The 70,390-nt window shown below is 46.6% G+C and overlaps 3 protein-coding genes and 1 non-coding gene across 6 annotated transcripts; 3 read left to right on the forward strand and 1 right to left on the reverse strand.

Moving 5' to 3' along the window:
- The first annotated feature begins 7,254 nt into the window (after positions 1-7,254).
- On the forward strand, positions 7,255-7,327 carry TRNAA-AGC. Its single transcript has one exon. It is a non-coding gene; the product is annotated as a tRNA-Ala (tRNA).
- A 4,596-nt stretch (positions 7,328-11,923) lies between these two features.
- Positions 11,924-20,295, forward strand: RNH1 (ribonuclease/angiogenin inhibitor 1). 2 transcript variants are annotated; one of them, XM_042813991.1, is made up of 10 exons: positions 11,924-11,987; positions 13,274-13,379; positions 14,753-14,923; positions 15,495-15,665; positions 16,051-16,221; positions 16,648-16,818; positions 17,190-17,360; positions 18,459-18,629; positions 19,020-19,190; positions 19,515-20,295. In XM_042813991.1, exons 2-10 carry the CDS (start codon positions 13,294-13,296, stop codon positions 19,600-19,602), a joined length of 1,371 nt encoding a protein of 456 aa, XP_042669925.1. In that variant the 5' UTR covers positions 11,924-11,987; positions 13,274-13,293; the 3' UTR covers positions 19,603-20,295. The 2 variants fall into 2 exon arrangements, with proteins under 2 accessions (XP_042669925.1, XP_042669926.1); XM_042813992.1 differs by having other exon boundaries at positions 11,956-11,975.
- Positions 20,296-24,182: 3,887 nt separating this feature from the next.
- LOC122158406 (synaptotagmin-5-like) lies at positions 24,183-28,149 on the forward strand. Its single transcript, XM_042815086.1, has 7 exons — positions 24,183-24,225; positions 24,632-24,811; positions 25,083-25,198; positions 25,837-26,214; positions 26,778-26,897; positions 27,076-27,187; positions 27,848-28,149. Exons 1-7 carry the CDS (start codon positions 24,183-24,185, stop codon positions 28,147-28,149), a joined length of 1,251 nt encoding a protein of 416 aa, XP_042671020.1.
- A 7,958-nt stretch (positions 28,150-36,107) lies between these two features.
- CHKA (choline kinase alpha) lies at positions 36,108-56,913 on the reverse strand. 2 transcript variants are annotated; one of them, XM_042814062.1, is made up of 12 exons: positions 56,479-56,913; positions 53,482-53,593; positions 46,373-46,426; positions 43,034-43,147; positions 42,317-42,450; positions 41,969-42,073; positions 41,549-41,607; positions 39,930-40,017; positions 39,297-39,405; positions 38,716-38,822; positions 38,318-38,399; positions 36,108-37,544 (listed from the first exon to the last, which is right to left on the reverse strand). In XM_042814062.1, exons 1-12 carry the CDS (start codon positions 56,811-56,813, stop codon positions 37,485-37,487), a joined length of 1,359 nt encoding a protein of 452 aa, XP_042669996.1. In that variant the 5' UTR covers positions 56,814-56,913; the 3' UTR covers positions 36,108-37,484. The 2 variants fall into 2 exon arrangements, with proteins under 2 accessions (XP_042669996.1, XP_042669997.1); XM_042814063.1 differs by lacking the exon at positions 46,373-46,426.
- Positions 56,914-70,390: the final 13,477 nt, after the last annotated feature.

The raw sequence follows: 70,390 nt of genomic DNA on the forward strand, positions 1-70,390 counted from the left end.
AGGACCTCCAACTCTTCCAGAACAGCCTTTTCCATCTTCCAAAACCTCACAGAATTTATCAAGGTACCCTAAAGCATGCTTTTTTCCTCACCACTCCCATGAAACTGAAAAAGCAGACCTTCCTTCATACACAGCAACTGTTCATGGTGGAGACAGGAGGGCCCAGCACTCAGGTTCCCCCTCACACCTTTGGGGCGCAAATAACACAATTTCACTGTTCCAAAACACACAGCCCAGCCTTTTCCTTCCTTCTTGTCTCAGTCATCTACTTCATGCTTGTGAATCAAATGAACCACAGTTGCTGCCAACCAGAAATCATTCCAGAAAGAAGAAGATAAAGGGAAAGGATACCAATTCCTGGCAGGAGCAATTTGCCATCAGCTAAGCTGATAGGAAGCACGGAAAGATGGCACAGTGGTACAACTGGAAATGTAGGTGAGGCTCTCAAGCTATGGCACAGCTCTGGGAAGAAGTAACCCCTCTTGACGTGCATCTCTGCACAGGGTAAGTCACTCAAAACCACTTTAACAGCTCCATTCACTGCTGAACATGCCCCGGCCACTCACTTTTCTGCAAACCCACTGGAAACAGCCTGGTGATGTCTGTAGATAGGGCTGATGTGTCCTAACAGTCACACACACTGCAGCTGTGTAAATCCTGTGGCTTAACGAAGAACAGCAGGACATATGGGTGGGTGTTTTCTTTTGCTGTGCATTTGCCATAGCTGAAGGGTGTTCTCAAAAGGTTTTCAGGAAAAGAGCAAGGCCGGACACCAGACATATGCCAGTGATCTAGCAAAAGCTCTTAAGGAAAGCAGACGGCAGCATGCTGACAATAAATACATACAGGTCTTTGCAGTTATCAAAGTTCAAAAACATCCAGATGTTTTCAGGGCTGTCACAGCCCCAAGTGCCAGGCTCTTGCCTCCAATGCCCCCCAGCCCACTCTTCCTCCAGCTGAGTGGGTGGAGGCGCAGGGATCGAGAGCTGCAAGGACAGCAAGAGCAGAACTGGAAGAAGTAAAAGCCATGAAGCCATGCTACGTGGAGGGAGCTTATACATCTGTAGGCTTAGAAATGACAGCGTACCCAGAAGTATCATCTACCTACAACCATCCATCTGAGCAACAGCTCTACCTAGCTCTCCTGCCCCTGGTTCTCAGAGACAAACGAAGTAGAGCTCATCTCTCCTTCCTTTTTTTTTTTTTAAATTTTATTAAGGATTATGCAGCATTAGTCACACAGTTCCTGACATAGGCCTCCAGGCAAGTCTTGCTTCTGAGCCGGGAGCAATCTCGTCTGCACCCTCACCCCAAAACCACCAGTTCTGCTGGCACCCAGCATGGACAGAAAAGCACAGTTAAAACCCTTATGCTCAAGTCTCATCCTTCACAGAAATACCCAGTGCTGCTTCTCTACTTTATACGTTTGGGGTTTTCTTCCCTGAAAACAGCACAAGGCTTTGAGTTTCCATGGCATTCAAATCAATTAACCAGCCAAGCATCTCCAACCGCCCTGTTCTCAGTTCTCCTGATAACTGTTACCATGTAGAGCACACGCACTCCCCAGAAACATCCCGAAGCATCTTTAACAAAGCCATAAATTTTATTGCAAAGCTCGAGCTTTTGCCTCAGCAGAAATTCATCTTACATCAGTTACAAGAAAACAAAACAACCAGACAAACCTGACTGATTAATTCAGGGCAGTTTTAACACAGCAGACATCAGCAGGCATTTTCAAGTCAGCTGCAACCTGCTGAAGCCACAGCCCTCATGCTGGGCAGGACACTTTATTTCAAACAGCTCCCCTTTGCCCCTCTCAATTAAATGGGCTCACTGGTGGGTCTGACACACCTCAGAGCTGGCCACGAAGGAGCAGGGCTGGAGCCTGATAAGCAGCAGGACGATCCCTCCCTGAAAGGGGAGCAGCTGCAGGGGTTTTATCACAAAGCCACAGCGCAAAGCTCCCAAGTTTGGATGGTTCTTGTCTGCCTATACTGGAGGAGAAGTTTTTGTTGCCACTAAGCTGAAAGCACAGCCTCAAGTCAAACAACTCCAATAGTCAAATCTTCCACAGTTTTCCAAAAGCCTCACTTGACATCCTCCCACTTTCCAACCCCCCCCACTCGATCTCACCCCAAGCAGCCTCCACTGGGTCCTTTCACATACGAAGGTGTCAGCACGGAGCTGCCAGGTCACCTCTTGAGCTCCTCAGGGCTGAGCAAATGCAGCCAGGTCTCCAGGCTCAGAAATAAGAGAGGACCCAGAGGAGCTGGCTCCCTGATGTCGCGACATGAATATCCAGTTGCTTGTAGTTTTTCAACACACATCATAGTAGAGCCCAGCCAGTGCTAAAATTCAAGCAGTCTCTAGTTTCAGCCCATGCACCAGGTCAGTTTGCAGTGCTACAGCAGTTTGAGCACAAAAGGAACTCAGTTCAAGGAAGCTAGGCAGAGACAGCACCCATTGAGCCTGCTGTGGGACTGACACCTTGAGCTTAAGGCAGTCAAAGGGTGAGGCCACCAGGCTCCATTAGCTCAAGCTCCAGATGTGGAGAGCAAACAGGAGAATGGGCTGGGAGTCTCTGGGAGGCCAATGGTGCCAGCACCGGCCCTTCTCCCAGGGAGCTGTGCAATGGGTTGGGACAGCAACAGCTCAGCGCTGGCACAGCCACTCAGGCAGTGATGTGGCAATGTGATGAGGATGCAGATGTGGCTCAAAAAAACTTCAGTAAAGCACAGTGCCAGCACAGGGCCACCCCAGCTGTTGTTGCCTTGGCACAAGCAGTTGAGAGGTGATTTAACCGAGGACCAGGGACGTGAGATCCACCAAGCAAATCAACACTGAGCTGCAAGTTTCCCTGTGAAACTCATGAGGCAAGTCAGCAAGCCAAGAAAATACCAATGCTTTGAAACAATTTTGGCAGCTGTACCTGGTTAGCACTGCAATCGGCACCAGTAAGCACACGCAGAGCTTGTGACCTACTTCTAACTTTACCACCCACATTACATCCTCCCTGGTAAGTCACCTCTGTTCTGGCAGTGATGCTCTCACCACTGCTTTTGACTCATGAAACTGACAAGGAAGGGAAGAAGCAAGACAGTAGGAACAACTCAACCCAGAGACTACAACCACAGGTTTTCAAGAAACTAAATTTCTGCCTGAAATCCCTAAACACACTGCTCCTTCTCTTACCAACTGCCCTCCTGCCTGCTCTGTACTGAAATCATTGGCAACTCACTGCTGGCACAGATTTGCTGCTGAGATTAGTAGCGATTAAAACAGGGAAGGACATGCTGAAAAATTTCACTTCGGGAAAAGAAAGTCACACAACTATATTAAAACATGAGCAAAAAGCACATAAAGTGCAGTTGGAGTAGATGATTGTAGCACTTGGTCCCAACCTTAACGATGCTATGATTCTAAGCATGCCCCTAGCCCACGTGCTGAGTCCCAAGGAACGCGGCTGCTGTGGGGCAGGAGATTTAAGAACCAGAGCTGAGGCTTGATGGAAGTCCTGCTGCGTTCCATCTTCACACTGTGTAAAGCTGAATGGTCAGACAGCGCTGGCTCTCGTGCCTGATTTCCAGGATCCAAGCCACGGGGAGAGCTAAAAATATCCCAATTAACCATTCCTTTCCAACGCGGATAATACCCTGCCACTAGAGTATATTATATGACTGCAGACAGGAAGATGCGGTCTGCAAACAAAAAAAAAGTAGCAAACTGAGAAAAGAACCAGCCAGGAGAGTCACCTCCGAAATCAAGTGCGGGCCACACCACCAAAAAACATGCAGAGGATGTGCTAAATGTGCTCAAACTCCTGCTGTGGCTCCAATGCACTCGCAAGCTTTCACCCCGACCTGACACACACACAGTAACGCTTCCGTGCTGTCTGCCCTGCCCTGGTGACACACAGAGCTCATTGGGGACATGTCCCTTTCGAGCCATCTCCCAGCTGTTGGCTGTGCCCTATGTCATCCTGCACGCCACGAGTTAAAGCAGGAAGCCTCCATTTGTGGTACAATCCACGACAAGCAGACTGCTAGGCTCCAAGAGGCAGCACGGCTCCAGAGCCAAGCATTTCTTCACACACGTTTCATAGTGGTTTTTTCCACTACCCAATCTTTACGCTGACATCTACACTTTTAAATACCAGCTGTGGGTAAGTCAGGGGTACACTGACAGCAGCACACCGGGGAGAACCAGCAAATCCTCTCGGTTCAAGGCTGAGCACAGGCTTTATGGTAGAATTACATCTATCTCCCAGGCACGGGGCTACCATTAATGGAATTAGCAGGCACGCTGCCTCAGCCTTACTGAGGCGAGATGGGGTGGCAGCTGGCCAGCCCCATCCAACTCCATCCACACCGCCTGCCCAGCTTTGCCGTCTGCCCTAATGAGCCCAACGCATGACGAGGACTTGGAACAAAAGAAGAAAACACAAGCTGTCCAGGACAATCAATATCTCTCTAGGAACACCCAGGCCCCGCATCAGCAATCCTTCAATCACACTGAGCTCTCAAGGAGCACAGGATGGAAATGCGCGACAGCGGTGCCAGAGCAAGCCCATGGTTGAGGAGCACATCCAGCCATCCCACAACTGCAGAGAGCGCACAAGTCCTGGCATCCGTTCCAAAAGCATTGCAGAAAACACAGAGCACTCCTTCCAAGGCACATCACAGCAAAGCAGCCAAGACTTCACCATGGACACTGCCCTGCACGAGGTTCAACAAGGCCAAACTCAAAGTCCTACAGCTGGGGAGAAACAACAACATGCACCAGTACAGGTTAGGGGCTGACCTGTTGGGGAGCAGTTCTGCAGAGATGGGGCTGGGTGTCTTGGTTGACCAACAGCTGACCACAGGTTGACCATGAGCCAGCAGTGTGCCCTTGTGGCCAAGAAGGCCAATGGCATCCTAAGGCATGTAAAAAAGAGCATGGCCAGCAGGTTGATGGAAGTAGTCCTCTCCCTCTAGACCAGGTGAGGCCACATCTGGAGTACTGAGACCAGTTCAGGGTTCCGCAGTTCAAGAAAGATGAGAAACTTCTAGAGGGAGTCCAGCGGAGGATCACAAAGATGTCTGGGGCCTGGAGCATCGCCTATGAGGAAAGGCTGACAAACCTGGGACAGTTTTCAGTCTGGAGAAGACTGAGAGGGGATCTTATCAGTGCTTACAAATAACGAAAGGGTGGGAGTCAAGTGGATGGAGCTGGGCTCTTTTTAACAATGCCCAGTGATAGAGTGCACTGAGCACAAACTGGAACATAAGAAGTTCCACCTGAACATGAGCAAGAACTTCTTCATTGTGACCGTGACAGAGCACTGGAACAGGCTGCTCAAAGAGGCTGTGGGGTCTCCTGAAGACCTTCCTGTGTAAACCTACTTTAGTAGGGGGTTGGACTTGATGATCTTCCAACCCCTATGATTCTGTGATTCCATCATGCATGAACTATCACATAGCCATGTTGAGCAACATGCATGGCATGACCTTAAATCATCCCTTAAATCATCCCTGCACTACCTCAAAAAAGACAAATAGGAGCACCACAAGCCACCAAAAGCCAACAGAGGTACAGCAAGCAAACCTACTGCAAAGCCCAGAGCGCATCATAACTCAGCATCCCTAGGGACAGTTCTTTGCACAAAGTTGCCATAGATTAGGGCTTTTCTTCCCTAGACACCTGCCAAGAGACTTCTCTGTCACACGCAGGGAGCATGAGTAGAAGACAGAGATTCATCAGCGCTCAGTGTTTGCCTGCATCAGTACATGAGGAACAAATGAGGGAGACTGGGAACGGGGCTGATGAAGCACAGCTGAAGTCAGTGTCCTCGTACCCCACACCTGCACTTGCTCTGCAGCTGCTCTCTGCAGCAAAGGGGGCAGGAAGGCAGGCTGCCTCGTGACAGGAAAAACCCTCGCAGCACTGAGGAGGTGAAACCTCACATCTGAGAGCATTTGTGCAAAGTGCAGCCAACTCACAGCACGAAATGTTTCTTTCAACTCTACAGAGTCCAGCAGACATTTTGCAAAAATAAGCAGGGGAAACACCATACCTGGCACCTCAGGAAGGTGGGGTTTGCCAGGAGGGATACTCACAAGAACCTCCCTGTTTCTGTGCATTAAAAAAAATAAATAAATAAAAGTGAAGGGCAAGTGCACACGGTCCTGCAGCTCAGTGGGACAGATGTCAAAGAGAGAGGGGGACGACTGAGAAAGAAATGATGCACGTGCAATGCTCTCCAGGCTGGCAAGCAGGGGGAAAGCTCATACGGGGTTAAAATAATGGCTAAGGTAGGGGCTGTCAGAACTGTGAGTCAAGCTCCCAGTCAGTCAGGAAGGCAGGCAGGCTGCGGAGGGGTGTGGTGGCGGTTGTTTGGTCGCTGCCATTTGGGTTTTTTTTGAAGATAAATGTGTTTGCTGGCTGGTCTCCCCTTGGCTGAAACACAAGCAAGAGAGCAGCCTGCAGCCAGGAAAACAAGCAGCGAGAGGCAGGAGGGCTTCTGAAGAGCTGCAAGCGTGCTGCTTGGGCCCTTCAAAGAAAGATGCAACATTAAAAGGGACACGTAAACTTAAACTTCCTAGTGGTGTCGATAAGATAGCATTCAGACCAGACACTAATGTGAGACAAAACCCATCCCCACACCAGAACCTGTCAAGGAAGAGCGATAAACAGCAGAAGAGCGGATCTACACACCGGCGCCGCCCGCAGCACAGCCGCACAGCTCCGGACCCGCTGCCGCTCCCGCAGTCCCGGCGCGGCGCCCGCCCCACGCCGCCGTGCCACACGCCGCCCCGCCGTCCCTCGCAGCCGCCACGCGAGAACAGCAGAGAACGCAACGACTTCTCCGCCTCGGGAAGACAGCAGCTCCGTTCCGGGGGGTTCTCCGCGCGGGGAAAGGGGGATGCAGTGGCAGTACGGCGGGAACCTGGGGAGCGGCAGAGGCGCACAGAGCCCCCCGCATCCCCCGCCCGGACACCCTCACACACACCGACATCCTCCCGCGCGCCCTCCCCGCACAAAGCCCCGCGATGCTCCGCGCCCCGCCGCTCCTCACCACAGGCGGGCGGCCGGCAGCTCCCAGCCTCGCCGCGCATCCCATCCTCCGGCGCGCGCCCCAATGCCCGGCCCGGCCCGCGCGCTCTTTTGCGCAGGCGCAGTGGGAGGCCGCGCGGGGCCGAGTGTTCCAGGCGAGGTGGCAGCGTCTCGCGAGACGAGAATAGAGGAGGGCACGAGACAACCGCAGAAACAGGTGGGGAATTAGCTCAAATGGTAGAGCGCTCGCTTAGCATGCGAGAGGTAGCGGGATCGATGCCCGCATTCTCCAGTTTTTCTTTCCTCATTCTATACTCAAGGCGCCTTCGTTTACTTCACCTTTCTTGGGCTGGGGGCTGGAGATGGGCTACGTGATCGTAAGGAGTCTGTCCTTATGATCTGTAAATGTATTTTGCTATTAAATAAAGAAACTTTTTACATATTCGTTTAAAAAGGACTCACAGCATTGTAGAAATCATTTAGGATGGAGAAGATCTCTTTGGTTATCGAGTCCGACTGAGCACTGATAGGTGTACCACTTCTCTAAGGACCACATCTGTATGTCTCCTAAATACCTCCAGGGATGGTGACTCAGCCACTGCCCTGGGCAGCCTGCCGCAATGCCTCACAACCCTCTCCGTGAGGAATTTTTTCCTAATATCCAATCTAACCCCCACCCCCAGTGCAACCTGAGGCCATTACTTCCCATCCTGTTGCTGTTACCCAGGAGAAGACACCCCAACCTCCTTTCAGGTTGTTATAGAGAGCGATAAGGTCTGACCTGAGCCTCCTCCAGACTGAACAATCCCAGCTCCCTCAGCAACTCACCATCAGAGTTGTGCTCCAGACCCCACACAGCTCCATTGCCCTTCTCTGGACACGCTCCAGGGCCTCAGTGTTCTTATTGAAGTGAGGGGCTCAACACTGAACATAGCACTCGAGGTTCGGCCTCACCAGTGCTGAGTACAGGGGGAGGATCAGCTCACACAAACAGGCTTTGCAGGGCCACGCTGCACTGCCACGATCTTCTTGGACAGTTAGGGCAGTGCTGTACCCTGGCTGAGGACCACGTGCACTTTTCCTCCTGCAGGTTGTAACCACACTCTTTGAAAATCATTCTGTCCTCACCACCCTTCTTTTTAAGCAGCAAAACCACGCAAATAGGACGGATCCCAGCTCAAACAACCAGGTTAAAAGAGGATGCATTTCTGCGAAGTGATCATTTTGCATAAATTTCCATGGATTCTCAGTGGAGAGAGACTGCTTTGCTGACACCTCCCAGCCCCTTCCAGAAAATAACAGCCAGACTGAGGTCTGAAAGGCAGATGAGTGGATGGAGGTGAAGAGTTTGTTCTCATCTTTTAAGAGTGATTTATACTGAGGATTTGGAGTCCCGGACAAACTCATGCAATAACCAGCTGTCACTGCAGCAGTCTTCAAAGCTGTATAAATGGTTCAAATATTCATGTGCAGCAGGATTTAATGGGAACTTGAGATCTGTCACAGATCCCTCTTTCATCAGCTGCTGCACAGCCGATGTAAGGAGACTCCAAGGCGAAATATGGGTGTATTTATGGTCTGATTCTCTCTTTCCCCCACTAGCTGCAAAGAACAGCTTCACTCATTCACCCGCTTCAGCCCTGGACCTTTGTCCCCTGGGTGACTGCAGCCCCGAGAGCCCGAATGTGCACAGCTGGGGCTGCACCGCCCTCTGCAGCTCGGCTGCTGCTGTGCTGAGCAGCTCCTCCATCAGCTCAGAGCTCTGGAGCCTCTCTCGTTAACTAACAGCGTGCTTCTTGTCCAGCCAAGCGGTGACCACAGCCAGAAACTGTATGCCTTAGGACAATATATTGCACAAATACTCAAAGCACTATTTCCTTATAACAACCCCCACCCCCAAAATAAACGCAGTACGAAACAAAGAGAGCAGCTTCTCTATGACGAGAACAAGACGACCACATCAGAGAGCCAAACCATTCCTCCTAATGGCTTTCTTGTGGGAATCTCTGCTGAGCCGTCACAGCACAGAGCCACCATATGTTTGCACACATGCAGCTGGGGAGCGTTTGCTCCCATTTGTCAGGAGCTCAAAGCTTGCAACCCCAGGCCACTTGCTTGCCAGCAGCATGTGCTGATCGACCTCCCCTATGCTGTTCCTGTGGCACTGTGGCTCTGAGTCCTGGTATCAGATTCTCCACCCCGGCTCCACAGATGCTGGGGCTGCTTTTTCCCTTCCAAGAGCTTTATCAGCCTGCTGGCTCTTGAGGAATGGCCCGCGTTCTGCATTTCCTCCCCCCACAAATCTTCACAAGCTCTAGGAACAAATGGCTCTCAGGCAGAAGGACGGGTTGACAGAGAGAGGAAGTGCCAACGGCCAAGCCTGGGCTCTGAGTGTGACAGATGGGGCTGGGTGCATTCCTACAACTTGCTGCCACAACTCATGGTTTGCTGGTAGGCTTCACACGGTCAAGCTAGCAAAAGAGCTGTCATTACCCTGAAAATTATAATGTTTTTAATTGCAATTAAGCGCACGCACAAAGGCATGGTGAGAGCAGAGAGGACAGAATGGCAGAGTGCTGGAGGGCAGAAAGACAGAGCTTTCAGCTTATGCTAATGAGTTTAATTCTGAGACAATTTAAGTAGCCGTCTGGATTGCTTGCTCTAGGTCATGTGCATATGGACATCAGCTTTAATATAAAGTCATCTTAAATGCAGAGATGTGTCCTGACCTCTCCAGGACACAGGGCTGCCCTATGTCCATGGAATCATAGAATGACTTGGGTTGAAAGAGACCTCAAAGATCATCTAGTTCCAACGCCCATGGATAGTGGTGTGCTCTCCTTAATGCCAGCCTAAAGAAGAGAGAAACCCAGCTGGGAGGCAGGTGTGCACCATTCCTCCAGGGTGTATTGTATCCTGTGAGTGGGATACCCTGTCTGCTGCAGAAATGCCATTTGATTGTTCCCAAGATGCCCCCAGTTGTCCCCACAGTGAGGTCAGCCAAGGGGGCAAAGGGATTTCTGGCTCTGCAAGCAGATCTCCTGCAGTGTGCACTTACTGTGTTCCTGTACAGCTCTGTGTTTTGCTCTCTCCACACTGTGTGTAGAGATGACAATAAGATGCAATTTCAGAGCACTGTTGCAGCCTCTTCCACAGACTCCCTTATGCTCGTGGCCTTCCTGCCAGGCGAAAGAAGCCATTCCCCACTTGCCTGCAGCATCCTTCCCCACCCAACTTCTGTTAGTCATCTGCTGGATGCCTTGTGCCATCCCAAAGCCACGCATCCTCTTATCCCTTACATGATTCCTCATGCCCCAGCTCAGACAAACTCAGACCTTGGGAGCAAAGAGATGAGAAAAGAATGCAAAAGAGGGCTGCAGGCTTGCTGTGCTGTTATCACACTCACATGGGGCTGTCCATGCAGCCACTCTCCTGCCCCTACAGGAATCCGATGACCCAAGGCTGCAGGCCAGAGGACAGCCCTGTGTGAAGCATGGCTCCTGGCACAGGTGGCAGGGACAAATGGCCATCCATGAACATTAAACTGCCTCTGTGACCATTGGGTTTTGTGGGAAGCTCGCTCTGGCACCATTGCCAGACCACATCCTGCTGCGACCACTGCCAGCCTTTGGAATTTGCAGTGAAACAGGGCAGTGATCATTGGTGCCACCCATTCTGCAGTCCATCTACACCAAGGAGGAAAAACACAACCACAACGCAACAACGCCCTTCTCCCTCTAGCAGATACCATGGGCACAGCAGAGGTTGCATAGTAACAGCAGAAGGAAAGCATCTGCCTGCCTGCCACGCAGACCTGAGCAGAGAGGTATGTATCAGCATGCCACCAGGCCTGGGAGCTCCTTAAAATTTCCCTTTTGCTTAGCGAAGGGGAGGACCAAAGGTTCTGCTGTGTCGGAGAGCTGTCGAGTGAGCTGGGGGCACGGGGTGCTTTGTGGGAGTACAAACATCAGAGAAGCCAAGATTCTGGTGGGTGAGGGAAGGTAGCTCAGTGTGCCATTCAGAGAGCTCTCAGCACTCTGCAGCCTTTCCCTGCCCTGCCCTGTGAAAGGCTGAAGGAGTTTTCACCATGGTTAGAAGTACCAGGAAACAACAGCAAGTTGGGGAGCAGCCAGTTGTGGGAGGAGAACGAGAACTGGGTGATGATGAGTGAGCCCCAGTCCCGGCCATGTGCAGGCAGCACTGCTGCACGGTGTTGGATGGGTGCGTGCAGCCCAGGTTTGCATTTCACATGGCTTGAAGCAGCACTAATGGAGGGAGAGGGGGAGAAAACTATGCCACTGGGGCTGGGAGAGGGCACGGAGGGCACCATACGTGCCCCTCAAGCTGCCCCCATAAGCAGCCACCAGAACACTGAGGAATGGGTTTTGTTGTTGTCCCCAAACAGCCCGTAGGAAGGAGTCAGTTCCCAGTCCAAGAGGGATATCTCAATGTGTAACTTTTGGTTCTCTGGTCCCCCGTGCATCGCTTATCTACAGCGATGTGCCCTGGTGCCTCTGCTCTGAGGGTGAGGGATTAGAGGGGTGGGGGAAAATAGGGGTAGAGGGTAATGAGGGAGAAAGGATGAGAAAGAAGGGAGAAAAGAGGAAAAGAGCGGGGAGAAAGGAAAAAAAGGGAAGGGGAAAGAAAGGAGAAGGAAGAGGGGGAAAGAAAAGAGGGGAAACAAGGGAAGGGAGTACAGGAAAAAAGGGCAAAGGGCGGAGAGAACGAGGGTAAAAGAGAGACGACGGGAAGAAAACACTGAGGAGAGAGGAAAGGGAAGCGTGGAAGGAGGAGCGGCAGACGCGCTCCTCCCCGTCCGGCGGCGCGGAGCCACCCTGCAGGGAGGAGCGGAGCAGAACGGAACGGGACGGGCGGGCGCTGCGGGCGGGCGGCGGCGGCGGCGGCGGCTCGGCGGGTGTGGGTAGGGCCAGGCCGCGGAGGTACGGGCGAAGGTACGGCGACGGGGCCGCGAGCGGGAGCGGGGAGAGAGCCGAGGGCCGCAGGAGCGCTCCGGGAAGCGGCGGGACCGGGTGGCGGGGGGGAGGTTTTCTGGGGAGAGCTCGACACCGGGCACGGCGCTGCTTCCCGCACTCCGGGGGTCTCGGCAACTGTCGGCCTTAAGCGTTAACCGAGATGCGGGAAGGGAGGGAGGATGCCGGGGGTTGGGAGGGGGCGGTGGAGAGCGGGGCCCGGGGATGCTCCGAGCGGTGCCCGCTCAGCGGGAGCCCTTTGTGATCGCGGGGGGAGAAAAGGAGAAGAATGCAGCGAGCGGGATGGAGGCGTTCGCTGGGTTTTGCAACACTTTGTGCTGTTTGCTCGCTTCTTTCCACCGGTTTGGCTCGGCCCGACCGCTGGCACCGCGTTACCCCGCCTGTATATACGTGGGGCTCGGCTGCGCTCCCCCCGACACTGCCTGACCGAGTCCTGCTTTCAGACGGGGCTTCCACCCTTCGGAAGAGCACAGCTTGCCCAAGTTGCACAGCAGTTCCTATCTTGCACACCCAGTTGCACGCCGTTCTGCCGTCCCGGAGCTTGCCGTTTCCTCCATGCGTTCAGGCAGCGCCGCTCCTGGCACAGATTTGGGGTGCGGAGCATCCCTGCATTCCCCATACAGCCCAGCAGCTGTTGGGGTGCCAGGCAGCACCGTGCCCCGTGTTTGTGGCACCGGAGGTGATGGGAATGAGGAAGAGCAGCAATGAACAGCACTCAGCAGCACGGGGGGTTTTCCTTTTTCTTTTTCTTCAGCTGCCTCATTCCAACGTGGTAACTCAAGAGGTCAATTTTCTTAAAAATGAGTTCCCTGGAATCTGAGTGCATCATGACTAATCATGACTGAGTCATGTTAGCGTGGCTGAGTTGCCAAAACTTTTTTGTCACCTCTGGCTTTAGCACTGCCCACTGTAGGCGCAGTGCAGAGCTTAGCTCTCAGCCTCACTGTGCTCTCCTGTGTGTTTGCTGTGGCTGTGCTCATTCAAAAGTGCCATCTGACTTGTGGAGCAAAGGAGATCCCTGCTTGCCCTGCTCTTTGCACTTTGACTGGCCCAATTGGAGTGATCTGTCAAGGCTTGGGAACCAAGTGGTGGAGGAACACTTCTCCCTCACCTCTGCGTTCCACCTTTTGGGGACAGGCATTCATTCTGTGATTGTGAAAAGAGCTGCACTGTGTGGGTTTGAAGATGGTTGCTGCACTTGCTTCTTGTTCAATAGCAAAAATAACAGCTGGATTTAAACTTTTCAGATCTTTTCTCAACTTTCAAAATGGACCTTGACATCCAGTGTGAGGAGATGAACCCATCGAGGTGGGCTGAGCTTCTGCCCACCATGAAGTCCTGCAGCAGCATCAGGTAGTAATGCAGTGAAACTAGTGAAAACTAGTGAAATTGGGCTGTGGTATTGTTCACTTGTGACTTAACAGTTGCATGGGAGCAGGGACGGTTCTACATATTTTTGCACAACCTGTTGATTAAAAAGATAAGAGCTGTCTTGCAAGGGTTTTTGGTTTTTTTTTTGGTCTAGACATAAGCAACCGTCAGTATGAATGAACGCTGCCGTTGTAGTGTGTTGTGCACACGCAGCCAGGCAATATCTCAGTTGGTTACCTACATGTAACCAACGCTGACCATCGCTTTGGTAATTCTGTCTTTCTTGGCAGTGAGATCCCTCCTGTGGGGGAAGGCGTCTCTCCTTTGTGCTCATTAAGTTGCATGCTCTCTGGGCTGCAGTTCACATGCTGCCAAGTGACTGTTCATTAATTGTTATGCACAAGCCACATGCCACCATTTTTTGATTCTTCATTCAGCCATCAGAAGTGCCCACCCTGCATGCTGAGCAAGCCCCTAGAGGGGAACTGTGCTTCATAGTGTAAACTGGGTGATGGGGTGAGACTTCAGATCTGTTCTGCATGCTTCCCTCTCTGCTGGCTGGGAATTCACCTTCTGTGAGCTGGCATCTTGCTGCTTGGGCTGGAGAGGATAGGCGACATCCAGCCAGCTGTGGATTGGAGGAGGTCAGGCAGGTTGAGAGTGACTTCCTGTTGCTTTTCAGAAGAGTATTTTTTGCAGGCAAACTTAGTGGGCTTCCTGGGGGCTGCCTTGGGTAATAATAGAAAGCAGGGGAATGGCTGTGTCCTGAGCAGAGGATAGGATGCTCAAGGCATAGTGAATGGGAGTAGCTGTGTTGGGGGCTGTTCAACAGTGTTGAACGCAATTCCATTGGGAGATGCCCCTGCTGTGCTGCACACTGCTGCATGCTGAGAGTTGTGCTTGAGAGAGGCTGTGACTCATCCACAGGACACCAGATTGCCGAGTGCATCTCTGGGGCTGGGAAACCTGGCTGAAGATGCAGTTTGGCTGGTGTTGGTGCAGAACCTGTCTGACAGCCTGCAAGCCGGCTGCTAGCTAGATGTGGCTTCAGATGCTGGTAGTTTGTTGCTGGTAAAGTTCTGATGAGGGTGCATCATCTTCCAGCCCTGCCAAAGGAGCATAAGTCTTGCATTTGCATAGTACAGCCTGTGTTTTGGGAAGCTGCCATCCAGTCCCTTCAGTGCCTGACCACCCTCTGGTGAAGAACCGTTTCCTAACACCCACTGGACGCTCCCCTGACACAGCTCCATGCCGTTCCTAGGACGCATAAGTCAGCTGCTTTGCTTTCATAGGGAGCTCTAGGAGAGCAGCATGACTCTGAGGACTAATGTGCTCTGTGTTTGCTTCTCTTTCAGGCTGGATGATTGCAATCTCTCCAGCAGTAACTGCAAGGATCTCTCCTCAGTCATCCATACGAATCCATCCCTCAAAGAGCTGAAGCTGAACAACAACGAGCTGGGGGATGCAGGCATTGAGTACCTGACTAAAGGCTTGTTGACACCGAGCTGTAGTTTGCAGAAGTTGTGGTAAGTCCCCACTGATTGTCTTGCTCTAATATATTTGCAGAGTGCTGTAGATGAAGTCAACCTGGTGTGTGGTTTAGTACTAGAGCCATGATGGTGCAACTCAGCCGTTATCTAGATCATATGCTTTGAAAACAGCCATTTTTTTGCTTCTGTCTCTAGGAACCAAGCAAAAGGCTGTTGCTGGGAGCCAACCAAACCCGATTCAAAGTTAGCACTGCTATGCGTGACACTCCTCCATGACAAGAGCATGATGTCTCATAACTTCAAACAGCCTATAGCAAGAACAACTTGGTTGCCGCATAACTTCTCCCAGCCTGAGAGCTGAAGGATCAGCTTCATAGATCCTTCTTGTAGGATACAGTAAAACTTCTAAATGGCGTGTCCAGGGTTTTAAGCCAAGTTGAATGAGATTTTTATTTTTAGTTACTCTGGATACTTAAAATAGCGATACTTACCTGGATGGACTGCTATCTAGAGGGCCAGCGGCAAACCTCAGCAGGCACATCTCTCCCAGAAGATCCTCTGTAGTTGTGGGGATGCATTTCTCTCACCTCCACTACCTCTCCTTTAGGCTGCAGAACTGCAACCTGACCAGTGCCAGCTGTGAGACTCTCTGCTCCGTCCTCAGTGCACAGCCGTCACTGACAGAGCTGCATGTGGGCGATAACAAACTGGGAACTGCTGGGGTGAAGGTGCTGTGCCAAGGGCTGATGAACCCCAACTGTAAGCTGCAGAAGCTGCAGTAAGTAGCCACTGGGCATTTTGGTCATCCAGCAGTTCAGCTTTGTCTTGCTTGCCCTTGAGACAAGCACAGTTCTGTGGCCAGCTGTGGATTTCTTTTTGTTTTGTTTGAATGTGGCCACATTAATTTATGGGAGTGGGTCTTCAGGATTCTTCATAGCTGGGTGCCTGTTCCCATAGGCATTTTAGCCCTCTTGGCAGTGATGACTAGTAATGCAAGATGTCTCTGACATCCCAGGGTTCTTTCTCATTTCACGCGCTGCCTGGTCTCCAAGTAGACCCCACCAGCACGTTTTCTGCCCTGGCCAGTGTACACTTTGCCAATGTTGATGGGGTAGCAAGACACTCAATACTTGGTTTTGCCTGGATTTCTTCTCTCCTTGCAGGCTGGAGTATTGTGAACTGACTGCTGATATCGTAGAAGCTCTCAATGCTGCCCTGCAAGCCAAGCCCACCCTGAAGGAGCTCAGCCTGAGTAACAACACGCTGGGAGATACAGCTGTGAAGCAGCTGTGCCGGGGGCTGGTGGAGGCAAGCTGCGACTTAGAGTTACTACAGTAAGGAGAAGCTGGTCATCTCTGACTGCAGACAGTCCTGCTGCTGTTCCTGCCGTGCCTAAAAAGGAGAAACTGTTGTCAAGAATGCCTGAAGTTCAGGCCAGCATTTTGCTGGCTCAGATTTCTGTAACTGTTGAAATCGAAAGTGCATGTCCAGGGTTTTCAGGTTTTGTGTTTGTTTTTAACTATCACATGATTCTGAGTTCACTCCTACATCATATGGTAGAGTGTGAGCCCCTATGCCAGGTTAAACTCATAACTGCAAGTTTAACTTGTAACTACTTGCTGGTGTCTGAGCATGGAGGAGCAGTCACAGCATCCAGATTGCAGCAGGGAGCCATTCCACAGCCCTTTTCCTGTCCAAACTGGAGGTGGCGGATTGCAGCCAGTCTGGAGCAGCAGCTCAATGTGTGTTTGTTTCTGCAGCCTGGAGAACTGTGGGATAACCAGCGACAGCTGTCGGGATATCAGCGCGGTTCTCAGCAACAAGCCCTCCCTGCTGGATCTGGCTGTGGGGGATAACAAGATTGGGGACACCGGGCTGGCCCTCCTGTGCCAAGGACTGTTACATCCCAACTGCAAGATCCAGAAGCTATGGTAAGTGTAGACAGGGTGTGCCTGAATCCCTCTGGTGGCCTGTGAGCTGTCTGCACTGTGTTGCTCGTTTGCTTCTAAGCGGAAAGCTTCCCAGTTACACCCCCTAGTGAAACAAGGGTGTCTGTGCTGCCAGCTCATGGCTGCTCTGGGCTGGGTGGGAACTCTATGAATGTTCAAATTCCTCTTCTGGTTCAGGCAGAGCTTTTGGTGCAAAGGATGGGGAGTAAGGAGAAAGCTTGTATGAACGGATGAGTTTTGTGAAGGACAGAAGAAAATGAAATGCTGTAACCAGAAGTTCACAATGCTAACATAGAACTGTTTTCTGATCTAAATAATTACTGGGGCAAATAATATTTTGTTCTTCCCTGCAGGTTATGGGACTGTGACCTCACAAGTGCTAGCTGTAAAGATCTCTCCAGAGTCTTCAGTACGAAAGAGACCCTCCTAGAGGTCAGTCTGATAGACAACAACCTGAGGGACTCTGGAATGGAAATGCTGTGTCAGGCGCTCAAGGATCCCAGAGCTCATCTCCAGGAACTATGGTGAGCTGCTAACATAAAGCCACAGTTGGGACAGTTCTTCAGACATCTTTTACCTAAAAGATAAAGACTTGTGGACTAGATGTTTCTAGTCCACTACTAGTGTTTCTACACTTCTTTGAAGATCTGCCCTGTAGTCAACCTGGTTTAGCAGGGGGTTGGATTAGATGATCTTCAGAAGTCCCTCCCCAGCTCCTGCAATTCTGTGATCCTGTTATAAGCAATAGGAGACCAAGCATTACTTGGAAAGCATCCACCTAATATATTTTATTCTGCCACAAATGGCAAGTAAGAAGTTGTGTCATAAGTTTGAAAGGCCTCAAGTAATAGTGAAATGAGTGTTGTGATGAGCTGTCTCAGCTTCTCCACTGAAATGCAAGCTGTCATTGAGGAGCCAAAATTAGAAAGCTCATGTCTCAAGTACTGCAGCTTCAAGTATATGTCCTGAGAAAGCTGGCAAAAAAATGCTTTCCATGAAAAGCTGTAGCACAATGCAGGTTCTGTCTTTGGCAGTTAGTGAAATGTATAATTGCTGCCTCTTTGAAGGACTGGATAAAAGTCAAGACTTAAACCTGTGCTGTCCACTTGATGGTCTAAATCTGACCAGAGAATGCTTGAATGTCAAAAAGCGTTTTCAGCATCCTCTCTGCTGACAGCACTCCATTATGGGTTGGGATGGTCTGGTACTGCATGGCCTGGAGATGAACGCTGTACTTCCATTAGAACTTTAGCAGCAGCACTTTAGCTCTCCTACGTTGCTGGACCAGCTCCTGCTGTCGGTGGGTTCCTGTCCTGCCCCAGAGGTGTGGGAATTGGTGAGGTGCCCCAGGAGCACCTGTGGGGCTGAGAGTGAGTGTGAGCATCACAGATGTCTGCAGGCAAGCACCCCCTTAGTTTTCTGAGATAAAGATCCCGAACGTTGTCTGTGGGAGAAGTGCTGCTTAGAAAGGGTTAGGCAGGCAGGGATTGAGAAAAGTTCAATAACTGTGGGAAGGCTTCTGTTCCTCTCTTCCCACTGTCCTCTGAAGCAAACATGAAGAAGCAACCAGTGCTTGATGCTCTCCCGATCTCCAGAGTTCTCACATCATTTTTACTTTGCAGGGTTAGAGAGTGCGGGCTCACAGCTGCTTGCTGCAAGGCAGTCAGCTCTGTTCTAAGTGTGAACAAACACCTGCAAGTCCTCCACATCGGTGAGAACAAGCTGGGCAATGCTGGGGTGGAGATCCTGTGTGAGGGGCTGCTGCACCCCAACTGCAACGTCCACTCTCTATGGTAAGGTGCACCCTAAGGGGTCATCTCCTCCATTACTGCATTACTCCCTTCCAAGCACAGCATGCTGATAGGGATAACAATGGAGTTTTTTTGCTCACGGGAAACAATTCATACCACATACTGATGTCTAACTAGACCTATCCCACCTCACAAGTAAATGGAAGCCATGGTTGCTTCCATGTATCCTGACAGTCACAGTGTCTTGCACATGCAACGCAGTGGTGCATCAGTAGGTGTCGTGGGGACACCACGGAGCAGCCTCTGCTGATGTTTCTGAGATGCTGACCTGTGCAAATCTCTGGGCTGCACCAGCATAGCCCAGGCTGGGGTTGATAGGGTGCCTCTGGAACCAGCACTCACTGCACTGGCCTCTCTGTCTTTTCCCCACAGGCTGGGCAACTGTGATATCACCGCGGCCTGCTGTGCCACGCTTGCTAATGTCATGGTCACCAAGCAGAACCTTACAGAGCTGGACCTGAGCTACAACACACTGGAGGACGAAGGTGTGATGAAGCTCTGTGAAGCCATGAGGAACCCCAGCTGCAAGATGCAGCAGCTGATGTGAGCAGTGCTTGTGTTCCTATGGGCAAATGGGTGATCCTGGGGGGTGGAACACCATCTACGTGCTGCAAAACATGCCCTGTCCCTCCTAGATGTCATGGGTGTAGTGGCTGAACCTGCTTTGATCCATTAGGCCCAGGAAGGAGGAGATGGTGATGCTGGGGAGGGAACAACGCAGGTGCCTTATTGCATTTGGACTGGACTCTGCAGTCTAGCTGGGGCCCCTTCTGTTAATTAGTCTTCTCATGACAGCCATCTGTGTCTTTCTGCCCTCTCTGACCTTAATGTCCACTAACCCAACTTGCTTGTTTTGTTTCGGTTCAGTCTGTACGACATTTTCTGGGGTCCTGAAGTGGATGATGAACTAAAAGCCCTGGAAGAAGCCAGGCCTGATGTGAAGATCATTTCATGAGTGACGGCTGCCTGCAGAGCAAAGTCAAAACAACATCCTCTTCTTAATCTGAACTTTTCTTACATAAAGCTAAATTAATTTAATATAGATTGTGCTTTTACCAAAAAAAGCCTTGTGGATTCCCAGAGCGGGGGGTCCGGGTAGCTGATAAACCTTGTGTGTCGCTGGATCTGCCAACACTGAGGCCCGTGAAAGCGCTGTACATTTACACTGCAGCATCGCTATCCTTGAAATAAAGCGGGCATCTGCTAGAAGCTGGGCTGTACCCTTTAGGAGCTCTTTAATCCTATAATCCCTCACAACGTATTAGTCAGGCTTTAAAGGGAGCTCCTTTCCAAAGGCAAGGGGAGAACTACCTCCTGTATTGTTGCAGGAGGGTACCTTTGCCAGGTCTCTGGGGAGAGCTTTCCAAAAACCAAGTGTGCTTTTTAGTTTAAAACCAAGCTCATCGCTGCCTTTCCCTAGAGGAGCTCTTAGAAAAACAGCAGTGACCAGGCTGCTGGAGGAGAGAGAAAGGAGTGGCTCTTCAGCTGCTTACAGTCAGAATTAGCATCCCTTGAAGAGTGATTTTTTCCTACCAATAAAAGATGCTGTGTGTTTCTATTAGTGTGGGGGAAGATTTAATGGTTTGATTTGTTTGCTCTGGCAAGAGTGGTTCTACAGGAGTTTTTATTAAAATCTGTTTGCAAATAATTAAATGCTTCATTCTTCTACTTATAAAAAAAGATATAATCCATTGCTTGAATCTGTATATTTCTCCCTCATGACCAACCCCCATCTGTTCTGAACTGCACTATTACTAATACCTTGCTTACTGTTTGCTTTTGGTTATGTTCCTGGCCTGAAGCACATTGGGAGGAGACATGTCAACCCTTAGGAAGGCTGCAAGCCTTCAAGCCCTTAGTTCTGAGGCTGTTTGCCCAGTCAGAATTTTAATAAGCCTTGTTGCAAGGGAAAACAAAGCTGACACACACCCAGAACACTGCAATGAAAGAAAAAGTAGCTTAAAAAAAAAAAAAATGCAGGTGAGAAGCTGGGTGTTGCACTGTGCTAACCCTGCAAAAGAAGCATATGAAATTAAATCCTGTTTGCTGACACCTCCCTCCCTAAAGCTGTTGCTTGGTGTTTTGGTCACTTGCAAATCCCACCTAGGTGTATGATTTGAAGGAGTCCTGCAGGCTTTGTCATGTGATGCCTATGCCTACATGTTCACCTTGTAACTGGCTTTTTTTGGGCTTAGCAAAACATTGATCTGGAAGAAGCTGATAGTGGTTCTTACAAAGGAAGCATTTACACGAGCAGAGTTCCTGTAACAGTCATCACAAACCCCAAATGTGCCCCAGATGTTTACTTGTGCCTTCAGGCAGGCATGAATGGCAGGGTAGGTTTGTTCCCCACCACTCTTCTCTTACAAAGATTAAGAAGTCCAGGTCTAACTCTCAGTTCATAGCAGACATCTGAAGGCTACTGCAAAGCCAGCATAGCCCAGCATGGCAGTATAAACAAGCTTCCCTACACCATCCTTCTGTAGTGCACAGCCTCAACACTGCTTTCCAAACACTGCACAGAAAACCACTAACCCTGCCCCATCAGGGACAACTCAGCTCTCCAAACAAATACTAGTGGCTTAAAAAGCCACAGCACCTGAGACCAAATAGATCGGGTAGCAGAGAACCTGACTCCAGAGCACATTCTTTTGCATTCTAGATGCCAATAGCAGAGAGAGCCTCTGCAATCTCAAAAGCATGTGATCTGGAGCAGGGAGGTCATGGTGCTCCAACAACAACCAGGAGCAGCCATCATCAGGGTGTGACCCTCCCAGGCATGTCACACTCCTCCAAAACCCACTGACCCTCTGCTGAGATGGTCCAATGGGAGTAACTTTTTGCCTGAAATCTTCCTTTGCCTCAGAAAAATCATTATTTTTGTCATCTTTTCCAATGCTGGGCAAATAACCCTGTATACCTCACTCTGCAGCCTCCCCAGCACTTTCTCTCTTTTTATCCGTTTTAATAATAGCAAAAAGACACATAGACATGAAATAATAGAAGTGCCTCCCCTAACCCTTTCCTGGCCAGCATGGACACAGAAATGTGCAGTTCTCAGGCTGTGTGGAGCCAACCTCCTGGCAGAGGAGGGAAGGCCACCCTGCATGCATCATAACCCCTTCCAAGCTGGAGGGTAAATCAACAGTACAGAGGAATCCACAGCCACATGGCTGAAGAGAATGGAAACTTCGACCTTACAAGCATTGGGACAGGACATTCCAGAGCCAGCTTTCCCCACCCCCACTTACCTTTTTCCATGAGAAGTTCTCCTGTGTGTGCCACACTGCCTTGACGTGCTCAGCTAACTGTGTGTTGCAGATGACTAAAGCTCTTCAGCTCCAGGCACAGAGGCACTCCCCAGCTGCACTGCAATGGCCCAGAAGGGATTGCTGATTGCTGCTGGAGCTCCTGCCACCAGGCTTGAGGCCTCAGCTCATCCCTGCTGTGCAGGGACAGCAAACCAAGCAGCACATAGAGGAATTGGGGTACCGAGCCCCAAAAGGTCCCACCTCCTTCCTCATCTCCTCCTCAATGCTCAGCCCTGTATCAGCCATGGAGCTCAGCATTGTCTTCTTGCTCCTAAAGGAAAGCACCATTCCCACCTTCCAGGTGTCACACTGTGCTAAAACCACCCGTTAGATGTATCTTTAGGCTCATGGCTTCACAGGGAGGGCTCTGCCACAGCTGAGACCACACAGAGAGCTCCAGGGATGTGTGCAAAGGCTTCCACGATCCTCGCAGCCACGTTTCCTAGGCGGGCACCCAAACTGCCAGCTGTCTGTGGCTATGATGAAGTTACCCAGGCACCAGCCCAGCCAGCACATTGTTCCACACGTACACCCTGTTCTGCTCTGGCTTCGTCAATATTGGCTCCTGGGAATTTGTTTTCCTGGTGCAACAAAGCAACCCTGTGCCGTGTGCTGGCAGCAAGCTCGGAGGGCTCCCAGGATCCTGCTCTGAAGCTGTTTCTGAAGGTAGGATTTGGGAGCTAGGCCTCTGGGAGGAGCTGGGAATGGGATCCTGATGGCACTGGGGAAAAGGCAGCAACGTCCCCTGTGCCTGCCGGGCTGTTTCTGCTGGGGGCTACCTCTGTTAGGGGGCTCAGGAAGGAGCAGAAAGTGAGGTGTTTCCTCTTACCCACACTGATGCAGACACAAGGCACGAGGGAAGCGCCTGACCCACTGCAGGCTGTCATTCACACATCAAGGAATGGGTGACAGCTGGACTCAGCAGTGGGGCTGTCTGCCATAGCCAGCCTTGCTGTGACATCTGGCCTTGTGAGAGGAAGTGGTGTTCAGGCAGGCTCCAAGAGGGTGAAGCATGCTGGTGACAGAGACATTCAGCTTTGTTTTTGCCTCTATTTAAATGGCTGCTTGCCCATCATTCTCCTCATTCAGGTGCAGACTGCTAAGAGTGAAAACCAGTCAGGTGACTGGCAGCCAGGTTTAGAGCAACAATGTCTGCTAAAGGTTATCTTCATAATATGATCTTCCTGAAGGCTCTGCTTTCAACAAATGCCTCTTGATGCTCAGATCTGCACCTAAGCCAGCCTGTAGCTTCTTACTGGAGGTTAGCAGAGAGTTAAGTTTCCTTTGCAGATTTATAATGTTTCTCTTAGTCTCACATTTTCAGGGAACTGTTTATTTAGGCTTAGGTTTGGCTCTCATTCACACAAGGATGTTCCTGCCGGCCACCTCCTGTTCTTTGCTGTTGCTTCTGCTCTAGCACATTGCTCTGTGCAGGGTCCTGCAATGAAAACACAGATAATACAGGCAATAATGAAAATACAGAGAAGAAAATACATGGTGTTAATAGCAACCTGTTCTGATGTGAGGAACTCGTGCACACTGAGGGATTTTCACTCAACTGATTTTTGTATTAAGCAGTAGTAATACATTAAAATGGCACTGGCCTAAAGCTGGGCTCTGGCTCTTGGCTACTTTTATTTGCTAGAAGCGGGTAAAGCATTTGCTCTCTGCAAAAAATCATGTTTTAATCTCATCTTAAGCAATCAGAGAAAGAGTAAAACACCAAGGCCTATTCTCTGACAGAGCAAATGGGTATGAAGGTGTTGAGGGGGATGAAACACTCAGCCCTGTTCCTCCCGAAATATACCCACGTGCTCCTTGGGTAGGAGCTAACACTCTTAAGGGACACTTGCTCCAAGATTCTGGTAGGATCCCTCCTTCCAGTCTTTGCTTTGATTAATCAGGCTAAGTAGTGATGAAAGGCTGCATGAAGCTGTAGCCTGATGGACCTCTGTCATCTTCTTAGAAGTAAAATACAGCTTCTGTTTCTTCTCAAAATTGGGAGATTCCTTCAAGGAATAAGTAACATTAGGCAAAGCTGAGATACTCCTTTGCAGAAGATCATACAGTAAGAGCAGAAACCATTGCTGCTTATAAAGGCAACTGGAAAAATTAATGGAAATTAAAGAAACCTGTTGATTATCATTATCAGCATCCCTCAACTGCATACTGTGGGGGGAATATTAAGGGGGTGAAGTTTTGCTGGGTGTTTGTGCTTAGTCCTATGCTTTCCCTGAGTATCTTCTATCAGGAATTGTCAGAAGATAGTAAGCAAGAAGGACAGTGGCTGTAGGAGGCAGTAGAGGTATGTGGTGGCAAAGCAGCAGGCTGAGAAAAAACTAGTAGAGAAATCACAGGTGTGCCCTGTTTCTCATAGCCTTTCCCATTGGAAGTCTATAGGCTGCTTTGTGAGTAGCTTTAGACAAAGGAATGGAATCCAGCAGATGCCCACCTATGTGGTAGTAGCAGAACTACGATGAAATGATACTAATCTGGTGAGCACAAGCCTGCATAAATAATACTGCACACCCAGCAAAGTGACCAATTCTGTGTGTGTGGGCCTGAGCTGCAGTGTATATGACTGAATACAGGCCTTGTCCTGAGCTCTGCTCAGGCCTCACAGTGTGGGGAGGCAATGCTGATACTGACCCTTTGCCTCCTTCTTTCTTCCAGAGGAAGAAGATAAGATGCAGAACAGCTCCATCACATTCAGGTTGCACAACTTACAGCTTCCCTTTTCCAGCACCTGGAAATATGGGATCCTGGCATTAGCCATCCTCTTGCTCCTGGGGGCCTTGACCGTCCTGGCTTACCAGATGTGCCAGCTTCAGAAACACAGCTGGACTGGGAAAAGTAAGTATTGGGCAGTGGTTTTCCTGCCTCCAAGCACTTGTGTGACTGTCACAGGCACTCCATGGCAAGCAGCTTGTCGAGGTACCCTGGGGCAGCTAGGGGAGTGGCTCCTCCTGGGAAGGTGGTGTGAACCTGGGGCAGCCCCCCTGTCCTGGTGCTGCCCGTGAGGGGAACGTGGGCCCTTAGCAGGTCCTATCGCGAGGCTGTCCCCTTCCTGGTGGCTACACTGTGCCAGCTGGGTATTGCCTACTGCTTTTCTTTACCCCAACAGAGAAGAAATACAGCAGTGAAGACGGGGTGAAGATGAGGGCACAGAATGGCCTGTGGGGGAAGAAGATGCCGCCTCTTCTGCTTGACAGCGGCCAGCAGAGTGACGTGGATATGGAGGCATGTACATCAGTGCTGGGCAAGGCTGAGAGCCATATGAAGTCCAGTGCTGGGGGAAGTGAAAAACCTGCAGTGCAATTTTTGGGAAAGCTGATGACTAACTCGATCTCAAGTTTCACTTCTACTTACTCCTCCTTTATACAGCATCTGTTCAATCTGAGGGCAGGAGCAATGGCAAGTTTCTCTCCTTTCCCTTCCCCCCCAATTCCACCCCATGTCTGTTACTGGAGGGATGTGGTTTCCCATAACGTAAATTCCTCAAGTTCCTGCTGCCCTCCCCAGAGCAGTGCAGGAAGCCATAAGGCAGGCAGTGGACTCAACGACGGCCCCAAAATACCACCAGCAGCTGCTGAGCTCAAACCGGCTGCTGGGGGGCTGCAGCTGCTGAGAGAACAGTGAAGCAAGAGGGGAAGAAGGCTGAAAGAGCAGCTGTCCTGCCCCAGCAAGGGCACTACAGGATCATAGAATGGCTTAGGTTGAAGGGGACCTCAAGGATCATCTAGTTCCAACCCCCATACCATGGGCCAGCTTGCCAACCATTGCCAACACACCTTCCTGCCACTGTAGGAAAAGGAGGACAATTCAGCTTGCCATGTTTTAAAAGACTCTGTCTCCTTTCCTCTCACTCTTTTCCATAGATGGCGGAGCTGGGAGCAGCACTGGAGGCACCCCATCCCTGCCTCTCCTGCAGCATCACTGAAGACCCAAGCAGTGACCCGAGCCCCCTGCCCAGCTCCCAGGGCAGTCTGAAGTTCTCCCTCCTGTACCGCAGGGAGCAATGCGAGTTGCTGGTGAGCGGCCTGGAGGTGCGGGGCCTGCCCAGCCGCAGGCACACTGAGGTGGCCGTCTGGCTCCGACTGCTGCAGCGGGTCCCATCCCACACCCCTGGGCTCCAGTGTGTGGTCCAGGAGTGGCAGAGCCGGGCGGTGAAGAACTGCAATGGGACGACCTTTGGGGAGCACTTTGTCTGCTCCCTGCAGGATGCTGAGATGGAGAGGAGCACCCTGAAGATGGAGGTGGGATGGGGTCCTAGCTTTGCTTGTAGACATAGAACCCTGCCCTCACCACTCTTGAAGTGTTCCCATCTCTTGCCACTTTGGGGGAACACAAGGCAGGTGGGTAGTTTTGGGCTCACTCACCAGGTCCTCTTGAATGGCCATGAACTGCTGAGATGTTGGCAGCAGGAGAAGAACCAAGCTCATAGAATATCCCAAGTTGAAAGGGACCCACAAGAACCATTGAGTCCAAGTCCTGGCTTCACACAGGACCAATCAGAAGCCAAACCCTTTGTCTGAGAGCGTTTTCCCAACGCCTCTCGAACTCCTGCAGCTTGGTGCCATGCCTGCTGCCCTGAGGAGCCTGCTCCAGGCCCACCACCCTCTGGTGAACAATCTTTTCCTAGCCCCTAGCCTAACCTTTCCCTGTTGCTCAAATCCCAAAAGCCAAGAGATGCAATGGGAGCAGGCCTTGAGAGCAGACAGCTGCCCCTGGGGGACATATGGTCCATAGGGATGCTCTCGAGGCACAGCCCTGTCCTGCACCTTGCCCCATGAATGTGCTTTTTGCCTCTCTCCCATAGGTCCAACATTTTGACAAATACTCCAGGAATGCCACACTAGGGGAAGTCAGGGTTGCCCTGAGCCAGCTGAAGGCTTCCCAGAACTTAGTTTTTTGTGCAGAACTGCAGAAGGCCACAAAGGTAATGCATGACTTAATCCTGTGCTCCCTTACAGTGGCTTGAGGGACTGTGCATTGTGACAGCCATCCCTTTACTTAAGGAACAACTCCTGCCTTGTACCCTGGGACCTGTGTGGTGTGGGTAGTAGCTGGGAGGGCTGCCCAATCACCTGCTGATTGTATGCCCCCGTCCTCTGCAGGACGTCGTGGGAGAGGTGCTGCTGTCTCTGAGGTGCCTGCCCATATCCCAGAGGATGGAGGTTGGGCTGCTCAAGGCAAAAACCTACCCCCCTTGCAGTGCTGCAGAAAAGAGTAAGGGTTTTGTGCCCCTGTTGTCTGGGCTGGCTGCTCCTCTCTACCTGTTGCTGCCTTGGGCTCACCCACACAAATGGGCATGGGGTTCTGGGGGGGGGGAAGGTCTTTCTCATGGCCCTCACACTCCAGTCTTGGCAGAAAAGCAGTGCTGAATGTCATTGGGCCATCACACTAGTAAAACCTGCAGCTGTCAACCATGAATCCCATTCCTCTGCTCTACAGAGACCCAAACACCGGACCTCATCACAGGGCTGCTGCCCTCAGTGCAAAGCCAATTTGCTTTTCCTCTGGAGGACAACCTGGGTGGGGGCAGTGCAGAGGTGATGCCACACTCCCTGGGGCTGTAACCAGAGCTCTGCTATCAGCCTTCCATCTCCATGGAGGAGACTGCCCTTTGAGGCCATAGACACCTGAGAGCAGCCTTAGAGATGCTCTGCATCATAGATAAGTTGTAAACAGCTCCTTACCCTGAGAAGGCTGAAGTAGAGCCACTTTTAGTTTCTATAACTCCATGTTTGATGTTTCACAGCTGCAGTGTCTTCTCATAGGAAGTCCTTGGGCAATGGGGCTCCACCATGGTGAGATGGTGAGGGTCCCCTTAGTCCTACCAGCTATTAGAATACAACTTCTTTACCCTTTTGTCTCCCCCTGTTGCAGGTATATACGCAAGAATAGATGTTTCCTGCAGACGCCACAGGCAGAAGCACCAGAAATCCAGGCCGCAGGCACACACTTCACTCGTCATTTTCAATGAGACCTTCCTGTTCCCCATGCCCCAAGCTGCAGCGTGGGACAGCTCTGTGCTCGTCTCCCTTTATGAAGTGGGCCCTGAGCCCAGGCACCTCATCGGGCAGGCCACTGTGGGTAGGAACATGGCAAGGGAGGCAGCTGACCACTGGGACCTCATGGCCAAGTCCATCCAGCAGCCTGTAGCCCAGTGGCATCCTCTCCTCATTTAGAGGGGAGGACTTCTGTAGCTCCTTGTGGTGGTCTGGCTGAGTTTTCTTGCACAAATGAGCAGCAATCACAGCGAATATATCTAAAAGATGAGTCAGAGCTTGACATACTTGGTAAGATTCAGGTAACTTCTCCTTTAGCTTCCTTCCACTGCTTCTGCTGCTCATGGTGGTCCCATGTCACCTTCAGTAGAGCAGTAGGATTTCAGAAGTGCCCGGGGTTGGAGGGAATTGGTCCCTGTGGCAGGAAATAGGGCAGTGGGCATTGCAGGGCAGGCACTAAGTAGGCAAGAGGAAAAAGGGGTGGAAGAAGGAGTCCCTGCTCCTATTCACGAAATAAGGAGGCACCAAAAAGTGAAGTGATTTGCATCAGTTCAAACCGGACATGGATTCTGGGACCGACATGCTTGTAGACCTGGGTATGCTTGCATCTCTATCTTATCCTTCTGAATTTTGATGTTTTTTGGCCTTGGAGATTTTCTGGGGCACATTCATTGTATACGTGCAAATAAATAAATGTAAAGGCAAGAAGACATTTCACTGCTTAAAATGTCACCCATCTCTCTGTCCTGGTCTGATATGAGGAGTCCCTTTTGCCATTCCCTATACTCCTGCCGCACCTCCTGGCTGCTGTCCCAGGTTTTCAGAGCACACATTCCTTCACTCAGCAGCCCCCTTCCTGCCTGCCTGCTGAGGGCTGGAGCTCCACTTTTCCTTTTTAATGCCTTTTTCTTTGCTATGCTCCCCAGAACTCCCGCCCCCACTCAATCACAAGATGTGTCACCTTAGGAGAAAATTGTTGGATGCGTGGATGGCTTTTGCATAGAGCACAAGCCCCCCCAAAAAAACCCTTGTAATTTAGGTCACAGTAGCTTATTTGGTGTGGAAAGCAGTGAAATGAGGCTAGTGGAAAAGAGGACACAGTCTGCCAGCCCAGCAGCTGAGATGACCCAGGTGTTTCCAATTTGAGGGAGAAAAGGGTGGCCTATAAACAAATATCTAATGCATATAAACTAATGGGTACAGAAATCAATATAGGCAGGCAAATATCCCTGAAAAAGCCACCCTAGAGCCAAGCTATATCCCTCTTGTGCAGATTCCCCTATCCCTTGGCCAGCCCACAGGCAAGAAAACTACCTCTGGGGTGCAGGTGAGTGTGCTGCTCAGCAGGCTGCCAGTGCCATGAGTCAGTGTTTATACTGTTAAACTATTAAGATAATTTTAATCCTCGAACTGTCAGAGCTGCTATAATTAGCCTCTGGCAACTTTCAATTTGGAGCTATTAAAGCGAATTGGAGATTTATTTCTGTGCAATCACTCCTCCCAGGTGCTGGCAGTCTGATTTGGGAGCACTTGTTAGTGGGATGCTGGTTGTTAGAACAGGGCTTGGCTCTCACAGGCCCCCAAACCCAACTGGGAGGATTGCAGCTGAAATGAAGGTGTGAGTGCAGGATGCACTGGGGAGGGGAAAGGGTGGAAGCAAAGGAAGGAAATGTGCAGAGCAAAAGGAGGCTCTGGGGAGAGGCCACTTCGAGTAGAACTGATTCAGCCCAGAGCAGCATTCATTATATCTGTTCTTTGAATGGGTAAAGATATTGGTTTGCTCAGCCCAGGTTTGTCAGAGAACCTTGGGAATGGGTCCTCTTGGTGCAGTTGTGTTCCTATAGGGATGAATTTGCCATCCATCCACATTTACCTTAATATTATAGAAAACAAATTAAGGTTTTGGCATCGTAACCCCATAATTCCCATTTTCAAGCACTTAACACCAAGACAAGAGCTGTGTTCTAAGCAGCCCATCTTGGTGATGTCTGCTTAATACTCAAGACACTTCCTAGCCCATAAAGGGATGTGGGTATCCCATCTCTGCAGGTGCTCAAGGCGAAGCTGGATGAGGCCCTGGGCAGCCTGATCTGGTGGGGGCAACCAGTCCACAGCAATGGGGTTGGAGCTGGATGATCTTCAAAGCTTCTTCCAACCAAAGCCACTCTGTGATTCTACGATTCTGTGTAGTGAAAGGGGATGCAAGGGGAGGACAACCCAACCTCAGTGCTGAGCAGCAGCTGGGACAGCACCTGGCAGGGACAAGGTCAAAAATGAGCCCCAAAGAGCAACCATATCCTCACCATGGCAGCCCTGAAGGCAGGGAACACATGGCAAGGAGGGAGGGTGGGGGGCGTCTCATCACTGCCGTGCACCCAGACCTCACTGAGGGCGCTCCTCCCTCAGCAGTTCAGCAAGCCGAATGCACCATGAATTTCTCTGATTCCTGCTCAAAAGCAGCCTACAAATCTTTCAGTGCACCTTATCTCCAAGGGCAGCGATCTAACAGCTGGAAAAACACGTTTGTGTGAGCATCAAGCTGTATGGACAAGGCGAGAGCTGGAAGGAGTGCAGCTGGTGCAGGCAGGGCAGCGCAGGCCCCACCACCTGCTCCCAGCACACTGAAGCCTTGGTGTGGTTACAGGCCCCGCTGCTCAGCTCGGCTCTTCCACCTGAGTATCCAGGCTGCTTGCAGGGGAAATGTTACCCTGTATTAAGTGGGTGCCCACAGGTGCCTTCCCACAGTGTCCTTGACGTATGGCGTTAAGCACGTCAGTGAGCAAGCCAATGCCTCCAAGCAAAGTCACGGCTTCCAGAAGGACGTCTTAATCATTAACTACAAAATACGCCGATTTCCCTGCAATTTAGAGAGCATGGGTTGAGATTGAGATAACAGCAAAGAATTGGAGGTGCTGTTCTCCCTGCCTGGCCCAGCAAGAGGCAGTGGGCACAGAGAACCCAGGAGGTCTCTCTGACCATCAGACAGCACATCGGTGCTGTGGGGGTGCCTGAGCACTGGCACGGGAACACAGAGGCTGTGGGTCTCCTCTTTAGAGATCTCCAGTTGTCCCCTGGCTGTGGGCCTGCACACCCTGCTCCAGGTGTCCCTGCTGGAGAGCTGTTTGGTTTCCTTAGGGCTGGGGACAAAGGAGCCAGACTTACTGGAAATGGGAGGTCATGCTGTTGGTTCTCCTCACAAGGGCACTGCCCTGGGGACAGCCTGCTCCCTCCTTCCTTATCGGCCACCCCAAAGCAGCCCTGGCCGGTCCATCCCACACACAGTGTTTGCTTTCAAATGCTGAAGCCAAAACCTGTTGCACAAAAGAACACGCAGGATCCAGGTGGCCTGGAAAGAGAGAAATGTGTGTGTGGGTTGCTTCACACCACCAGCACACACGGTGACATCCTACGCTCCCTATTTCTGCCATTTTACCTGGGTGCCATGTCTCTTTGCCACTAAAGGGACCCTTCCTTATTTTGGGTTTTTACAAAACTAGAGGATCTGACGCGGGAAAGGCTGTCACAAGACAAATCTGAAAAAAAAAAAAAAAAAAAGCAAAGCAAACACTTGTAGAAGTAAATAATTGCACAGCAGACATGTGAAGCTGTAAAACATGTGAAAAATACAAATACTTTGACCAAAAGGGCAGCAATTGGCCTACATTGCTCTGATGTGTATCAGTGGAGGTAAAGGTCAGGCCCACAAAAGCTGTGGTTTAGAGGCAGCACGATGGCAGAGCGCTGCTGCCCTTTTGAGTGATGTCATCTTCCTGTGCTGAGGTCACAGACCCCAACAAAGGGCAGTGGAGCTCATTAGGGCCATGGCCCTGCGGGGTCCCTCCAGCAGCTCAGGAAAGCCAGGAGCAACGTGGGAGCTGCTGAGTAAGGAGAGGCCAAATAGATGCAGAAGGCAGGGCTGGCTCTTGCAGGCTCGCTAGGGGCTTTGGTTAACACCAGCACTTGTGTACTGGGGGCATTTTCATAGCATCACAGAATCACCAAGATTGGAAAATCACGTCCAACATCATCCAATCCACTTAACACCAATATTTCCACACTAATACGTGTCCCTTAATACCACAGCTAAACATTTATTGAACACCTCCAGGGACAGTGACTCCACCACCTCCCTTTCTCATCTCTTTTCCTCTTCCCTTCGTCTTTTTGGGTCATCTTTGCTTTCCTGGGAAACAAGAACACAACTTCTGACACTACGGAGATTTCTATCTAACCCTCTTGGACCACACAGATATAGAAACACTGCTGAGGTAGTGACTGGTGACATTTCTTTCCCCCTTTTTGATGAAACTGAATGGTAGAAAGAAACATTGTCATGTGATCCTCGTGCTCCTCACCCACAGATATAAATATTTCATAAAAACCTGTGTATTTATAAATGTATAAACAACAACAAGAAAGTGACAATAATAATAATAATGTTAGAAGGATGGATTAGGAAAAACAAATGGAAATGTAATGGAAAAATTTCATTTTAGGTTGTATTCTCTTTCAAACTGGAATGAGAAAGACCTCGAAGTGAGTTTCAGAAACCTTAACTGTAAGTCCTGAATTTTCATCCAAAGTGTAATTCAGTGCAAATGGATTGCTTATTTCATCCATACAGAGAAACCAGTATTTTTCCAAATAACTCTACTGAGGGATTTATGAAATAACCGTTTTCCTTTGTAACCTTAGCCTTCTAATTAGATTTCATCCTAAGGTGAAATTGTTAAACCCTTCAGAACTGAGACGTTACACGCAATTCTCTATAATCTCTTCCTGGGGAAATTATTGTATTATTTAATACTCTTTGCTTCGGGTAATTGGAGCAGGCTTCCTTCCGCCCTTCCACTTGCTGTTCCCTTCATTTACATCTGTGATGAGCTCGTACAGCCACGGCCTCTGTGGGCTTCTAGCTTCTAAAGAGAAGGACATGGGCTGGGAGGGATCATTCATCATGGAAGGTCCATTTGGGCTGTGGTGACCTTTCCTTTGGTGTACGTGGCCAAGACAAATCTCACGTGGCCAATCCTGATGAGCTGTAGGAGGAAGTACAGGAGCAGGGGGAGAAACCTGTGTGCAAAGGGAATGGAGAGCTTCCAGGTGGTAACACCAGAGCTGAGGTCAGCCAGTTTTCCAGATTATTGCAGACAACGCAATCATCTCCAAACCTTCAGTTCCTGACCCAACTAGGAGTTAAGCACCCTGCACGAGGGGGAGATGATCTTCCTCTGGAGTAGGACACAGCCAACGGGTAACAGCACGGCCCTCTGCAAGGCTGTTCCTCTGAGCAGCACTGCAGTGCTCTGTCAGTCCGAGACTCAGACCAAGGCCTGCTCAGGGAGCTGTCTTTTCAGGCCATTCATGCCAGTCAGGCTGGCCGGCAGCCAGACTTCATGGCTGATCCCTGTTTAATGAGCCTGGCAGATACACATATGTATGTCTTTGTTTGTGCATTATAATATGATCACACTTAACCCCGAGTCTGCAGGGGCTCTGCCTACTTGGGAAATGAAAGCCATAAAAAGCGAATTTCGCATTAGGAAAAAACAAGCGGGCTGTTTGCTAGTGACCAGCTTTGTTGCCTGGGTACCCAGCACAGTAGCTCCTTTCTGCTCACTGCCAAGGCCCTGTAAGAGCACACTGTGCTTCGTTTCAGTCCAGAGCCATTAGGGCTATTTATTCACCTCCAGTGCAACGCTCCATTTATCCTTTCACGTGAACCGGGCAGGCACCAGGGACAGCCCTGCTGAGCACCGAGGGACAGCTCAGCCACAGCTTCCACAAGTATCTTTTGGGGACCATCTGAACCCTTAAAAGCCGCTGCCTTTGTCAGGCTCAGCACACGGTTTTCCACCCTCTTACCTGCAGAAACAACGCAGGGCTGAGCCACACTGCCTGGCAGCTGCTGCCAGCTCCCAGCACCAGCTGCAAAGCACTGTTGCAGCTGCAATGGGCTGGAGAAACAGCAGCAGGGCAGTCGGCTTCTGTCTGCCAGACTCACGATTTCACTGCTCCTAAAAAGCTGTGACATTACCACGAGAGCTGCCTGCAGAGAAAGCACAGTGCTATATCGAGACACTTATCTCCAGCCACTGCAATTTAACACAGCACCCCCCAGCAGCTGGACCACAGTAAAGCACAGTACTGAGGTTGTAGAGTAGAAGACCTCAGAGGTGCTGGCACTTAGGCTCAAGGCAGTCAACTTTCTTCATCCCAGGAATTCATTTATTCGCTTCCTCCTTTGTTCTCTATTTACAGGTCAGGTGATGCAACTCCAGAGGGAAGATGTAGGTTGGATGCGAGGGGGAAGTTCTTCACAGAGAGTGGTGAGGTGCTGGAACAGGCTGCCTGAAGAGGTTGTGGATGCTCCATCCCTGGAGGTGTTCAAGGCCAGATTGGATGGGGCCCTGTGGAGCCTGTTCTGGTATTAAGTGTGCAAACTGGTGGCCCTGCCTGTGGCAGGGGGATTGGAGCTTGATGATCCTTGAGGTCCCTTCCAACCCAAGCTATTCTATGATTCTATGATGCATTCTTTATTTCCCAGCTTCACAGGCTCTTGCAGAATTAACTGAGGTTCCTCCCTTCCCATTACCAAGACCAGAGCGATCTACAGGACAAATTAAGTCCCTGGATAACACTGCTGCAAGTCCCTGTGCTCTTTGTGGGCTTACAGTCATAATCAGCTAAGATAAAAAATTATGTTCATCTGAAGAATTGAAATCCAGCTCCTTCTGCATAAACTGCAGTACTACCAAAGACAAGTCAGTGTGTGTGTGTGTTGGGGGGGGGGGGGGTAGTGGAAGGACAATTGCTATGGAAGGCAGCAGACCTGACTGAGACATGCACACACAGGAGAGCAACATTGTTAGTGAAACTGCGTTTCAGAAAGCACTTTCAAAGAGGGATGCCAAACAGTCATGGGAAGTTTATCCTGTTAGTACCCTCAATGCTGGGGAGTGGGGGTTTGCCAGGATAGCTTATACTATAAGTCTCATTTTCATCAGTTAAAAGCAGGTCCTTTCAGCAGCGTCTGGACTTGCAAAGTGACGTGGACACTAAGTCAAGGATTTCTAAAGTAGACATAAAAGCGGTCAAGAAAGCAAAGCTCAAGTACTGGTTTTATTTCCCAGTCAACTGGAAGGAGTAATCAGATTCCAATTGCCTTTATGAACAGCAAGCCAGTTTGACTCATCTATTTTGAATTTAAAGTTGAACCTCGCTGACAGCAAGTTTTAAGGTGACTCCACAAGACAAAACCCTAATAGAGATGTGCCAATGCATACACGTAACTGCTCGGCCAGCTTGGAAGCACTACTGCTACAACACTGCCCCAAATGAAGTAACAACTGAGAAATAGGAACTGTAGCAGCCTCATCTAAAGTAAGTGTTAAAATAATTCCGAGAACTCACCCTTAGCAGGCAATCTGCAAGAAGAGCCACACGCAGCAGAACCTAAGCAGCGCTCCCAGCTCACTAGATTGGAACCACCTGCATCCAGCTCAGCCTAACACACAGCACCTGGGAGAATACCACCCTTCCAGACCAAGCTCGCTTTAAAGGCACAAGACAGCACGTTTGGTTTCTTCCCCTCAGAGGAATACAGTCCTTTCCAACTAGCTGCCTAACATCATTCTAAGTTGTTGCCCTCCCTGCCATCCCCACTGGATTGATTGTATATGCAATAACACACATTAAATGAAGCCCTCAGCCTTATAAATTACCCAAATATTCATACTACAAAAGCTTCACATGGTGTGCCAGCAAAACTCAGTACATGTTCTCAACTTTTAGCAGCCTCAACACTGCCCTGTTAACTGTTTAGAGCAGTCAGCAGGACAGTAAATTGCTTAAACCTAAACCTCTTCTTACCTCTAAAGCTATACACTTTAAACCAAGTTTCAGCCTACCTCTCATTACTTGCTTTAGCTGCCCTTCTTCCTCATGTAGTACTATCAGTACTCAGCTACACAGTAACTACAAAAGGTGCAGAAGAGAAAGCCCACAGCATCAAGCCTCAAGTTTAACTCCAGCTTATCTTAAAGGCAGAACCAAAGTATTTCCAGAACAGATCGAGGCCAGAAACTGCAGCTGTTTTACTCTGCAGATGAAAGGAAGACTTCAGAACATCAACTATGATCTTTTCAAGTGCTTTTATATTTATTATAAAGCATTAATAATTGTGTATGCAAAATGATTCTCTATACTAGAGAATAAACCGACAGCTTTTACAAGTTATGCAATACAGTACATGAAATGCTGCACATTTTCTTCAACTGCTTGGAACAGTATTTGCTATACAAATGAAAAAAAGGGTAGACTTAAAAGTTTATTATTTATAATACAGTGTGTTAGAAAGCACAACAAATAACGTTCAAAATAAACAAGTTCCCAAAAGTCTAAAGAAATCTTTAGATGACATGTACAGAGATTACACTCAAGTTTCAATATACATGTTATTGTTCCCCACGAGACGCCCCACCTTACTGCACTGCTGGAACATGATGAAAATTGGAGGTACAAGAAAAGCACCTCCCAAGCCACACAAGCACTGGACGGGCAGAACAGCCACTTCCTGAAGTGTTCTCCGCAGTCTTTGGCTTTAGTATTCCTTACAGACACGTACCGAGGCAACGCCAGTCAGGAAGAGAGATGGGATCCAATCTGTCAGTCTCATCAGTGTCAATCCAGTTGCCTGGGGAGTAGCTAGAGTAATTCAAGGCACTCTTCCCAGTGCTGACCGCACACAGAACCCCTTGTGCTGAACGCGGCATTTCAGGAGACAACCAGGCTGGGCTAAAGCATGTTCTTGGAGGATGAGGAATGAACGGTTGAAGACAAACTCCTTTGGAATGTCCAGTTCAAAGTTCATTCATACTTCACAGGCACACCAGCTTAAGAGAAACATTCGTGGATACGCAGATAACACTTGAAAGCACGCAGCTTCCATGTGTTTCCTTGCTTTATGGTTAAAGTGGTGTAAGGTATCAGCAGCTTTGAAGATAGTGTTCACGGGGCATGTTGAACCTAATCTCACAGTAAGATTTGAAGCCTACTTCACAGTGTAACAGTTGTCGCCTTTGCTTTTCCTTCCCATTAAGAGGCAATGTCTACAATGTCTACACCTTTACAGCTGTTCTGCTTACAACATTCGTCCTCATGACAATAAACCCCTAGAAAACGTACAGTAACACTGTTTGCTCCGATGCAGGTGGTATTGACACTTAATTGTAAGCTTCCCCCAGTATATAAAATATCTTCTAGATTAAATTCTAGATTAGAAGGATTTTAAGATATTGCACTGTTGTATTTTACTTTTGCCTCTCAATCTCATTCCACATACTTATGAAACTGTAAACAAGTCATTTTTATACAGTCTTCAGTATTGTACTCCTGCCTTCCAAGGAATTGGAAGTCAGTGACACCTTCGTTACAGATACAGTAGCCTAAGCACGGTGAAAGTTCTGTCCAGCTGCCCTCTTCATACAATAACCAACAGGCCACTCCTCCCACATTCATACTTGGAGCTTCTTCTTCTGATCAAAGTACACATCGAATCTGGATAATGCATATTCCTGGTGAAACACAAAACATTGAAACAGTGAACAGCCACGTGTCTATGTTTGGTAAGGGGAAACAATGAAGGTATTAACTGTGTTACCTTACTAACCCATCATCCCAATGAGCTTGATCTATTTGCTCAAAGTAATCTCCCCAAAGGATTTCTCGCCTCTAAAGTTTCCTCCCATCTTTTATTTCAACCAACACTGTTAGCTGCTGCCACCAAAACACCAGGGTAAAAAAGGGAACTAGAAAAGTCAAGATTTCACTAGGAATGGTTTCTGCAACACTTTCTGCAAGACATTCAGCGTACCTTAAGGTTATATCACTTACAGTGCCCTAAGCACCTTGCATCAAGAGTTAATCTGGAAACAGAAGCTACCTGGCATTGACACTGCTGCACAATGGGTATGAACACGTTCTGTGTGCTCTCTGCAACCACTCTCTCTTCCAATTCACACTTACTGTTTCCCTCTTGCAGGGGATCTCTTACTGCAAGAGAATGGCTTCACTGCAAGGCAGTCACACCACGGCAAGGTCTGACATGCACAGCTGCTCTGGCTATGTAACAGTGAAAGTAATTTCTGAAGTTTCTAGAATCCTAGGAGTTATCATTAAAATGAAGGAGAAAAAGCTAGTAACAAATGGGTGTGGTTTTTTTTTTCTTCTAAACTCCACTTAGAAGTTTTAAGTTGCACTGAGCAGCCATTTCATTTACTCTGATAATGTATCACAGGTTACCACATACATTTTTAATTCAATGAAACTTTATTATTAAAGAACTTACCAGGTAACCAAATTCAATGGATGAGATCTTTGCTTGTATAATAGACCACAAACCCCAGAAGAAGTGTGATGCAAGAGCAAACCTGAAATGACAAGACTATATTTACTATAACAGCCGACCGAATGCCAACTGAACTCAATGTCCTGTTAGAATACAAGCTGTAGTTTGGGGGTGGCCACACCTTTTTTTTCCTTAAAGCATGATACTACATAAAATTCCATTAGCTTTCCTAATATTTTATCTACTCTACTACATGCATATCACACATCTAAAGCCTGCAGTTGACAAGTTTTTCAACACCATACAGAAACTGCTTAGCATCTTGGCTGAAGTTCCTCTGAGGTACAGAGGTGGGTATCAATGGAAGTTTCAAGATAGAGCCAAGAAAGGTATTTTACCTATTAACTTCTAGCAACATTTCTTCTTCTAGTTTGGACTTCTCTTCATTGCTCAGATTTTCAAAGCCATCTTGGAATGCAGACAGGTAACTGGAGATAAAATGAAGCTAGAAAGCAAGTAATCAAAAAAAGTTACAAACCTGTCTCAAAGCAGATTTGCTTCTTTCAGAATTAGGCAGTTTTGAGTATGTTGTATTTTTTCCAAACACAGACAGTGCTAGAGTTAGATTAATGGCAATTCCACTAATTGCTTGGAAGTCTGGTTTAGGAAAGGACAATAGCTGACATCTTGCTACCGACAGCTAATTTCACAGCTGCACTCCAACAGCTATTGGACCTCATTTTTGTGGTGCATAGCAAAAAAAAAAAAAAAAAAAAACACAGGAGAAATTCTACCCTGAATGGCTGTTATGAACTTTGTACAGCTTTAAAGCAAGTAGTCAGGATTATAGGAACTACTATACATGGGAAGCCATAGAAGAAAAGTTCTAGAAAAAAGCAAATCTAAATTAGAATTGGAAAGGAGAGTTAAGATCTGAAGATTGTAGACAGTGGCTTATTACTTATTCTTATGTGCCCACCTGCTGCTTCTTTGAAGGATATTTAAGAACACTAGCTTTGAAGAATGGATACTTCTCATATGTGTAATCATACATCCATTCACAGAAGTGATTCCCAATGTCAAAGCCTCTGAAAAAGAGAGAGTCTTTATTTGTATACCAGCCATTTGCTCTTGCTTGATCAAGTTTAGAAGCACAAGGCTACTTGGTACAACTCGCTGCAGTTCTTGCTAAAGGTCATTTCTCTACAACTTCTTTGCGAGTCACCAAAACCAAGTATAAAAGATGGACAGCTATTAACAGAAATTACCAGCTACATGTAGACAGATGAAATACACAGGTAAGCAGTACATGTCAGCACTAAGTCAGACACATCTAGCATTAGCATTACTTCTGCCTGTAGTAAGTGAACTAAGTGAACAAGCTCTCCAATCCAGCAAGCTCCAGCATCTGTGACCATATTTTCTGAGCTAAGCCTACACCCAAAGCTGTCAGAACCAAAGCTGTTTTGGCAAATTACATCTGTCGTCCACCACTAGGAGCAGAACACAACTCATTAGGAATGGACATAACCAGCAGCTCAGCACTTGCTCATTCTAGCTTTAAAAATGCAATGCATCTTCTTGCTCAACAGAAACGAAGAAAATGACTTACCGGTAATTATAGCTGCTGTATTCAAAGTCTATGAGCATCAGCTTTTGTTTTTCTGAATTCTCCCTGCCTTCTAGAAGCAAGATATTACCTAAAAACATTAGGAGAATATTATAAGATAATGTTTATACAGACAGCATACTCAGTCACAGGGAAATTACAGAAAAGCCATACTGTGTCTTAAGAAACACTGTTCAGATAATCCCAGTTATCCCTTACATCTATACATAAGAGTAATAGGAACAGCCAAGTTGCAAAGTTGAGATATATACTATAAACCTTGAAAAAGCAGAAAGCAAAAGAGTTTTCTTCTGTAAGGGCAGGGAGGCACATCTGTTCCCCCAAAGCTCTAACTTTGCTTACAGCACACGAGATCTAAATTATACAGCATCTCTCAGACCTGCACGGCACTATCATTGATCACACAACACTTGGGACAGAAATTGCTTTTCAGCAGCCTGAGAGCCGTGGACTCAATCACTCTGCTCTTCTATGTAGCACAGCAGTACCTTCAGAAAAGCTCAGCCTCTTCCTGTATAAGGGAGGTTGTTTTATCTGTCTTTCTATTCTCTTTATCACATTAACTATCAAAAACTTGTAAGTCTGCCCGCAGTCAAACGATAACAGTTTTGCTACTGGTAAATCAATTCAGTGTAATTCTAATTCCTGCTATATTCTGCCCACTCCCCATGTGTTGATCTGATTTCATGTCAAATCTAATTCACCTACCTTTGCACCAGTAACACAAGCACAGTATTTTCCCTATTCCTTCAAATATTCACCCTAAATCTTGAAAATCTAGCTCCCAAAGCTTGTCTGAACCCTATCACACTGCAAACTCCCCTAGTACTGTACCTGGAATGAGATCCTGAATTCTACTACTGTTGAGACAGCTCCTCATTCCTCATTTCAGTGGCGTTTTCCCCTTGTGCTCCCCATCCCTATGTGCCTGTCCCCTGGGGCAATCCTTTTCTAGGCCCATTCCTCAGTCTTCACTAACAGTGTGGGGACCCCTGCGAACACAACAGCCCCACACATGGTCCTGGTCTAATATCCTTGCAGCTCAGCCTAGCTTACCCTCTGTACAGGTAAAAGGACACCCACATGCAGAATACAGCAAGCCAGCACCTCAAGCCTTGCCTCCTCTCTCTTCTCCCTGGACAATTAGCTCACAAAAAGTGCAATTTCCTACATGACTCTCATAAAAAGGGGAAGTTTTCTTTTCTGATGTTTCGTACCAGTGCAAGTTGAGAACTGCTGACTCAAACTCCCCTAATCTCCACTTTCATCATTCACTTCTTCAGCTCTTTCTTTCAAAAGGGCTACAGAATATCCTATCTCACTCAAGGCTGCAAAGATGCTGCTATCAGGAAACTCAAACCTGTACTGAGCTTGTGTACACACTCGGCTCGAGTGATGATGCTTCAGTCATTCTCTTCATTAGCCCAGACAATCATTAAGTCAATGCATTTTGCCTTGCTGCTGATGCACACTGGGAGTGCACAGGCAGTTACTTCAGGTCAGCAGCCAGGCAGTACCTTGATAACATGACTGCCTCTCAGAAAGCAAACAGGTGGTCGGAAAAAGGCTCAACACCGCATCGCTGAACAAGGCCAGCTTACCTTCCTGGCAGTCGTTGTGGCAAAATACAACTGGTGATGAAGTAGCCTCAAGCATAGCTCTAGAAAACAGCAGTACAGGAGCCAGTTAGTAACAGATCACTAAGTTCAGTTCAAGTTCTAGGTAAAGGATGGACTTTGTTGTAAGAATTTGAAGTGCTATTTATTTCTAGCAAGAGCCTGTTTTCTTTATTATGAGCAGAAGATCAGAACAGAAGTAGGACTTTATTGATCAGCATCTGAGATCAGCAAGTGATTTTATTCAATTGTAATAATACCACACACAGGTTGGCTACAGAGCCACAAAATCTCCAACTTGTAGAGTGAAATGAATATAGGGTACTATGCAGTACAATGCACTTGAACAAATACACAAATTGATGCTAAAACTGAGACCAAGAAGACAGTTGTAGATAAGCCTACCTTAGATTTTTCATTTCCTGGGGTAGATTGTAACTGAGGAGTTTGTTCAGTTTCCTAGTTTTGGATTCTCTAGTAAATTTTATCCTCAGCACTTGATTTAGATACCTGTGAAAAATAAAGATAACAGTACAGTGCTTATGCCAATAAACAAAACATCTTCCCACATTAAACTAAAATCGAGGAAGTTTAAAAATAAAGGCTAAAGAAAATGTATCCTCCCCAAATAATTTATGATCATCAGATAACTAAGGAATGTTTTTTTGAGTACTATCATTCAGGAAGAATTTCCAAATGTCAAGTTTACAACAAGCCACCTTGTTCACGTACTTCAAATAGCACATAACTTACTTTTCCATTGTCCCAAAAAGCCACTTAGGTTCTTTATTAAATGGCATTTTCATGCCATGAAATATTGCCATCTTCTCAGCTATTTCAGCAGATATGTCGGGCAGGCTCAGTTCTTCAGTACTTAGTTTCCTGCTCTGTAATAAAGTACAGTATCCTTTAAATACAGTTAAGTGAGAAAGATGAATACTAGAAAGAGTTAGTACTTCAGCAATACACTTTTCCTCATCCCCCCAGTATGAACTTAAATTGATAAACTGTACTTGGAAAAGCTGAGTTAGCTAGGCCAGCTTACTTAGGACTTAATCAACTCTGCTCTAGATCAAGACCTGGGGAATATCAAATCTCACACCAAGAATACCCTCAAAGCAGACTAAGTATAAATATTTAAGGACATCAAAAGCATCTGCTCTCACTGCTTTTAAAGGAAAGTGTTACTCTATAGCTTCCAATACTATGTTTGGTATCTAACAAGCTTTTTATCTTCATTTATTAGTCTCTGCTACAGCTGAGGAATTTTTAGATATCTCCTCCTGGCAAGAGCTGTAATTGGGCTCTCCAACACCCACTGTAACTGTATTGAATTACAGCTAGCAATTACTGCAGACTGCCAAGTATTCCATTCCCACATCCCTGCTTCTCTGGGCAGTTCAGAGACCTTCTTGTCACAATCAATTAAAACAACTACCAGCCCACTAACTAATTATGAACAGGACTTACGGGAATAAATTCCTCCAGTCTCCCCTGTGGAAAGATTCCATACAGCTTTGGGCCGAGAGCTCTCTCTGCCAGAATGGCAAACATAACACTTTCCAAAACCATGGCTTCTGCCCCCTGAAAAAGAAAAATTAAAAAAAATATATCAAAACATGATGTGGTGCCTCCAGAAGAGTTTAACAAGTCTCAAACTGGGGAGAAAGCAAGTACTATTTAGATACCATCGCATGGGCCAGGACAAAGGAAGACAAAGGACAAAATCAAACTATTCTCTCCTCCCTGTGCTGTTGGAACTCTGCAAATTTATTTCCAAAGGAGCTTATCCTGCTGAAACACATCACGGGAACTATGAATATTATTCCTAGTGATTGTAACACAATTTGGAGTAGTACCTCATGAAAGGACAGTTTAATCATGCAAGTGAATAAAGTGAGTGACTGAACTAACCAGCTTTTCATTCAGAAGAATGAATTAGGGTTTGTTTCTACTAAGCACGCTTTAGGTCTTCCCTCTTTCTCTTTTTATTAGAAGGAGAGAATAATTTGAACTCCCACTAAGGAGGCAAGGGTGAATAAACATTCTTCCTTCACTATGTCCAAACATACCTCAGCTTTCATGAGGTTTTCTTTACATCAATAAACAGCCCATAACAATCACAGGCCAGGAGGGTTTTTTTATATGAAGTATGTCTCAAAAATACAGTTAAAGTCACTCACGTACAGCTTTCTTGACAGATTATTTCTAAAACTGAAGCCATAAAAGAGATCTCCACATCTAGCAACTACATCATCAGGGATCCAGCTGTTCTTACATTCAAGAGGTTTATGAACTCTGCTGATATTTGAGCAGCTCACCTCAAAACCTGACCTACCATACTAACAAGCCTTAAGTAGTAAGAGCACAAAACTAGGAAAGCTCTCAGATATTTTGAGCTACACAGCCTTTTGTATGACTATATTCACTGCAGTCTCAGATAGCAGCTAACCCTTTTTATTCAGGTTCTACTCTTAAGCAATCTTCAAGCAGTTTCACAGCTTTTTTTTCCTAATGACTGTCCTACATCTTACTGCACTGTTACACTCTCAGGAAAGTGTAGCATTTCACTTTGAAGTGCAGCAAAGACTAACAGCCGCACTCTGAAGTATTAGCTTCAATAAAAAGCAAAGAAGCCATCAAGGAAATCAATTCAGATGACTTGCATGTGAATGCAGTAAATCCATGCCCTCCGCTATTTTTCCATCTCAGCCGAGGCAGAACTAACACACCAACAAGAGAGATATATATTATCATTTCACATGCACTTAGCTCCATAGTGAAGTTCTAAAGCCTAACACCAAGCACCAAAAAGAAAAGCAAATTAGATGCAGGTTACTAAATGTCTACCCCAACAGATACTGAACTTGTGTGTTGCTGGTACAACGCCAGGGTGTTCTAAAAGCCTCATCACAGCAATTCTGTTGGTTGTGCCCACTAAGATATTACCTTCTTGATTTCACATCTCTCACTGAAAGAGAATTCAGGATACTCAGATAACAGCAAGTGCCAAAGCAAAAGAATGATGTTATGCACGAGGAGTAATTGAGAAATTTGATCATCTGTAAAGATATCCTATAAATCTCCAGTCCACTTTCTACAAGAGAAGTATACTTTTTCCCCTGAATTCAAGCTTAAGCATTCCTTGAACCCACCTAAGTTTATCCCACAATTTTATCCTAAGAAAAGTCAAAAGAAACTTTGATAGCCATCAACAAAAAAAAGCTCCAGACAGTTGACAATGCTAGTGTTTTTCTATAGTGCTTGATCCACAGATTACAACCTCAAACCAAACTTTAATAGCTCAAAGGGTTCAAAGGGAGCATGTTTTTCACTCACCCTGTGTCTGATCTTATCACAGAATCACAGAATGGCCTGGGTTGAAAAGGACCACAGTGATCATCTAGATCCAACCCCCTGCTGTGTGCAGGATCACCAACCAGCAGACCAGGCTGCCCAGAGCCACATCCAGCCTGGCCAGGGATGGGGCACCCACAGCCTCCTTAGGCAACCTGTTCCAGTGTGTCACCTCTCTCTGTGTGAAAAACTTCCTCTTAATATCTAACCTAAACCTCCCTTTCATTAAGATTCCCCTTAATGCATCAGGAGTGGTAATCAGAGAGATCTCCATTTACAATTTTGGTTACTTTTGTTATGGTTCTGCCTAATCCTAATTACCTACCACACTTGAAAATGCAGAACATTAAAATAATCCACAACTACGTGCTTGCAAGTTTCTAAACGCTGTTTCAGCAGTATTAATAAGAATAGCTGCATGTCTCCATGAAAGATCTGCCTCCAGACAGAAATTCAGGTGAACATTACCCAAACACAGCAGTAGGAGTTGAGTTTGAATGCTCTTAGACCTGGCACTTAAATACAAAGGTTTGAATGCAGCAGCCAAAGAACTCCTCCTGCCATAAGATCAGTCACTTGAGAACAAGGGCAGCTCCGCCAACTTCATGAAATCTCATCTAGACTTCAAAAGTAGACTTTCAAAAAACAAATATTTTAAAACCACCTTAAGGTGAGTTGAGTTCCCCAGAAAAATGCTTAAGCCATTTCAAATTCTCTGGAAGCAAAAGCAATACAAGAAAAAAGCAGCATTTAAATTTGAGTTATATGTACTCCTCCTTAACCACTGCCAAAGCCTTCACAGAACTGAAAAATGACAGTACAAACGATAACGTGTAAGAAGCAAACCATCTGGCTAACAAGCTGCAATGTTACCCCTAGGAAAAACACTGCCAAGGTAAAAAATCTAAGCCACCAAAATTCTGTTCAGATGACTATAAAAAATTGCACTCTGGCAGACATTATGCTGGATGAGCAGAAGTGGTTTCAAACACAAACAGTGTAAAGTTTGCAGAATGCAGATGATTCAAGCACAGTGCTCATCAAAACCATTTTAGGTTCAAAAGGAACTCCCCAGCTCCACATACTTTCCTCAGAAGAATTAAGTTTGATTTATTACAGAGTAGGGATTAGGTAGAGTGCTGATCCTTCTCTAGCACCAAAAGAAGAGCCCTGCTTCAGTAGTTACAAGGGCAAGAATTGGTACAAAACCATCTACATTGAAATTGGAGTGTTTCATGTTAATGTAGAATACTTAACTATCTCCAAACTATGCACAGACACATCACTGTATCACTTTCATGAGCAAATAGATGTGTTTTCTTCCTTACTTTTCACAGTTTCTAACACCACAGCCCAGGCACCAGGCAGACTGAGTACTGGTTCAGAACAAGCAGACTCACAGTATTTCCCTATTTCTAAACTTCTGTTAAGCAAGCAAATATAATTACTTACTTGCAAGTCATTTTCCTTTTGAGACTGTTCTGATTCTCCTTTATTACAGGACCTCTATGGATGAGAAAAAGCAAGCACAATGAGAAGATGAAATTTAACATGATTAACCTGCAACCACCAGAACAAAGGGAGTAGAAGTGCCAGCTACAGTTAACTAGATGTCTCAACAGTGTCTTGATCTGTGACAACTACAGCACTAGCATCCATCTGACCTCTGACCGCAGTCCTATTCCACCAATTCCAAAACCTTTCAAAAGGATGTGCCACTGAGAGCAAGCCACTCCTGCAAACAGCCCAGGAGATGGGTTTCAGGTGTTTCTGTTTCCCAGTATTTCAAATCTGCATGTCAATGCATGACAAGCTTAAATATATGCTTTTAACTTAGAGAAAAGTCCCTCTGAACAACATCTGGGATGACATTCTTCTTGCAGCTAAAACATTTAAGAGATAAGCTACATAAATTACATAAGAGCCTTTGAAGGACTATTGGTAAAGCTCTCAAAGCACTCGTTTTAAGTGTAATTTTAAATGTTTATTTTCCCTAAATTCTTTTGGCAAAGATTTCCTTAATTATGTAAGGAATATATATACTGTCCAGGCTGTGATGTGCACATACCACTAAGTATGCAAATCCAGGATTTATCTTCAAATGAAATGCCCACGTAAGTCACATCAGCAAGAACTGCAGTTATACAAGCAAATCTTCAACCAGTTCCATGCAAAATGTATTGTGCTAGGCTCGTTGACTGTCATTACAAAGCAGCTTCAGAGTACCAAATCACATCCTCAGCAACCCCACCTTCAATGGCACATGCTTTTAACAGAGCCACGTTTAAAATTCAAGCCGTAATAAAAGCCTTGTCCTTTAAAGTTCTGAAGGTAAGGAGAAGAGAAACAAATGTTTGCTCAGATTTAGCGATAGTTTGTGGCTGCTACTTTACGTTGCAATTCCACCATAGACTGTTTAAACCAGACTGAGTTTAGAGGCCCATGAAGGCAGCCTGCATCTCCACCCTCTGAATAAAACGTGTGATTCACAGAACCGTGTGCATACCTTTCTGTCCCAACGTTCTAACATGTCCAGAACGGGTGGAAATACGAACTTAACAGAATACAGTTAAGCAACACCAGCTGTCTTCAGTACAATACAACAAGCTAAAGATTTACACGAGCTATGCAATTATGTTATTTCAGAAGCTACAGAAGAAGTATAGTTAACATGAATCCATGGTCTTTCAGCAAGTACTTCCCATTCCACTAGGATACTAAGCTTAAAACAAGACAATATGAAGACTACTATTAGTTTATATTCCTTTCAAGGAAATTAATAAAGTCAAAACGCATTCACTAGAAGCTAAATGTGTAACTACACGATAGCATTTAAGTAGTGTACAGAGAGCTTCTCTGAACAAGCATGTCCTACATCAATACCACTATTGCATCTTACAGATTTTTCTTGAACAGTCAGAAAGTTACTCACCATCCAGGAGTCTTTCCTGATTAATGGTGCTCTCAGAATGGCTCAGTTCATCAGAAGGTAAGCAGATTAGACTTTCCCCTAGAACCTGAACTGGCACACGCTTTACAGAAGGCATGTGTAAAGAGCTAGCCAGTTCTAAGGACTCCACCTCAAATTAGCAGAGATATCCTAATGGCATCCACTGTGCCATTAGAAGGAGGCAGTTAGGGATGTTACTGCAGAGTCATCAGAAAAGGAGGCTTCTGCAGCACCCCTTCCTCTTTTCTGTTCCCTCAGCATACAGCATTAGCATCCAGGGGAGGGTGAATGCAAAGCAATTCGCAAATAACTTGTAGATAGGAATGGGAGCTTGGAGAGGATCAGACTTCACAAGTGGCCATGTGCTCAGCCTAGAATTAGCACAGTCTCCAGTACATGCTGTCAATGTGAATGAAGTAAAGCGGGATGCGATTTCATGCAACAGAAATTTAAGAGTTAAACTCTTTAAAGAGTTCAACGGATGTTCAAGCACTAGGATTTGATTTTCTGTCTGCACAATCATCCATGAGAAGAGGCTCAAAGCCAAACATCTCAGATGATGAGATACCATCGCATAGATATTCATCTACATAACCAGCTCACCCTCTTGGCTCAAATAGCCAAAATTTCAGGTGTTGCTTCTATCTTTTTTTTTTTTTTTTTTTTTTAAACTCTTCTACCACACTCCAACTTTTGCCCAACTTATTCTGGGAGCTATTTACTTTTATAGCAATGAGATTTTATTTACTCAAATAGGAGAAGGATTAAATAATTGCTAGAGGTTTTTAATCAGTCCCTCTGAACAGAAATATCAACTAAGAACAGACATGTGCTCTACATCCCTGAGAACAAACTGAAATATCTGTTCAATGGTTGTTACTGTGAGAAGGTTTATGCTCAAAGCAAATTCAGAAATCTCGCTACACTTTTTGCTAGAGAGGATAGCTAAATGCACAGAGACAATAAAAAGTTGTATATACTCTAATTTGAGGTTCAGTGATCATGGAAATTAATTAAATGCAGTACATTTCAGGTACGAGATCAAAGTCCTAGAAGGGGAGACACTCTGCATTATCTGTGATTAGAAGACAAGCAGATTGTGTTTACACACCTGGCAGTTTGATACAGAGAACGGAGTTCTGCCAGCATTTTCTCCCTAACTCCCCACATTTATTTCTTTTGTAATTAGAAGACAAATTCTATTTAAAAAGATGCTTGACAGAAGAACTCTGTCGAGGGGGAACAATTTGTACCTTTTTTCCCAAGTAACTGCAAGCTCTGCCTGCAAACGTAGCACTTTTAAATTAACTCCACTTCTCTGCATACACTCTGCTTTAGTTGTTTCCAAGTAGGCATAAGTCATAGCACTGCAGTATCTCCAAATCCCAAGAAATTACAACACTACAATGCACTGACTGAGAAGTTACGGCAACAGGGGAAGCTTTCTCTAATTCTAGAAGCTGGCAAAAGACATTTATTTGAACAGGGTGGGAACACAAACAGTTTTAGATACAGCAGTGACTTATTTCTGCTCCTGAGAACCTACCTGCCTTTCATCAGTGATCCCTGCTAAGCCTGCAGAAACACATTAATTAGAAAGTTCTAGTATTTAACACGTGTAGGACTTGAACTAGGAATTCTTGCTCAAAAGCCACAAGGACTTCTCTAATCCTCTTCATTTCAAGTTACCATTCCCTTCTGAGGGAGCAGAGGAAAGGAAGGGGCAGTATTTTGAGATTTTGTTATTGCTCTAAACATTCAGATGCACAGACAGTAGCTGGTGCTACTTAAGCCTTATTTTTAAACATTGACATCCAGTGCTAAAGAAAATGAAAGCTGTAGAGAACGCTCCAACTTCAGAGATCTCATACTATACCGTGAATCGTGTCTGTCACCTGGAAACCAGAGTGCTCTAGGCACGATCGCATGGGCAAGCCTGCAGCAGAGAACACATGCATATACAACTAAAGTGGTACATTACCCCCAGAACACCCTTAACTCCACCCAACACAAATATATCCCCGTAAGAGGCGTTTCGTTTCTTTCAAGCCGTCTGCCAGCGCCAGGGATTCGTAGTTACTCCATGCTACAAACAGACATGGACACCAACAACCACAGAAGACGTTGATAATTACAGTTACACAGCAGTCTGCATTTTATTTAGTTAAAAAAAAAAAAAATAAAAGGCAGCAAGGCAGGTATGGAAAAGGATTTGCCACAGAACAGTGGCAACCACTCATGCTTAGTCTGCATCTGCTCACAAAGAAATTGAGACCACAGATGAATGTTAGGTATATTGGTTTGTTTTTCCTCATTTCTATGTAAGATTTTCTTTTAGCTATTGCAAAGTAACAGTCCCAGTGAAACAGAGTTCAAGGTTCTTTTGACACGTGTAAAAGAATGGGGATCAATCAGCATTTTACTTTTTGACAGGTGAACTTCAAAGAAATCCACCTTAATTTGGGCTTTTCTTTTGTTGATGCTTAACATATATTGAGACTCCTGGTATTTCTAGGAGGTGGGAATTTTTCCTTTTTTCTTTTTCCTGAATTTAAGTAGAACTACTACAGTGATCTGTATATGAAATCCAATCTTGAGGTCTGAAATGGCATTGTGGAGAACTTTTTGCTTTAGTTGTTGCAGCTGAATTTAGCCAACAGTTGAAGTCATTTTGCAATGAGGAAGTCGTATTTTCAGTGCTCCTCTTTAAATTTAGCTACTCAGCCGGAGCAAGAATAAAAGCAGGGTAAGGCATTTCCCTTTTTCCAATGGGTGACATATCTGCATTGTGCCTCAAACACTTGAGTTTTAATGTGGTTAGTACTTTAACCTGTCACAAGCATAAATTCTTGTCTTAAAAAAAGTTCTGCTCAAGGATATACTCAAGAGAAGTCCTTGATGTTTAAACATCCATGCCAGTGCGACCATTGGTAACAATGGCCAAGCTAGCTCCATTCATCTCCACCCAACTCCCCCCAAAACATTCATGCACACAAAGAAAACTGGCTTTAACATATCAGTTATGACAGAGGAAGGCACAGTGCCTTCCCTGCGTGGCAGCTTTAGCCAACTGGCATGGCTTCTATTGGATGAGTTTCATGTACTGACATTTGTGTCTTCCAAGATTCATAATAAGCAAACTGGGGCTATTTTCAAACTGCTAAAAAGGTTCCTTTAAAAGGTGGCTCAAAGAAAATGATGATGTATTATTTGCCCAAGTTAGTGAGGAGCTCCTACTTTTCACTTCTATCCTGTTCAAAACTTTTACTTTAATTCATCAGCTGTATCTGTATCAATTTGGTGCAGATTGCTACAGATCTGCAGTACTCACAGGGACAATAAGAGGAGCTGATATCATTGTTTTGTGCTCCAACTGCAACAGAAAACAAGATGGGTAGGTGTTAAAACGCACTACAATGACTCAAAACGTAAGTGGTAGCTACTAATACCCAGTGTCAGTTAAAGACAAGCCAGGGAGAATTAAGTCTTGATTTTAGCATTAAGGTCTCAAAACTCAACTTAAGCGGTGTCCCTTGATTTCTACAGGGCTTTAAACTCAAGTCATGTCATTAAAAAAGTTAAGGATCACTCTCTCATAACAAGAGGCTTGTCATAAGATTCTGCTTAAGCCACGCTGCAATCCATAAGAATCTTAAGTTGGGTTTTCAAAATACCCCAATAAAACAGTTTGCTTATATTTTAACTTGCATTTAAGGTACAAGGGCTGGAAGAGACAAATGTTTGTCGACAAAAAATTGTGAACCTCAATGCAATCTGAAAGTTTTACCTTGGGACTTTTTCTGCTTACTTAACCTTTAGTGAACTGCACCAACAAGAGCAGTCATTTCACTGCCACTACGGAAATAAAGGAAGTTAGACATCTCAAAAGATCCTTTAACCAAGAGCAGAAAGGTTAGAAAGTTATGAACACACTTTCAATTTTCAAACCAAATTAGTTCCCTGATTTTAGAGCCCCCAATTTTTGTTGATTCCTTCAGCAAATAGGGGCACAGAAAAGACAAGAAAAACTCTGAGGGAAGAGGAGGTCAACCAACACTAGAGTCTGCTGTACCTTTATAAAAAAAAAAAAAAAAAAAGGGTGATGGGGGGGAGCACTACATTTCTTCACAGCTCTTGGGCAACAGAAGTTCTATCACTACACTAAGCTTTATAGCCCATGTTCCTACTGAAGACATCTACATATCGAGTCAGTGCTGCATTAAAGCCATTAACAGTTATGAAAAAAAATGGTATCACCAATCCTAGTCACTTCAGAAACAATTTCTCCAAGATTTTGGGTCCCCCCCCCGCCTCTATTTTATTTTTTGTTTTTCTTACGCCAAAGTACAGATTATTTAAACTGGAATTAATCCACTTTTACACACTTCTTGTTTAACTTTCCCAACACACATAACAGTGGTGTAGCCAAATGCTCCATGCTATTTCAAATCACTGCAATCTTTTACATTATTTCTGGTAAAGTCTGCATCTCACGTTACATAAAAACCATTTGAAAGCCACTTAAGTGATTGTATCTAATGAGATTTTTGAGTCAGCTTGGTCAAAGCAGAGGATGCAGGAAGAATGGACCAAAATTTCCACAACAGTCAATCTCCTGCAGATACTGGATCAGTTTTTCAAAGCAAACAATTATCAGAAAATATCACAAATTAACAGATAATGAAGCCAGACAGATCCTCTATGTCAAATAGAAACTATTGTCAACAAAATGTAATTTTATGAAGCTGCCATTTTTCATAAGGCTGAACACTTATGGTGATTTACTGCAGGGTAATCAAATGTCCAGCAGAGATGGATAAGACAAGATCTGCCATACAGTCCTACAGTAATAGCCTGTAAGCTTTAGAAGAGATCATCTCTACAAGATTTTTCTACAGTTTCAAACAGATTTGCCAACTGCTTCTCTTAAGGTTTGACAAATTTAAATGCTGTTTGCATTGTACTGTTTTTACTGACAAAAAAAAACCACAGAGGAACAGCACAAGAGTTTGATGAACATCTCGTTTCATGCCAGCTATGGGGCACATCAAACACTTGGGAAAATGTATTTTGGAATGAGATGGCTATATGGCATTGATGTTCATGCATCGTTTTTATTACAACACCATAGATCAAGTCTTCCCATAGCACAAGGTCTCTAACAAAATGCTTGAGCACTGTATCAGTTAAGTCTGACAAAAAACTTTAATCTCAGTTGTAAGCCCTACTGAGGTAGAAATTAAATGGCTTAGTCCTCTGCAGTCCTGCTAGTTAAGCCAGTCCTACATCACTGTACAGAAGCAGATTTTAATAACATTTCTAGAATACCACAGTCCAAACTTAACACCATATACAAAGCATTACTGATCAAACAGATAGCAAATGAGTCTTCAGCTGATAGACGCCAGCCAGGATCTGCGTAGAAAGGAGTGTAAGTCCTAGACAAGAACAAACTATAAAGAGCACTGCCTTAAGCTAGCCATCTACCCCACAGCCACTAAAACACATTCCCAAGCAGATAACACAGCAGTGTGTCACAATGAAGACCTCCAAACACATCTCAATCAAGCTACAGAAGCCCCCCCTCTCCCAAAGCACTCCGTGTACTCACCATCTGCAGGATTGCACCGTATAAGCGCAGCAGAACTTTCCGTGGTTCATCTGCCACTGTCTCAATGGAATCGGGTAGGGAGCACTGAAACAGCATGTTGCTGAGGCCACCTCTGCCAAGAGAAGGGTATGGATTATTGGCTCATTTGGATGAGCATTCCCTTGCTATCAACTGGAATCACACTAATACACCTTTCACTACGGACGACTGATGCACTGATTGCAATCTTATCACACAAAGTGGGGAGATCTGCACTTCAGCCACTCAGGGGTTACATACAAGTATGCTGACTTGCCATGTAACCAGGAAAAGTGACAGCACCCGTGTTTTACAGCTTTACAGGCCAGATACCAGATGAAAGCAGTTTCCTAGTTTCTGGTAGTCAAACTTCAAGAGCAGCTTACTACATCTGCATTTGCCTTACCAAATCGTCTTTTTGCATTAATTCCACTGCCCTCGGTATGTTCATTAACAAAAAATTTCTGCAACATCACAGTACATTTTGAGTTGGAAAGGACCCACATTATTACTTCCTCTTGCAGCAGACAAAAAAAAACACTGAAACTTCTGGTTTACTGCCAGAATAGAAATGCAAATCAAATCTACAAAAAAAAAAAAAAAAAAAAAGCCTTGTATATCTCATCATTAACAACACCTTCCAAAAACAGATACAATCCAAAAATAGTAGCTAATAGGAAAGGGATGAGGAAGCACAGATGCAAAAGCTTGGTAATTTTTACCTGCAGCATGCTACTTCTTCACCTTACTGAAGTAACTCTAGTATCTAAATAGTAGTACTTGTGTTGTAGTTCGCAGCACCACTGCAGTGCTGCTCTCCTCATCACCCAAAGCATCGAAGTACAGGCATTTAGTGATACCCACAGTGAGCTCTGATTCCAGAATCTGCGCAGATCCAAATTGCAGTGGATAACTTCCAGTTCAGTCCCAGTCTGATACTCACTTTACTGCTTTTTTAAGTAATTATTTGGGTTCTCTTACAATCCCTCAGGGAAATCAGAAAGATTTTTCCGAGAGCCACCAAGAAAGTGGATGACTTGGTATGTATCTACTGGGAGGTGACTGACAGAAGAGGGGCTGGACTATAGACTGAGAGCCAATGATTGAGAAGACAAAACCTGAGCAAATAGGGTAAATCAGCAGCTGTACAATGCGCTCAAGAAAGCAGACAGAAGAGAACCAGGTGGCTTGGCAGGCATTCAAAAAGGGATGCTTAGGGAAATCATACGAAGTGAGCCATGGGGGTGAATAGGTAGGAAAACCAGACAGATGGAAAGGGGAGCAAATGAAGATCAGAACCCAACCACTCAGATGCAATCATAATGTTGGTTAGTTATATCAACTACAGTTCTGGCTACAATGAAACCGTGCTAGACATTTTTCTGAAGTATTTTCTAGACCCTGAATGAAAATGTTGGCATTTAAAGAGGAGAAATAAACACATAGAAACTCAGTTCATAAAATCTACCGGAGAAGAACTAAACAAATCCTGTCTCATCACTCTTGTCACATACTCTGCCTGCATACAGTGCACTGAAGTCCAGAAATCTCTTTCTTGGACCCCCTCCAGACAAACAACAGCAGCAAACTACTCAGGCTGAACTCCATTCAACAGAAGTCTCACTAGTTTTACACACTCCAGAACTGAAAAGTTACCGCTAATCAAGGAAATTAAAATGAGGGTAATAAAAGGGAGCCTACTTCAAATTGCCAAAGGGTAAGCCCTTCCAATCACCTATTTGCAAAGCCATCCATAACTTCCCAGAATCACAGCCACAGCAGCTAGGTGTGCTCATACCTGTGTTCTGATCGACTGTTTGCTCTCTTTGCTCTCCAAGAAAGCATGGGCCAAAACACCACCAATTCCCACAGTTTAACCCATTCTGAAATGTCAGCCCATCCTCAGTTCCTCCCAGCCAGAAGACACCAAGCGACTTTTCAAGCGCATCTCAGAGAGGAGGATTCCAAGAAATACCAGAATAACTGAGCTAAACCCTCAGGCTTTAGAAATTAAGTGCTTACAGCCAGCAGTGCAGACCGACAAGGATGAAAGCAGAATCAAGCAATGGGGATTACAGAGACACCAGTCCAGTCTATCGTTAAGGAACAGTATCAGTTTTCGTAGATTCTCTCCCTTTGTTAACTCATTACAACCGCTGCCAAGCGAGAACTAAAAACACCCAGGCCTTCTGTGCTGGATTTCAATCAATTACTTGATTTTAAATACATTTAATGGGATAAGCCAATCACACTCACTTTGATATAGCAGAGACTATTACGACCTTTCAATAGGACAGATAGCAGCTTGGCAACTTCATCCACCAGTTCCCTCAGAACTGGTGCATAGATCCCACTGGGTCCCACCTTCAGGTTATTTAGGTGGTCAGCTGATGTTTGTCAGCCGTCCACACTTTGTTATTGCCAACTAAGGGTATTTACGTGCATTTTTTGTGTAAAAACAGAAAAACAGCACCATAAGCATTAAGGAGGCAAAACCAGGAGGACTCAAAGGGAATTATAAGCAGTGCTGCCTTCTGAGAAGACAAGAGTGACCACCTCGGGTCCGGCAGAACGACGGAGCACCGGGACACCGACCGAGGCGTCACACACATACACAGACTACTTAATTCGCAAGGATCTGCCACGCCGCTCAGAGGACCCCCCCGTTTCCACCCCAGCCGCCCGAACCTCCCTCAGCTGTCATCGCGCTGAGTCACGAGCGCCCACCGCAGCACCGCAGCGGGGCTGGAAGGAGCCGCGCCGCCCCACCTCCCGCAGGACGCGTCCCACCGCCCCCCCGCGCGGATACGGGCACGAGCCCGAGTCCCCTCCGCCCGCCCCCTCCCAGCCGGTTTCGGAAGGAAGGTAAAGAAAAAAAAAAAAACGAGGAGGAGGAGGAGGAGGAGGAAAGAAGCGGCGAGGAGAAGCGGTAGCGCGCGGTCCCCCGGGAGGCGGCCCCGCCCCTCCGCCCGCACTGACCTGATGGGGCTGATGCGGAGCTGCTCCTCCCGCAGCCCCCGCCAGGCCCCCGGCAGGAACTCCTTGCACCACAGATAGGCCCTGCGCCGCGTGCGGGGGTCGAGCGGCGGCTCCTCCTCGGGCGGCGGCGGCACGGGGGAGGCCAGGCTCACGGCACCACCGCCTCTGCCCGCCGCCGCAGGGTCCTTTCCCTCGGGGCCGCCGTGGGAGAGCGGCGAGGGGGGCTGCCCAGCGGCGGGGAGGACGACGCCGCCCCCACCGGAGCCGGGACCGCAGCCCAGTAGGAGCCCGAGAGGAGAGGGATCGGCCTCGCCGTTACAGAACTTGGTCTTCATGGCGGGAGGGGGCGATGGCAGGGAAGGGACGTCGGGGCGGACGCGCGCGGCGGCTTTTACACTGCCCTCTATCTCTCTTCGCAGCACCCTTCCGCCGCGGCCGCCAACTGCGAATGAGCCGCGCGCCCCCGCCCGGCCCCCATTTTATAGGCAGAGCGGCACGCGGGCCCGCTCACCTCACGCCTTTTCCCCCCGCTCCGATTGGCTCTCGGGTCTCAGCTCCTGCCCAGAGCGAGGCCGAGGGGCAGGGCCGCGGAACGGGCGAGCGCCTTCTGTCGGCTTCCGGAACGCCCGCCGATTGGTGCTCGCTCACCCAGGAGAAAGAAGGGGCGGGCGCGGGGCGCGCTGATTGGCCGCTCCTCTGTCGCCCTGGTAACCGGCGCGCGCAGCTCAGGGTGGGGGGTCAGCGCAAGGTGACCCCGCCCACCTCCCCTCTTCCCTTACGGACCCTCGGCGGTAGCGGCCCGGTGCCTCCCGAGGCACTTTGTAACGGGACGTAGGCGGGGGCTGCAGAGGTCCGAGGAGGTGAGCGCTACCGGCGGACCGAGGGGCCCGGTGCGTGCCGTGACTTTCCGTCTGCGCCGTACGATTGCGGTCACCGAGAGCGTTTGTTCAACGGTCTGCTTTTTACGGCGAGCTGCCGGCCGGCTGAGTCAGCTGCCGCGTGCCGGAGCTGATTCACGGCCGCGTGTAAGCTCGGCTCGGCTGGGGAGAAAGCGCACCGCGCCGGGAGCGAAGGCGAACGGCAGGAAGGCAGCGCGTCCGCCCCCGCGCCGCTGCCCCGCCAGCTGCTGGGGCGGAGCGGCGGGAAAGGGCCGGTGGGTAACCGCGCTGGAAAGCCCCCGAAGAGCCCAGGGGGTTATCCAGAAGCTGCAGGATTGGCTTCGGAACTTCGTGCTCGCACGGCGGCCTCAGTACCGCCAAAGCGACCGCGGCTGAGCGGCGGCAGAACCCGAACGTGGGTTAGGAACGCCGCGGCGGAACGGAAGACAGACAGATGCCTTCTTCTCCCCTCTGCGTCTCAACTTTTCGTTTAGAACGTAAAATCCGCGTGTCAGAGCGCGGATTGGGATGCTGGAAGCGGCCGGCCGGAGCTGCGGACAAACCTTCCCTTCGCAGATCCCTGCTGGAGCAGCCGATGCCATTGCTGAGGTTCCATCTGCAGCTCAGTGGTGCGGTCTCTGCACGCGGGCAGTAGCAGTGAAAACACCAGAACTAATTTTACCTCCCACAGTGGCCGGTCTTTCTATTTCCAAGTGCTTGACCTTCACGCGACATACTCACAGCATGAGTAACGGGACATTAATTAGAAAACAAAGCTCCCTAACCCATAGAAGTCATTTGTAATCTTCTAGATTTGCTCCTGGTGTGAATGGCAAAAAAGTCAGACGCTTGGATAGAGAACCCTGTCCCCTCTAGCTTGTTGATATTGGCCACCTCACTGACACTTCTTACCAAGACACAAGTCTGCTTTAATTTACACAGTTTATTACAAAGCCTCAGAGAACTTGGAAGCAGAAAAATGTTTGTTTTGTATCTTTTTGCTTCCAACATGCTCACCTTTTCTTAATGTTGGTCTAACTTAAGCTCCAGTCCTGTAACAACTTCTGTTTTGATAAGTATCTGGATGCAAATTAACTCTGTTTATTTCCTACAGGAAATGGCTAAGGCAGTTTGCTCGTTACGTCATTTAGTATTTTAACACTATTAGTAATTAGTAACTCATTGTAATTTATTGGTGAGTTTACAGAAAGGGTGTAACTCACTTGAAAAACGTTCAAAATGTTTTACAACAAACACCATCTATCTTCTGGGGAGCCACAAGTGTGTACAATGTGATAAAGGCAGAGAACAAAGCAGCAGAGGAACACGTGATAGAAATGAAGGTGAGTCATATTGAGGGCTTGCAGACCTTGTTCATCTAAAGTCACTACTCCCAGAAAGTAAGTGTTGGTTAAGGAAGGAATTCATTATCGGCAAGATGATTTTCAAGCTTAAGTTGTGGGTGAAGATTCTTTCATATTGCCAGAGTGCCTGGTTTGAATGAGCAGGAAGCCTTGTGACAGCAGTGGCGTCAGCTTGGTGTTATTTAAAAGCTAAGCATCAGTGCCAAAGATGAATGGTCTGAAGGCATGGTGCAAAACTGGGTGCAGTACATAGAAACCAGTACTGGCACTGGTTTCACTACATGTGAAATCTCTCCCTCTCAAAATAAATAGCTTTCTGCTCCTAGCCATTCGGCTTAAAGCACATAGGAGAATCAATGTATGATAAGCTGATACTGCTGCTCTCCACACTGTGGATTTTCAGTGGATAAACAGATGAAGGTTCCCATTCTAGAGCTACTAAGGTAGTAATTTTCACAAGTTTTACATCCACATTCAGATGAAACAAAATAAAATAAACCTCTTCCTGCTACTTGTATATGTGTTTTTTCTTCTGCTCCTGAGAGTTTACTACGCTTAAATAATGCGTGCAGTCAAGCTGAACAAAACTGAAGCTTCTGTTAAGATCAGAATATACTGAAAAAGGCATCAGAAGACAAATATTCAAGAAAAGGAATTAAGTACAAACACTCCCAAACTGGACAGTTATGAACACTGGAATCAGACTTCAGAAACTTGATTATATTCTCAGCAGCAACTGATCCCCGTTTCCATTTCTTGTGCACCAGAAGCACCTTGTTAAGTAACAGTGCAATGTCCTACCCACTGGATTAGTCAATCAGCCTGCCATCTTAAGCATTGGGAAAAGGCAAATGCATCTTCATGTTCCTGATGTCAGCTTTTGTACCATAGCAACGCAGCTGCATTAGCACACATTTTTTTTGTAGACAGCAAACATAGGTTCTGTATCTGTGTTCTATTTTTGATTCCATCTAATAGTTTCATCAACAGTAGCACCTAATAAATGAGACTCATTAAAAGAATATTTCTTCAGCTGCCCGCATCCCCTGGATACATGAGCTTTAAAGCAGAGGAAGTAATGGTGAGATAAGAAGAGTGAGGGCACAGACAAAACACCAAGTGACTAATTATGCTGTAAATAAGGAACGTTCTGAACTAAGATTCCCTGGGGTGAGCAGAGGCTTAAGAGTTTGCATGACCTTGGCTATCAGCAAGGAGATAGAGAGTTACCCATCACAGAAGTGTCACACCTTCCTCTGTAATTTACTTTTCCCTCAGTTCTCATACTGTGACCACACAGGTTATTCCCCGCAGTGATCAGTGCATCCACCATGTCCTTTGCAGCAACAGAAGCACTTCTTCAACAAGTCTGGATTGAAATATCTACTCTTCACTGGTTATGGATGCAGTCAAGCAAATACTCAATCAGGAGAGGGCAGAAGTCTTTTTTCTTTCTTTGATGGTATAAGACGAAACATTTGTTTTTATTAATTTCTATGATTTACTAAAGCTTTGTAGAGTTGCTGGTTTTTCCCCCTTACTTTTCTTTAATACTTATAGATCTGCAGCAAAGAGAACTGCAGTTGGACTGACGCATGATTTTATTCACTCCAGTTGCATTAGTGCGGCAGAAATTGCTTATTGCTCACAAAAGAGCTAAGTCTAGAATTCTGACTCATAAACACTTAATTTTCTTTCCCAAGTCTTTCTCATTATTATACCAAGAAGCATGAGCTTTTACTGGCAAGATCAAATGCCAGCTAAGCCCAGATCTGCCACACGACACGAAGAGAATGACAGACACTTGTGCAGAGGGATGCAGATACTTATATCAGCTGAAAAGCTTGCAGACGTCTTAGCAGTTGTTGATAAGCATTCTTCACGTACCAGGAACAGGTTGCTGTTGAGATTGTGAATTCCATTTCTGAAACTGGGCTGAGGCTGGAGGCTCAGGGACAGGAGCTGTGCAGTCATTGCAAGAGTGGGTGAGAGTTCAGGGCTGTCTCTGTGTCCCTCAGCCTCTCGGCTCACCTCCACACAGTAGCTCTCTTTTGCCTTAGCAAAACGCTCTCAGTCTAGTTCTGTGTCCAAGCTGCACTTGGCACAGAGCCTGCTTTCACTTTTCAATTCCTTGCTTCTATGTCTGGTAAGCCCCTTGCTGAATTTTAAACAAATAGTAAGGCTGCTGTTTCTTACTCCTTGCATCAGCAGCCAAAAGCAGTACTCTGAGAGCCAGAGTTTGTGAGGGTCTGAAGATGTTTAAGTCACCTAGGCAAGATGCAACTGCAGAAGAGGCTACACTGCTGTCCCATCTTCCTCTTCTGAGTGACAGTAAGGGGCTCCTGCAGCAAAGCATTCCTTCAGGTTCAAGTCATCAGCAATGATACTACATGTCAAAGCAGACTGAGTAGCCCAGGCAAAGCAGAGTATTTCACCCAAAGAATTTGGTATAATGTCTATGCTTTGACTCTGAGAGAATTTTGGGACTAAATTTGAGGTGATCCATGGAGAGGTTGCTTAATTTTCCTTCTGTATTTGCTTAATTTCCAGCTCAAAATGCAAGCCAAACCTGAGGTACAACTTTGTACCTAAAGTACATCTGAGGGAGCACCCAAAGGGCTAAAGAGTAAGATTTACTCTAGGAACTGTCTCAGTATATACATATCTCACTAACGTAAGGGAAGTGTTACACCAGAAAGCAGCCTTCCCAAGAAGATAATATGTTCATTCATTTGCTGTGTTGGTCTAAGATAACCACAAAGACTAGAGCTTCTACAGTGCCAGGTACTCCAGGCAGTGTGAAAAGATAACATTACCTGGCTCAGGTTCCAGAAAATGACTTTTCCTGGAGTCACACTGACCAAACCTTTACTATAATAAAGGTTACTTAATTACTTACTCCACACCAATTTCATCTCATTGAAGAAACTTAGCTGAGCAAGTTTCTCAGGACCCTGAAGGTATCGAGAATACAGTAGGAATTAACCAAGTGTTTTCTTATTTCTTTAAAATCAAAAAAACAAAAAGCAGCTTTAAATCTTCTGGTTGTGCAAGGCACTACATAAGCCACAGCTTCAGGCCTATGCTTAAAAAAGAAAACACTGCAGCAGCTGGTTCCTACCTGCATGGAATTAGCTCTCTCTCAATCTCCCATAGGCTGCAGGAGTGCTGTGCAGTGTGCAGAGGCACAGGGGGACTGCCCAACATAGGTACGCATCCTGCACAAGGGCTGCCCAAGGTAGGACTTGTTCACCTGACAGCAAGTGGATCAGCATGAGGCAGATAGGATGCGGTAGCTGGGGAGAAAAGAAAAACAACGTAGAATTAAGCAGTGCGCATGAAATAGTGGTCTCTGGCAAAAGACCATAGAGCATAACAAAGGACAAAGACAGCAATGCACCGCAGCAGTGCATTGGGCACTGTCACTGCATGTGGTAGCTGCTCAGGCCACAAGGAACCTGAGCATTCCCTCATCACATCCACAGACAGAGCAGGTGCAAAGCCAATTAAAGAACTTCCTTCTCATGTTCCTGTCACTGCCATTAACATGATAGTAAATGCACTATATTTAGATGCCATACAAAAAGATCCAAGAACACACACCAGCACAGTGCTGTATTCATGAATAGCAGCCAGCAGGAAAATAAAAGCAAGCATGTGTTCCTATGAAATTTCAAAGTCTATTTTTGGTCCAAACCACGAGGTAGGTCACAAACTAATCCAAAAATGACTTAGACTTCAAAATGATCATTTTTTCCTTCTCTTTTGCTCATTATGCAACAAATAGCTATGCTAGGTATGCATAGCAATGGACTAACACCAAGCTGGAATAACTGATTTGTGACAGAACTTGCAGTTCCAGTACCGCTGGTTATTCAAGCATGCTGCAGTTTTTTCCGGTGTTAGGTTTTAATATGGGTGGGTTCCAGATATGGATCCTGGACACTACAGTTTTGACTTGGGCACTGTTTAAGTAGATGTAATGGCATAGTTTTTACAGCACCCTTGCACAGTTTATCACTTAAACCAAACCATGGTTTCTAGCTGGCTATTTCCAGGGGGCTGTCAGAGCTCTTTTATCCAGCAGCCACGGCTGGGTAAGATGGCAGGAGAGCAAGGGAACCAACCCAGCAGTAAGGGTCTCCCCTGGCAAAGCCACAGGCAAGACATACAATCCAGGCAAGATAGCTTTAGCAATCCCTGTCACACAGACACATTTATTCCTCCCTGGTGATAACAACGAGCAGCCTGAGGTTAACGAAAGGTCATTAAGTCAGAAAATGTTTCCAAACATGCAACAGCATGATTATTGAGGGAGCTGCCTGCCAACCAAGTGATCACCGGACTTCAGCACACACGTGCTGAAGAGCAGAGTAAATACTGGAGTAGAAGTGCAGAGGCATTAAAATATTTTGGGCTGTGTTCTCAGTCACAGCAGCTGACTGGCTTGCAGGTGTTCTAGCCTCAAACCTACAGAACAGTAGGTCTGTGTTTTACACAGATGCTGAGGATTTTCTAGGCTGTCTGAAGAGTTTTAACTCATCTTTTCCACTTATAGAGCAAATACATCCCTCTAAACCTCCAACATCAAATGGCATTTGTAAAGTCAGTTCTCTGTCCTAGAGTCTTTGACTATCAACATCTGCTTATTGTACAGTCTTAAGATTTTTCAATCTTTTTTACTGACATATTGACATAAAATAAGGGGAGCAGACTTTTATGTGAAACTGCACACCAGACAAATGGGCTTCATTCAGAACCCATTAGAGAACATTAGGTAGGCAGGGGTAACTGCATGCATCACCACAGCGAAGCAGGAGACACCTACACCTGCGCTCAGAACTAACCACACTGCTAATTGTTACTGGAATCACATGCTACAGAGCCTTTAGCTGTGGCATTTTATAATTAACTCATTTAATCCTACTCTGTTTACATTTTGACCCAAGACAATAACACAATTACACATGACAATTAGGAAACTGTCATTAAACAATTAACACAAATTAACACCTTTCCCCCCCAAAAAACGCCAGAACAAACCCTCTGCCAGTTTAACTGGAATGTGTTGTACTCCATTACAGGTATTTGATAGTTTTATGAGTTAAGTATGATACGATGTCAAGAATTTCTCCTTTCCACTCTGATGAGAATTTGTACCAACTGAATTTACGGAGCTGCCTTGTTATGTATTAACCAGTTGTCTGGGAATCCTATTGAGTAACAGAGCAGTTGTTGCAACACCAAGACTCCCACATAAATCATGCCTGAGTCTTAAGCAAATATTGGTTCACAGGAGAGATATGACTGCAGTTTAAGAGGTTACAGGTGCAGACTGAACTACTTCAGAGAGAACCACTCCCTTCGTGCCCATGTGAGATCCCCATCCAAGTGCTCACATTAGTTTGAATCCAGGGGAACAGAGTATTTTTCCTTCATTTTTGAGACTGTTTTTGATGCTCTAAAAATCAAAAGGTATCACGCAAAGTTATTTCGTAATTTACACTGCAGACACGCAGTGCAACTTCTAGGAATAGGGGAGTGACAGACGAGTTATTTCTATGGTGCGTAGAAAGCAGAGGCAGAGGGAACATGCAGCCTTCTCTGCCACACAGATGCTGTAAAAACTGCTAACCAAAAGAGGAAGGAATTTGAGGTGAAAGAAACGTACGATAGAATTAAAAACTTTCTTGTACACTTCGGGAAACAGAAGGAACTTCCCATCAGAGAGAGTAAGGCACAAGGGAAAAGGAGTGCCCCATCTCACTTGTTTTTACACTAACACGAAGCACTGTGAGCCACATCTCACTGGCAACCTGCTCTTCTGTTGCAGTACACGCATCTCCTTCACTTAGCCCTAAATCCCAATTGTGCTTTGGAACAGGGGGAACACAGACACCCTTCTGGATGCATTTTAGTTATATACCTAAATCAGAATGGATTTCGCAGATCTCCTGGACTCTTACATCTCAGTGAGTCCAAAGTCAGCAGTGTATGCTCCATTCCAACCAGTACAAGTAAGTGGATCACCACCTTAGACACTAGCTAAGTCATAAAAAATTGGAAATAAATACCCCCCAAGGAGACCACTTGCTCAGGCTTGTTGGCCTTAATTGTTGCTGTATACAATACCAACTGGCCATTGAATTCAGAGTAATTAGCCCAAGACAGTATTGTTCAGGTGATACTTTTACTCTGAAAAGCATTTCACAATGCAGAAAGCCACTGTTCTTTGAACAGTCTCCATGCAGACTCTGCCTGCCACACACGCAACCAACGTGTGACAACGGAATCATTTTGGCCTGCTGTACTGGCTGTGGTTGAGGCTGTTTCTTACATAAATTCTCTCTACACCTGATGAATGAAGGACAGAGGGAATACAGTTATCTCTCAGTTCTTCGTAATTGCCAATAACTGTCAGAAAAAATGCCCACTTGTATCATTCTTCAGCACATTGTGCAATTTTAAACCCTTTCCTTGCATCTGTAGTCAGCTAGCGTATTGCTCTGAATTGTGCAAGAAATCCTTCTCTCTGCTGCTTGACAGGCTAGTTAGTGTTATGGAGCTTTCTGCCACTGCAATCTAGCTGCTAGATTGTTTCTGCTAGTGGCAGAAACAAATATATCTCTTGGCTTCCAGTTGCTCCCTAGCCCTATTCTGTTTTGGCCTGTAGAAGCTGCCTTATCTGCTACAGGAATTCAGTTTGCCAGCTCTCTTCAAAATGAGCCTCCTTTTTGGCGTAGGATTTGGCTAGACACAGATTTGCCCCAGCTTCTTTGCAGGCTTTGGCATATGCCTGGTCAGCCTACCCAACAGGAAGAGCATCAAGTTTCCATCAGCCTACAGGACCTCTCATCCTGTGGGATGTCAGTGATCACAGTTCTACACGCTACCCAGCAACATGACAGCTGCATCCGATACATGCTCAAATGACCAATTTAGGAACTAAACTCAAGAAGCACCACTCCGTACCAAGCGTGCACGTTTCCTGCTCTGAAAATAATCTCCTCAGCCACTTTGCAGTTCTCAGCGCAATGCTGAAGCAGGGAAAGTACTGTAAGCGAGGGCTGGGCAGCAATTGTGCAATTCCCTCTCAGCACCTCTCTTGTGCTGAGTTCAGGGAAAGGGAGAAATTCTGTACTGCTGTCACAGTAGTTATAATATTTTCTCCCTGAAGAAGAGAGCTTCTGTGCAAGGACATGTGCAATTAATACCTGTACATTCTAGGCATGTTTGAGATGGACAAGTGGCTCTGCTGAGAGAAACAGTTGTAGCTCATCAACCATGTAATCAAAAAAACTGTAATTACAGACCTTCACACTAACAGAGAAAAAATCATCTTCGTTTTGACTCCAAACATAAGATCCATTAGAGAAGTGTTACTTTGAGGTCTTCAGGGGGTTGTCATAGAGATCTCAAAAAAAAAACAAAACAAAAACCCCAAAACAAACAAACAAACAAACACCACTCTTCAAGCAATAATGACAGATTTTTTTTCTCCATGCTGTTTTGGAAGGGTTTTTAAGACCAGTGTTTCTTCAAGCCAGCAGCTACTGGATACTTCTGGGGCATCTTCTGGGACACAGATGAAACAGACCCACTTCAGCCCTCACAAGAGGCTTTCTCCATTTGAGCCTGCCAAGATCATGGCTAAAAAAGTTTTGCTACAAGGACAAGGAATGTGCTTACTAAACTGATGGAGTGTGTGGGATCACGGACTAACAGAGTGCAATGCACCACACTGACAGAACACTGAGTCAGACCATCTCCTTCCTGCTATTAGCCCACTTGGCTTGAGTCTTTATTTGCCCTCACAGGATACTAGTGTTCCCACACCTGCCTGGCAGCTATCACTGCCTGGCAGAGCCCCAGTCATCCTGGTAAGGAAATCAGAGGCAAAGGTCCAATAGTGAAAGCCCCAGCCTGGGTCAGGCCATCCTGGAGCTAGTACAAGTGCCCTGTCGGCACGGCCTGAGTGACGCTGCCCTCACTGCTGCACAGAAGCATTCCTTGTGGCTGCATGGCCTGATGCACCCGAAAGACACCACTCAGTTAAAGTTCAAACCCAGCTGGCAGCCTCAAGAAGAACCCCAGCTCCCTCCCAGAATGACTTCAAAACAAGAAGAATGATCTCAAAAACAGAAATAGAAGTGCCATTCAGCTATCACCTGCCCTCCTGGAAAAACCCATTTTCATCATTTTCACCTACTGGCAAGCACTACAGGGTCTGTCCACCAGTGTCCTAAGGCTACACTCTCCAGGAAGCTATCCTTAGAAGTGAGTGACAATGCCTGTAGTGTTCTCCTTTTCCCCTCCCCCTCCCCCTGAAATCAGCAGGGGTTTCTAACACATTTTCCTCCATTCAAAAGTCATCCATCTCAGTGTAACCTTTGTAGAGTTGTAACCTTAACAGGACTTTCTTGTTCACAATAGACTGCTCGTTTACAGTCTTCCTATGCTCCTTATCACCCTCTCATAGTGGAAAAACAACTTCAGTCCCAAGATTTCACACAAACCTGAGGAGACTTTATTACACCCCCGGTGGGATTTCACCACAGACATCCATATCTCAGCTCAGCTTAGACTGTGTAGTCAACAATATTAAGGGCAAGGTTCACTCATCTCTGAAAATTCTTCAAACAAGCGCCGATTTCTTTTGTTTGGTTATAAAGGAAGCTGGATGAGGCAACTTTGATACACACATTGATTTTGTAGATACCTAAAATGAAGATGATGGCTTGGTTGTATGGGGAAGGACAAAGGTTCCCTCGCTGTCTGAAGAAAGAACTTGAGAAGTATCAGTGTACCAACACAAAAATTGAGCACGTGTGTGCAAAAGCAGAATGGGTGATATTTACTCTTTTAGCTTGACTGTTGCTCTTGGCTGAAACAAAATAAAGCTCTACTATTATTATTACCACATTCAAGGGATCACTGTGAAGGACAACCCTGCCACCAGGCAGAGTAACACAGCATAGAATCTGACAGCTCTCTCCTTTTTCTTTTAGACTGCGTTAAAACAATAATACTTACATTATCTGCAGACTAACATCAGCTCCACAGCAGGAAAGCTAAACAAGCTTTAAGTCAAGGGGATGCAGCCATCACCCCTCATCACTGACTGACTCCAGAGACTACATGCACTTCCAGGAGAAAAATCTGCAAAAGGAAGAATTTCTGAGGTGTTAGTGGACTACAGCCACATAACCCAACATGTTCCATACACACATTTCCCTTAGGTTTTATTCACAGCTATCAAAATCAGAGATTTCCTTTAAATCAGAATGTAGCCAACATTGATAGCAGATAATGTCCTAACGTGGATTTCAGCCATGTGACAAAAATAGTAAACAAACCAACTACAGAACAGTAACCAAAAAACTTGACACAGAGCCAGTCATCGATAGACAAGCACCACAGGGTGACTGAACTAATGTGCCCCTGGGAATGTACAGCTAGAAAAGGGCTACAGAATGGAAGAGGTACCTCGGGGGATTTCTGCTCTTCTCTCTGGATTTAATGCCAGGCAGTTTGCAGATGAATTGTAAATTGTCTTAAAGCACTTTTAAAAGGAAGAGAGAAATGTTTGGAACGTGTGGTTTCAGTACCAGAGCTGCTTAACTCTGAGTAACTCAGTTGCACTGCATCATGCTAAGCAGAGCAGAATCCCTCTGTATCTAGAGGTTTTTGTGCTACTAATTATTGAAAACCTACTGAAGACACTTTCCACAGAGGTATACTTGTATGATTATCCTCCTGTGTTACATCAAATTAATTAAAATATTACAGGCTTCTTGGGCAAGGCTCTATTTATCCTGTATTGTATTTTTTCATGTAGCCAGCTTTCTTTTCAGTAAGGTGTGTTTTTCCACACCCACCCTTTGGCCTTGAGAAGGCCAGTCCCTCAAGAAACCACTCCATGCTCTGTTTGTTTTAGTAATTCTTACCCAAGGTCTTTATCTCAGAATCCTGTTTGTGCAGCTTTGGATAAGATTCAGTACTTGGTGGGGAGGGTGAGAGAAGGGGGAAGGATTTCTTAGCGCTTTTAGTATTTAATGTTACCTTACTCAGGACTATTAAGTAGATGATTTGCAAGATTGTCAGCCCCAAGGTGGTGTGAATCTTTGCCTCTTACAGTAAAAAGAAATGCAGCTTCATGCAGCAGCTAGGAGAAGGGGGGAGGGCCATGGGGAGCTACAGTTTCTGGAGCATGCACAAGGAACCCAGGAAACCTGAGACCAAAACACTGCAGTGTGTAGCCCGCTACAAACCCTGCCTCTGGCAGATTTGTTCATGACAGCAACAAACTGAAATCACATCCAACTCCTCTTGCCATCACACCTTCAAATACATGGCTTGCAGTGCTAGCCCATGTAATAAATTTGCTAATCAGAGCAACGGATTGGTGAACTGGCCAGAATTAAGAACATGTACATGACTGAACAAGAGTCACTGCTCACACAGTGAGCTTAGCAACACGGTGCAGGAATGCCTGGAATGTTTCAGCCAGCAGGTACTCAAGAGATCCCTCTCTAGGAAACATCTGTGTTCTCATATCAATAGTTTCCCTGCCCAATGCCTCCCTGAGACAGCAACAGTGGCCCCCCTATTCTGCAGATGTTCCACACAAAGCAAAATCTCTTCCACTCCAGTCTTAACCTCAGCTTTCCCTTCTGAGGAAAAACTGTCACAGGAAATGGAAATGCCACACATCAGCAACATACCGGTGCTATTCCAAACCAGATCCGGGTCCAGATATGGCTTTGGGAGGTAGGCTGCTTTTAAACGATGGTCTCTCTTCCACAGCACTGAGTCCTGCAGTCCACCTGTTTAACCACTTCTAACAGCCAGGAAAAAAAAAAAAAAAAGTTGCTTGGAAACAGGGAGATACAGTATAGAGCCCTTTTTTCTGCCACATCCTCAAGATGCACATTTTATCAGAAAATACTCCCTCGCAAGATTCCCAAAGTCCTCCGAGGATGAAACATCTCCACCCATCCAATTAATTCTTATCACTTCTGGACAGGTAACACAACTGGCAAGAAAAGTCTTCTGCCCATTTATAATTGGATGAGAAACTTCACTTCTAGAAGTGAAAGTGGTGAATTACCATCGCTGGCATTAAATCTGACATGAAGTGCAGATGTGTCAATTTGAGGAGGAGGCAGACACAGAGCCAGTTGTCCATTTGGCAGTGTAAAACTCTGGAAACACACCAGCCAATAGACTGCCCTGAACTATTGCATGTCACCTCTAGGCCTAAAGCAGAACAAAACCAACACAAATTAGGGCAGCTTCAAGGCTTTACCAACTCAAGAGCACGGGGACATCTAACCTACAGATTTCTGCGACTCTGTTAAATGACTGGAAGAACTGATTTCACTCAGTGGCAGGTCCGGTCCACCACTGCCTAGAACTTCAGTAGATGAGAAATATCACTTGCTTGGATAATGACACAAAGCTGCACAGGAGGGGTAAATCTGGCATGCCTTGGCTTGTAGAGGGGAATGTCCTTTAAGCAGCTGAAAGAACTCAGATGTCTATTTTTGCACAACACTTCTCCAAACAAAGGCATTGTATTGACATGCTTCATTGAAGTCCACACTCCAAGGAACTACAAAACTGACCACTCCTTAAGAAGTAGCTTTTAGAGAAGTCAACTTCAGAGAT

Source organism: Centrocercus urophasianus, unplaced genomic scaffold (assembly GCF_019232065.1).
Source record: "Centrocercus urophasianus isolate 14NV4802_14NV808 unplaced genomic scaffold, USGS_Curo_1.0 seq_14, whole genome shotgun sequence".
Taxonomy (NCBI): domain Eukaryota; kingdom Metazoa; phylum Chordata; class Aves; order Galliformes; family Phasianidae; genus Centrocercus; species Centrocercus urophasianus.

Coding starts and splice junctions, on each gene's coding strand:
- CHKA (XM_042814062.1), bottom strand. CDS start 56,813: ATGAAGACCAAGTTCTGTAACGGCGAGGCCGATCCCTCTCCTCTCGGG. Junction 42,074..42,316: donor CTTTTTGGGACAATGGAAAA/GTAAGTTATGTG, acceptor TATTTTTCACAG/GTATCTAAATCAAGTGCTGA. Junction 39,406..39,929: donor TACAGCAGCTATAATTACCG/GTAAGTCATTTT, acceptor TCTCTTTTTCAG/AGGCTTTGACATTGGGAATC.
- RNH1 (XM_042813991.1), top strand. CDS start 13,294: ATGGACCTTGACATCCAGTGTGAGGAGATGAACCCATCGAGGTGGGCT. Junction 17,361..18,458: donor GCTCATCTCCAGGAACTATG/GTGAGCTGCTAA, acceptor TTTACTTTGCAG/GGTTAGAGAGTGCGGGCTCA. Junction 18,630..19,019: donor TGCAACGTCCACTCTCTATG/GTAAGGTGCACC, acceptor TTTTCCCCACAG/GCTGGGCAACTGTGATATCA.
- LOC122158406 (XM_042815086.1), top strand. CDS start 24,183: ATGCTTTCCCTGAGTATCTTCTATCAGGAATTGTCAGAAGATA. Junction 24,812..25,082: donor ACACAGCTGGACTGGGAAAA/GTAAGTATTGGG, acceptor TTACCCCAACAG/AGAAGAAATACAGCAGTGAA. Junction 27,188..27,847: donor TTGCAGTGCTGCAGAAAAGA/GTAAGGGTTTTG, acceptor CCCCTGTTGCAG/GTATATACGCAAGAATAGAT.